The sequence below is a fragment of the Salvia hispanica genome, chromosome 1 (genome assembly GCF_029641045.1).
Source record: "Salvia hispanica isolate PSC_SH4W2 chromosome 1, Shi_PSC_v1, whole genome shotgun sequence".
Classification (NCBI taxonomy): Eukaryota; Viridiplantae; Streptophyta; class Magnoliopsida; order Lamiales; family Lamiaceae; genus Salvia; species Salvia hispanica.
In genome coordinates, this window is record NC_142692.1 from 20,240,455 (window position 1) to 20,312,067 (window position 71,613).

At 37.7% G+C, this 71,613-nt stretch overlaps 7 protein-coding genes, 1 long non-coding RNA gene and 1 pseudogene across 11 annotated transcripts in view; 5 read left to right on the forward strand and 4 right to left on the reverse strand.

The window, feature by feature from the left end:
• Positions 1-14,249: 14,249 nt before the first annotated feature.
• Positions 14,250-19,939, forward strand: LOC125223232 (signal peptide peptidase-like). Its single transcript, XM_048126277.2, has 12 exons — positions 14,250-14,397; positions 14,995-15,072; positions 15,569-15,684; positions 15,779-15,930; positions 16,026-16,111; positions 17,266-17,393; positions 17,818-17,868; positions 18,025-18,111; positions 18,213-18,282; positions 18,725-18,861; positions 18,959-19,036; positions 19,623-19,939. The coding sequence occupies exons 2-12, from the start codon at positions 15,033-15,035 to the stop codon at positions 19,692-19,694; spliced, it is 1,017 nt and encodes a 338-aa protein (XP_047982234.1). The 5' UTR covers positions 14,250-14,397; positions 14,995-15,032; the 3' UTR covers positions 19,695-19,939.
• A 6,710-nt stretch (positions 19,940-26,649) lies between these two features.
• Positions 26,650-28,252, forward strand: LOC125219208 (uncharacterized). Its single transcript, XM_048121122.2, has 3 exons — positions 26,650-26,757; positions 26,842-26,926; positions 27,006-28,252. Exons 1-3 carry the CDS (start codon positions 26,740-26,742, stop codon positions 28,091-28,093), a joined length of 1,191 nt encoding a protein of 396 aa, XP_047977079.1. The 5' UTR covers positions 26,650-26,739; the 3' UTR covers positions 28,094-28,252.
• A 16,824-nt stretch (positions 28,253-45,076) lies between these two features.
• Positions 45,077-46,118, forward strand: LOC125224315 (uncharacterized). The gene is made up of 2 exons (XR_007176854.2): positions 45,077-45,700; positions 45,855-46,118. It is a non-coding gene; the product is annotated as an uncharacterized LOC125224315 (long non-coding RNA).
• A 4,951-nt stretch (positions 46,119-51,069) lies between these two features.
• Positions 51,070-56,527, reverse strand: LOC125223482 (transcription factor SRM1-like). 3 transcript variants are annotated; one of them, XM_048126655.2, is made up of 4 exons: positions 56,272-56,527; positions 52,991-53,709; positions 51,912-52,310; positions 51,070-51,557 (listed from the first exon to the last, which is right to left on the reverse strand). In XM_048126655.2, exons 3-4 carry the CDS (start codon positions 52,262-52,264, stop codon positions 51,434-51,436), a joined length of 477 nt encoding a protein of 158 aa, XP_047982612.1. In that variant the 5' UTR covers positions 52,265-52,310; positions 52,991-53,709; positions 56,272-56,527; the 3' UTR covers positions 51,070-51,433. The 3 variants fall into 3 exon arrangements, with proteins under 3 accessions (XP_047982612.1, XP_047982609.1, XP_088918994.1); XM_048126652.2 differs by lacking the exon at positions 52,991-53,709; XM_089062868.1 differs by lacking the exons at positions 52,991-53,709; positions 56,272-56,527 and having other exon boundaries at positions 51,912-52,961.
• On the forward strand, positions 54,493-55,028 carry LOC148933406 (uncharacterized; annotated as a pseudogene).
• Positions 56,528-58,326: 1,799 nt separating the features above from the next.
• On the reverse strand, positions 58,327-60,896 carry LOC125223355 (scarecrow-like protein 23). Of its 2 annotated transcripts, none has more exons than XM_089062703.1 (3): positions 60,752-60,896; positions 60,117-60,151; positions 58,327-60,030 (listed from the first exon to the last, which is right to left on the reverse strand). In XM_089062703.1, the coding sequence occupies exons 1-3, from the start codon at positions 60,894-60,896 to the stop codon at positions 58,531-58,533; spliced, it is 1,680 nt and encodes a 559-aa protein (XP_088918829.1). In that variant the 3' UTR covers positions 58,327-58,530. The 2 variants fall into 2 exon arrangements, with proteins under 2 accessions (XP_088918829.1, XP_047982428.1); XM_048126471.2 differs by having other exon boundaries at positions 60,117-60,233; positions 60,716-60,856.
• Positions 60,897-60,910: 14 nt separating this feature from the next.
• Positions 60,911-62,248, forward strand: LOC125221061 (DELLA protein RGL1-like). Its single transcript, XM_048123190.2, has one exon. The coding sequence runs from the start codon at positions 60,911-60,913 to the stop codon at positions 62,246-62,248; it is 1,338 nt and encodes a 445-aa protein (XP_047979147.2).
• LOC125223354 (pentatricopeptide repeat-containing protein At1g06140, mitochondrial-like) lies at positions 62,083-64,458 on the reverse strand. The gene is made up of 2 exons (XM_048126470.2): positions 62,375-64,458; positions 62,083-62,213 (listed from the first exon to the last, which is right to left on the reverse strand). Exon 1 carries the CDS (start codon positions 64,428-64,430, stop codon positions 62,424-62,426), a length of 2,007 nt encoding a protein of 668 aa, XP_047982427.2. The 5' UTR covers positions 64,431-64,458; the 3' UTR covers positions 62,083-62,213; positions 62,375-62,423.
• A 6,526-nt stretch (positions 64,459-70,984) lies between these two features.
• The window catches only part of LOC125221556 (scarecrow-like protein 23), a 1,650-nt gene continuing 1,021 nt past the window's right edge, over positions 70,985-71,613 (reverse strand). The window contains exon 1 of the mRNA XM_048123685.2: positions 70,985-71,613. This exon is cut by the window's right edge and continues 1,021 nt beyond it. Within this exon, the coding sequence (XP_047979642.2) occupies positions 70,985-71,613 (629 nt within the window).

Consider the following 71,613-nt stretch of genomic DNA (forward strand, 5'->3'; position numbering starts at 1 on the left):
AAAAGTTAGTGGAATGTTGGTCACACTTTTATATATTGATTTTACAATAAATTGTGAGTGAAATGAGTTAGTGAAATGTAGGATCTACTTAACATTTATGGTAATAAGTGAAAGTGGACGTCAATAAACGAGGGACATACAAAAATGGCAAAAGTGGACTAAAAATGAGGGACGGAGGGAATAAATAACTACTCCTTCTCAAGATTGGCCGGGACTTGAAAAATTTTGCAACCAAGATCAAAATGCAAGAACACATCCGATAAATTAAGCTAGCAAACTTGAAGTTACAGGCTGAAGTCGATGCACCAACTTGTACTCCCTCAGTCCGCCATTAGGAATTTCATTTCTTTGTGGCATAACTTTTAAAAAATGTTAAGAAAAATGGGTGGAAAAAAAATTATATACAGTATTAGTTTAAATGAAATGTGAGCGAAATGAATTAGTGGAATGTGGAAACATATAGTAAAAATAACCAGAACTCCTATTTGCGGACGGACTAAAATGAAAAAACGATACTCCTATTCGCTGAGTGATGAGGCTCGTTTCATGCATGTGTTCTGTAGTAAAACTACATCAAATTCTGTTAACTAACAACCAATTTTGAGCCAGGTGTATGTGAAATCCGCCATTTTCATAGAATTGAGCTGGTCAACTGGGTGGATGAGTGGATCAGGAGAAGGAACCAAATTGTTGCGCGAACGGATCAACTTGGAACAAAATTACATGCAGCGGGAACACCAATTCGAAGACTGATGTGCTGAACAAGAAAAATCCCTAAGAGAAAAGGGCATGACAAACTTTTCAGAGATAAAATGCCCTAGGGATCCAGACCTTACGCCTTCCTATAAATGGACATAGAGAAGGAGGAAGAAGGCAACTCTTCGAGGGGGACACTCATTAGTTTTCAGCTCTCTTCTAGAGCTGGAATTGGGAGTTCTCAACACTTCATCTTCCTATTTTCATCACACACACACTTGGTCATGCTTTAGTCTAGTTTTAGTTGGAGTTTGGTGTTGGTTTCTGCACTTTTAATCTTTCGGTTCTGTTATTCCACTCCGAGAAGGGTGATGAAACAATTTACTGCTTTCGTAGTTTGTTTTCAGTTTAATTTTTATGTTAATGACTCTTGACGTTTTGATTTAGTAGATTTGAAGTTATGTTTTCGTTTTCAGTTGATGTGTTCTGTTTTTCATGCATGATAGTTATGATCGATTTTCGATTTCTTATTATGTCGCATGTCTTAGCTCAAAAATGTCTTGTTCTGTTTTGATTTGGTCAGATCTGATGTTTTATGTTTGAGTTGTCTTAGGATGTTTAGATCTAGTAGCTACTATTTCGTTTCTGCATGATTATGGGTTAGTTTTCTTGCTTACGTTGTCGTAACTTAGATATTAGATGTAAATTTAATTTTATGAGTTGTTTTGATGTTTCGTCCTCCGTAGCTTTTCAGATCTGTTTTCTTCTACTCTGTTTTCCATGTTGATTTTGTGAAAAAGATTAAGTTGTTAGAAAAGTTTTACTTTATCGTACACTTTGTAGGGGACTGACAGTTCCTCGTTTATGTTGTTTGCCCATTTATGGAAAGTTCAGTTAAGTTGATCAAGTAGACTAGTTAAGCTTTCAAGAGTTGATCAGTTTAGTTAGTTTAGTTTCTCAAGTCAAGTAGTTTAACTTAACCCACCCCCTAGAAAGCGTGGCCGAGCCATTCCCATTCTGTGTCTCACAAACAAATGTTAAACGCCTCATTTTTGTTGGATCGATCCTTACTTCCCTATACTAGTTAATAGTATTAGTGGGTTAAGGTTTTGAAAACACGCACTTTTGAGTTCTATTCGTGTCACTCAAGTCAGAGTAAGTCAAGTTCATCAACCTAAGTTTCCACTGGATCCACTCATCTGCATTTGCAGGGAACATGCACGTATAGGCTGGTTGGATCAGTTTGATCATCCAACTTGAGCAAGCCATAACGATAAACCAAGAGAATGAAGGAGAACACAAAAGAAGAAGTCGGAGCTTTCTTCACTACTCTTGCACAACGGTTAACCTTATCTCATTTTATTCACTACTCTCTCTCTCGTCCGCTCTATCTCTCTTGGCGATTTAGGTTTTCTGTCTCTTCTTCTTCGATCTCCTTCTCCGATCGTGTTCCGATCACTTCTCTGATATTAGTGAGAATGTTTGATCGGTGAAATCACTAGCAGAGACATTCACTTTGGTTTCCTTGCGAAGTCCAGAGCTAGGTTGTGTTGGGGTTTAGTGCCCCTTGCACAGCGGAAGTCATGCATAAAAAAAAATCATGCATACGGATCTATTTGACTGATTATGAGATCAAAATTATTCACATGTTAAAACAATACCGCCAGAAACTGTCAAAATTCTATTAAAATGTCATATTTATCCGAGTTAGTCAGAGCACTTATGATTGATTAAAACTCGATAACATAATTTAGAAATTAACAATAAGGTGTCTAGTTGTTCTCTGTATTTTCTGAGCAATTAAAGAGTACAAATACCATTTATAAAAATTGTTCAGAAAATGCTGCCAGAAATTGTCTAATTTTGGTAGTATGTGGGAAAATGGTGGTATCTCTTAAACCATTAGGAATTTTTGAATAAATCTTGTTGTATGTCTCTCAAATGTAAGTCTCTAAATTCTTCCGATTGAAGGTAGAACGTTAATGATAAATCAGTTCAGTGCAGTGGTTATGTTGAAGATAAATGAAGTATTATAGAAATACTTTACATTTTACATATAGAATATTAATTAAGAATAAATGAGAGAGTTTAACTTATATAAAAAATTATATTCTCTATGGATTAATGTGTATTACAATGCTATCGAAGTAGCTATACCAAATTATTAGCCATGGCAAGAGTAAGGGGTCGGAAGAAGAAAAAAAGGGACGTCAAAAAGAAAGGTTTGGAAGTACACGCTCTAGGTAGCATGCTCATCACTTTAAAGGCCTAATTCTCTTATGTGCTTCTTTTTATGTGTTTATATGAGAATATGTATCCTGTGAACCTGATGAATTATGATTATTTATGGAATAAGAGACTTATGAAGTAAACTATGATGATATAATGAATTGTTGAATGAGTTGATAATGAAATATGAAAAGAGAAGAGTGATTGTGACTGTAAAGATGGTTAGATAAATGTGTAAATGGGTGTTAAGGTGAATATGATCAATGATATATGTTGACGAGATGTATACAAATATGATTACATGAGATGATGTCTGATCTATCTATCTCTGATGATGTCTGATTTGTCTGTGTTGATGTGTTATGTTGGATATAAGTATTAATACGAAAATAAGTATATTTGACTGTGTTTATGCCCCGTGCTTGAGTGTATTCTGTGGGTACAATTGGCATGCCATAGGACAGCAGCGCTGCATTATCTGGGATCACTCGTCTTCTGGATAACCGAAGTGAGGATCGTTCTGATCTGTCTGATATCTGATATTTGATTATTGATAAGTCGTATTCTAAGCCTTGGTTACTGGTCAGTTTGTCGTGAATTACATGCATTATATGCAAAACAGTTGCTTAAGTGTGCAGGATTAAGGGATCCAAGTCAGTAGGAGATGATTCGGACGTCGCAGGTGAAAAGAGCGCAAAAAGGGTGCAATACTGACTAGGATGCATGCCAGAGAAAAGACTCGAAATAGAGAAGAAGGATAGCTGGGATGATCAATAACAAGGGGCAGAAAAGTCAATTCGCAAAGGAAGTCTACCCTAAAAGCAAGGGCAAGCCTCCCTATAAAATAAGTCACTTGGAGAGAGAGAAGAGTTCGGAGTTCAAAAATCCAACCACCACACTTAGTTAGAATTCTCTCTAGAAGATCAGTTCCTTCAGCATTGTCCAGTTCTTCTCGTTCCTCGCCACAACTTTGGTCACCTGAGTCCAGAAGTCCGCCGGAGAAGTTATCATCCCACCGTTCCAGCCAGTTTGTCGTCGTAGTATAGCAGTTCACCGTCCGGAGTGGCCAAAAAGAATCTTTATTCGCTTTCTAGTTTAATCTTTACTTGCTTTCTTCGTTGGATCTGTTGCAAACATTACTCCTTTGTTGTCTTTTGAAGTATTTCGTTACGATCCAAACATTTTAAGTTATGAAGTTTCTTTTTCGCATGTCTCTTTGGTTTGAATTTGCTTCGTTCTGCCTAGGAAAGTTAGATCTAGTTATCGCTTTTAATTTCTAAGTGTTTGCATGTGTTTTCATTTGAGTAGGCTAGATCTGAAGTTGTTGATCGAAAATTGTAGTTCTGTTTCAGTTTAAGTTTTCGTGCATGAGTTTCCTGTTCCGCATAGTTATTACCATCTTGCATGTCAGTCAGTAGAAGTAATCTGCAGTTTCAGTTGTTCATCTTAAGTTGAGCATTTTAATTAATGGATCTTGAGCTTCAATTTATGAATCTGAGTTTAGTTATGGAGTTTGTGTTCATATGATTTCTGTTAATACTTTTTGAAGAAGAAAACATCACAATCTACTTTTGCTTGGACCACTTTTACTTTTGTCCTTAACTTTTCAGTTGTACCATCCAGACCTGTCAGAAAGCCACCCAGCCACCAGATATGCCTTGTTGTCTAAGTTTCCTCATTTAGTAACTGTTTACTTTTCACATGCCTTTGAGATACTTTGTTCCCCATTTCCACGAACACAACCACATGTCGGTCATTTTCACGCCCACTAGTCAGTAGAATACCATCTTTATTTCCCGCCTAGGTAGAATCTCAACCCCAAAAGCGTGGTAGCTAACCAAAACCACCCAGGAATATCACCACAGTTATCCGAACGTGTCCACCCTCGTGGGATTCGACCCTTACCTCCACTATACTAAACAGTAGAAGTGGGTTGAGGAAATTTATTTGATACCAGGTTCCGGTTGTCGTGCCAACGACTCAGCTAGTTTGGGATTTTCATCCTAATCAGTTGGACGCACACCCTTGCATTTACACACCCGACACCGAAAACCCAAGGAGACCTATCAATTATCTATCTGTACCCTAAATGGATGGTCTGTACGGAATCCTCTCGAGGACAAAATCCGTGTCGGCATCTGATTCTGATTCTGTTTTTGATCTGGTCCGTGTACCCTAGTTTGTCACTAAGCACTTAATGGGGCTATATGTGTTTGATTATGTGAAAATGTTGGTGATCTATATACGTGTTAACGTGTGAATAATAATTGGTGATATGCATTTTACTTTGTATCCTATTCTATTGGTTTAGGAAGTGATGTATGATTATAAATCTCGTAAATTCCATGAGATAGAGGACGATGACTGTGTTGATATGATCTGGGATTGATATTACTCATTGTTGGTTTCTAGGTATGTGATGGTTATAGGAGATGCTTCCTAAATTATGTTAGAAACTAATAAAATAATAATAATATGATAGAGGTGATAATAATTGGTAAATAAAACAATAATAAGAATTGTTAGAATTTTAAGTTGTATGATTATTACTCGAATAGAATTTTTGGCTAAAGTGTTGAGTGTGCTACAGGTTAGTTGGCATTGGAGAGTACCAGTCGATGTTTGTTCATATCTGTCTCAGCGCTGCATCCTTGGTGGGTCACTGGGCTTTATTAGGGATAGATCTTTCGAATTGTTTGTTGTGGCATGTTAGCATTACTTTTGTACTAAGTCATTTCCGTTGTAATTGTGAATATTAAATAATAATTTAAATAATGGTTCAGAAAAAGAAAATTTTAGATTACCATACTTGACGGGTGACATTACCTATTCGGCCTGCAGACGCCGGGTAGGGGGTGTTACATACGTAAATTCAAAATTTTGAGATGATTTTGAAGAGAGAGAAAGTAGTTAGTTTTAACTACTATATTTATGAATAGACATTAATACCCTTTGAATTCATTTAATTGTTATTTAAATTTATATTATAATCCATTTGTTATATTTCAACCACTAGATCTCCCCATATAACGGTTAGGAATTGGTCTCAATTTTGGATTAATATTTAGTTAGCAATTGATCACCACCCTAGATATAAATATAGATGTATAGATATTAGAAAGATTCTAAAACATCCACAATAGGACGGACATTCCAATAGCCTAGCACTAGGACATCTCAATAACACCTCTGCCACATCACTAGGACATCCCACTGCACTGCCACATCACTAAGACATTCTACTGCACAATAGCGGACTCGCACTAGGACATCCCAATATCCTAGCACAATAAACAAATTCACAAATTCACAAATACGTAACTAAAAGTTCGAGGCGAATACGGACGGAGAAAGTACAATAATGATTATATTAAATAAAAAAAATTAAAATAGTACAATTCAACAACAAAAAAACAACGATTTAAACAAATTACATTATAAATATCAACGTGCACTCCTCCGCGCCCATAACTCTTCAATTATATATATCTTTTTGGAGTCGAATATGGGCTTCTTGCTGTCGAAGATCGGCAAATGCACGGACCCGATCGACGTCCACATGAGGTATCCCCATTCGTACATTGGCGGTGACCATGCCGTGACTTGGACCGACAACATCAGCATCTTCATTGGCCCAATCAGTCAGTTCTGGACCTTCATTTTCGACAATCATATTGTGCATGATAAGACATGCATACATGACATCAGCAATACAATCCTCATACCACAAACGTGTTAGACCCTTCAACGCCGCCCATTGAGCTTGGAGCATCCCAAATGCCCGCTCCACATTCTTGCGCGCCGCCTCCTGTTGTTGCGCAAAGTAGATCTTCTTTGGATCGGTTGGGCATCTGATCGTCTTCACAAAGACGGGCCACCTAGGGTATATCCCACCTGCCAAATAGTAGCCCATATCGTGTTGGTTGCCGTTGGCGACGAAACTGATGGTCGGGCCAATGCCCATGCACTGCTCGTTGAAAAGGGGTGACGACTGGAGGACGTTGATGTCGTTGTTCGACCCGGCTAACCCAAAATACGCATGCCAAATCCACAATCGGTAGTCAGTTACGGCTTCGAGGATCATCGGGAGATTCTTGACTTTGAAACCAGTCATGTACATCCCTTTCCAGGCGGTGGGGCAGTTCTTCCACTCCTAATGCATACAATCTATGCTACCCAACATGCTGGAAAATCTGTGCACCATCCCGTGCATATTCATCAGAGTCTGGCAGTCTTCAGGGGTAGGCTTTCGAATATACCTATCCCCGAATATGTGAATGACGCCCTTACAAAAATACCACAAACACTAGCGGGCAGTCGTCTCGCTGATGTGGAGGTACTCGTCGAACATGTCGGCCACGCCTCCATAGGCCAACTGCCTAATTACGGCAGTGCACTTCTGTATAGGCGTGTGACCGGGTCTACCACTCGCATCCTCCTTGAACCTGAAATACTTGTATCGATGCTCTAAAGCATTCGCGATACTCATAAATAGATCCTGGTGTATCCTAAAACGCGGCTGCTCAGCGAAGTAATGTCAAACAACCGTTGGTGGGCAGCGACGTGGTCCCGACGTACTACAACTCGATGATGGATGGGGCGATGTACCACGGGCTGCTGCTGCTACTATCAACCAATTTATCACCGTGGACCTAATTCGCCGCCTTGCGCCGGCATCCCCACCACTACCACTACCACTAGTCATTTTTGGATCCACCGATCAAATTAGAAATGTAGAGAGAAAGAAGAGAAACTCGTTAATACTAGTGGTGCAAATGAAATGAAGTGTAACAATCCGTATATAAAGAGTTTTGAAAAAAAATTTGAAAAATGCTCTCGTCCGTCGGGACGTCCGTCGCCTCACCACAATAGCGGGCGACACAGATAACATCTCGTCCGTCCGGGACGTCCGTCGCCCGCTCGTCCGCCCCAATAGTGGATGTCCACTATTATGGATGCTCTAAAAAAACGTTTCATTTCCCAAAATTTATACTCCACAAATATCAGTTTTTGTTTGTTTATTAATGGATCATGTGTACAATTGAGATCCTTTGAATTCTCCATTAAATTGAGACGTATAGGAGAAGGGGAGTTTCGAAAATATTTACAAAAATATTATTTTAGGTAAAAATTGTAATTTAATTAAAATTCATTTTAATGAATTCCCACATTTTAGATGTGATTCACGGCAGTTTTAGAAATGCATGTAATGTAATTATTTTTTTTTATCATTGGATAAGTCGTATTCTAGGCCTTGATTACTGGTCAGTATGATGAGCTTAATGTGCATATTTTGCAAGAGAAGTGCGTAAGTGTGCAGTAAAAAGGTGCAAGTCAGCAGGAAAGGAATTGGGGAGTTCAAGTGAAAAAGGACGTCAGAAGGGTGCAATACTGATCAGGATGTATGCCCTAAGGCTCAAGATGGAGAAAAGAGAAAAGCTAGTAGACGGCCAACTATTTGACGGGGGCAAAAGCGACAATTTGCAAGGAACAACAACCCTACTTTTTAGGGCAAGCCTCCCTATAAATAGAAGGTCACATGAAGAAAGAAGGGTGCATGATCCATAATCCACAATATACCTACCAACACACAACAAGCTCACTTAGAACCGCTCTCGGAAGTCTTAGCTCCGAGGCGGAGGCCAGCTTTTCAACTCTCGTTCCTCGCCGCCAGTCATGATCACTTGAAGCCGACCGAGTTCCCCTGGAGATCATCCACCGTCTACTCTTCCAGCCGTTTTAATAGTCAGAAACTGTTTCTTCGCCCAAGTGGCAAAAACAATCTTTACTTGTTTTCTTAGTTTAAATTTGCATTTTGTTTTAGCTTGTTGGATCTTGTTAGAACTTAAATCTTCAGCTGCTTTTGAAGTCTTTTGTTGCGAGCCAAACATTTGCTATGGAAGTTGCTTTTCTTTTGTTATCTTTGATCGTTGTCACATTTCATTCTGACTAGTTTAGATTTCTGTTGTTTGCGTTTAATTTCTAAGTATTGAAGCATGTTTTCGTTTGCGTAGGCTAGATCTGAGTTTGTTAGCTAGCTCGAGTTTTCTTTCTTCCAATCTAAGGTTTAATGCATGAGTTTTTCACTTATGTTGCTATCATCACCTTGCATGTTAGTCAGTAGGATAATTTTGTTTTATTAGCTGTTAATCTTCAATTTTAAGTCTTTTAATTTATGGATCTGACGTGTGAAGCTGTAAATCTGAGTTTATCCATGGAGTTTGTGTTCGTCTGAATTTTATGCATACTTGTTGAAGAAGACAACATCACAATCCACCTTTTCTAGGACCACTTTACTTTTCAGCCACTTTTGCTTTTGTACTCCCACTTTTGCCAGATTTTCTGCAGATATGTCAGCGCGTCAGCCATTTCGTTAGGATATTCACCCCATCTTTTGTTTAACTACTTTTAGTAAACTTCTACTTTTCACATGCACTCCAGTAGAATATCTTTTCTCTCTCATATGTCAACCTCACCCAGATATCAGATAACCATTCTAGTCAGTAGAGTCTAAGTCCAATTTTAGTTTTCGCTAGGTAGAATTTCAATCCAAGCGTGGTAGCTAACCAACCATTCTAGAGTGTCACCACAGTCTAGAGCTACAACCATCGTTCCTCGTGGGATTCGACCCTTACTCTCACTATACTAGCCAGTAGAAGTGGGTTGAGAAAATTTCTTGATACCAGGTTTTTAGGTTTTCGATCCAGCGACACGACTAGGTTAGGAGTCACCTCCTGGTCAATTGAACACACTTTCCATAAACACAACCCGAGGCCTAATAACCATTTCCGGTACATCAGTATTGCACCAAAGTTACATAGGCTTATAATAAGGTGAACAAAAAAATTGTAAATGTCTGGAATGTTATTGTGCATTAAAATTCCATGATAAAGATTTATTATCTTAATTTCATTAAATGCGTTGTAAGCTTCCTTAAATTATATTTACAAATGTAGGAATTAATTAAAGAAAATTATTTTAATTACTTATTACAATTTTTCACCTAAAATGACATTCTTGTAAATATCCTTAAAGTTTTCCTTTTATATAGGTTTATATATATATATATATAGGGGAGCCATGTGGCACAAAACATGCAATATTTTAAACACAAAAATGCAATCTAGTTGTACATGCATTTTCGCAGATTGCATTTTTGTTGTATGTAAATTGCATTTTATAGTGTTGAGTTTTGCATTTTCACATATAAAAATGCAATCCGTCTATATATAAAATGCAATTTAAACAGTCAATATCTAAAATGCAAAACTTAACAATAAAAAATGCAATCTGCATATAACAAAAATGCAATCTGCCGAAATTCATTTATAGCTTCTACAAATGCGTATTGCATTTTTCTGTATACAATATTGCATTTTTCGTGCCATGTGGCAGCACGTGGTTGGATGTACGTTGTAACTTTAAAATTAGTTGTTATACTAGTACACCCCTATATATATATATATATATATATATATATATATATATATATAGGGGCATGTTAGGGTGCCACCACCCCTTAAAATAACACCATACCACCATTTCTAGCCAATCATTTGTACACGTGGACGAATAATAAGTTGCCACGTGGCAAAAAAAAAAAAAAACAAAAACCAAAAAAGACGGGCAGCAATATGCTGGCCTTTAAACAACAATTTTTCTTGAACAGCAATATCCAACACGTTAGACAGCAATCTATAGATTGCTGTCTAACGTGTTGGATATTGCTGTGTAGCGTTTATAATATTGCTGTATAAGCGTTGTAATGTTGTCATTTTAAGGGTGGTTGTCATTTTAACACAAACCAATATATATATATATATATATATATATATATATATATATATATATATATATATATATATATATATATATATATATAGGGTTTTGATCTATGAAGACCAGATTTAAATACAGAAACACAGAACGCGGTCATACGTAGGGCATTTTTAGGTCATAGTTAGTTTATTCTTAGGTCATGCTTTGTTAGCATGACCTAAAATGATCTTAACATGACATAAACCCAAATCTTATAATATGACCTAAAACTGCTTAATTATGACCTTCCGTATTTTTGGTTAATTATTGACCATTAGATCATCTAATTCTAAGGCCAAGATTTGGACTGTATTTTTGGATTTAAACACATACTTATTTTGATCATCTCCACACACATATATATATATATACATATATATATATATATATATATACACATATATATATATATATATATATATATATATATATCTATCGAACTTCAAATAAAGATTATTGTGCCTATTTTTCATTTAATAATCCAGCCGAATGCTCGCATCTCCCAAATTATCCATTAATATTATTTCAACCTCTTCATTTCTCTTATACTGTAAATTTTTTTGCATTAAATCTCGTACGTATCCAAAGTCTTTATATTTTCGGGGGATGAAAAAAGTATTAAAAGAATTACTGATTACTACTCAATGCACTAAATTTTATTTTGCCAATTGGGTAAGTTTACGATAAAAAATTTTTACTCTCTCCGTTCCTAAAAATATGAATTCTTTCATTTTTAGTCGTTCATAAAAAATATGAACTTTCTAATTTTTGAAACTCTTTTCTCTTTTATAAGACGGGATCCATTTTTTCCTAATAATTCTTTTAAATTTTTTTTATCTCTCTGTTACTTTATCAATTACTATAAATTAAAACTCGTGTCGAATCAAATGTTCATACTTTTCAGGGAGGATGGGAGTATCATAAATTAGGACCATACAATTAATCACTGCTCATCACTGCACTAACTTTTCATTATAATTATGTGTAAATTAATGTTCCACTTATTTTTTTTTTTAATATTTTTAAAAATTCAAAAATAGATTTAGTGGTAAACTATATTTAGAATTATGTAGTTTTGTACTTTTTCCGTTCCATATTAATCGAGTCATTTTCTATTTTAGGAACTAGTATAAGATAATTAAGTTATTTTTATATTTGCTAAAAGGTAACCTTCTCTCTAGAGCATCCACAGTAGGGGCGCCGCGGCGGGCGCCCCGATCGCGGCTGAGCCGCGCCTGTCTACTGTGGCGGAAGAGGCCGCCCCGGAGGCGGACGATTTTTGGGGGCGGAAGGGCTTTCGCCCCGAATGCGCCGAGGACGAGCCGGAGGAGAGAGAAACGCGGCGGCCGCCGCGGCTATCTATTGCACGGCGAAACCGCCGCGGCGGTCGCCGATTTACATTTTTTTTTTAATTTTGGATTTTTAATTATTTTTATTATAAATATTCCTCCCATTTTCATCTTCTCTCCACACACATCTTCACACCTATTTCACTTTCTATCCAATTTTTCTATTTCTAAAAATTTGTGGATTTCCATTGCTATTTATGGATGATTTATGGAATGAAGCATGGGATTCTTTGATTCAAGAGGTGCAGAGGGAAGCCGACGAGGAGGATGAGGCGGCGGCGGCGGAATTGGCGGCGGCGGCGATCCCTCGTGAGATTCGTCATCGTCGGACAATCCCACGAGACCATGTCGGAGCGGCTGAGCGGCTTATAGCAAACTACTTTTAGCGCTAACCCCCGTTACCCAGCTGATATTTTCCGTCGGCGTTTCAGAATGTCGCGACCGCTCTTCACCCATATAGCGACGACATTGGCGGACCGGTACGGTTGCTTCAACCTCCGGAGTGATTGCACTGGCCGGATCGGACTGTCTACTTTTCATAAATGCACCTCTGCAATAAGGCAGCTTGCCTATGCCGGACCGGCTGATATGTTCGACGAATACCTACAGATGGGTGAGACGACTAGTCTAGAGGTGCTCCGGCAGTTTTGTAAGGGCATGCGGGAAGTCTTTGGTCCGGAGTTCCTACGAAAGCCAACTCCTGATGAGTGCCAGAGACTGCTAGATATGCACGGTGCGGTGCACAGTTTCCCAGGGATGATGGACAGCATTGATTGCATGCATTGGGAGTGGAAAAACTGCCTGGTGGCGTGGAAAGGCCAGTTCACTACTGGTTTCAAAAGCAAACATCCTTCGATGATCTTGGAAGCCGTTGCTGACTACCGTTTGCGGATCTGGCATGCGTATTTCGGTGTTGCAGGTTTGAACAACGACATCAACGTTCTGCAGTCGTCGCCTATCTTCAATGATGAGTGCCGGGGAGAGGGTCCAGAGATCAGTTTCGTAGCAAACGGCACGCAGTATCGCAGGGGATACTATTTGGCTGATGGAATATACCCTCGTTGGCCCGTATTCGTCAAGACACTTCGCCAACCGGCTGGAGCGAGGAGACAATATTTTGCGCGAAAACAAGAGGCCGCTAGGAAAGATGTTGAGCGAGCTTTTGGTGTGCTCCAAGCGCGATGGGCCATTATACGCTGCCCGACACGAGTTTGACACGAAGATGATGTCGCGAATATTATGTTAGCATGTATCATATTGCACAATATGATAATAGAAGATGAAGGATTTGCTGCAGAACGTTGGGCACCGGAAGATGGTGCAAGTACAAGTCACGGCGTTGCCTCCGCGCCGATACAGATGGGTGTACCACGTAGTAATGAATATCTGATCCAACGTTTCGCTGATATACGCAGGAGCACAACACATGACCAACTCCAGGTCGATTTGATTGAAGAGGTATGGGCATGTAGGGGAGGCGGCGTAGCGTGAAGAATATGTGTGATTTTCCGTAGATCAAATTTTCGTTGTAATTTTTCCCTTACATTAATCCGATGAAAATTTAGTTTTCAATTTTAATTTGTTTTATTAGCCGTTTTTATCTAATTATTTTTAGTCCGATAATTTTAATTGTAATTGAATTAAAATATACAACAAATAAAATAAAGTGAAATGTGGCTGAAAAAAGTGTCAACTATTGTGGCTATGAACAAAAAACGTAAAAGTGTCCAGCCAAAGTGTCCAGCCAAAGTGTCCACCCTATTATGAATGCTCTTAGTTTATACTCTTTTCATCTTTATTATTTTATTTTCTCTTACTTTATTCACAAGCTCTTAGTTTATACTCTTTCCATCTTTATTATTTTATTTTCTCTTACTTTATTTACCATCTGCTCAACGCATTATTTTAATTTATGTGTCGAAAATAAGTGTATGTGACTCTTTGTTAATAAACGAATGAATTAGTAAGTTTGTTTAGTTAAGTTTTGAAAAATTTACATGCTGATTATGAATTTATGATGACGGTGTAAGAGCTTGATAAAATTAATAACTTGTCGCGTCACAGAGATATTTGTAAATAAGACGTGGCGAAATGTTATTGGTAGAATAGTTGTCCAGCTACGTGGCTTTGTGAAATAGTAATTTATTTAATTATTTATTTTCTGTATTGGAAATAATTTCCTCATTTGCCATCTCTCTCAGTCTCTCACCGCCGTCGTCGCCTCAGCCCCTTTTCGTCCTTATTCTCGGCGTCAGCTTCCCCGCCGCTGCCGCCGTGGACTTGTGCTTCGCCGTCTTCTTTTCAGGTCAGTTTTTCTTCACCGATGTTGCATCTTCTTCTCCACCGCAACTTCTTTTTTCTTCCCAATTCAGTCGACTATTTGTTGGATTTTATATTGAGATCTGCAAGTTCGCTCATTTTTTTTCTCAATTGGAATCGGTGCCCATTTTTTCTGAATTTTGAATTGATGGATCTAAAAATTGGAATAATAAGATTTGTGAGATATTGAATTTTGATATTAACTTGTTTGATTTCTCATTGACTGATGGATGTTATTTATTTTGGTGGAAGGCTTGTGATGCACTGTGATCTATAGGGTTTAGGGTTTAGGGATCTATACAATTGTAAATATTCAGAAATTGTTGAGTGGAAATGAGTGATAAAAAATTGTAGATTATAATTGTATTCACAGGATATAATGGTTTTATGGAGCCCTAATTTTAATTTCCAATGTTTATCTCATCTGTATTAATGCTTCATCTTGCATAGTACTCCTATTACACAACAGATACTGTATTGGCGGGAAAAAATGGGCGAAACATTTCACTTATTGGCTCTTATATATGTATCTATATATATAGATTGTAAAACGAATGCGTGTTATTTGCTATGGTCTTTCTAGGAAATTGAGGGACAGTTCAAGATTCCTGAAGATTTAGAATGAAGAACCATGAGCGTCTTGCTAATTTGGCTCTGGCGGGTATGTCATTTTTTCTGATTCATTGAGTTTAATTTGCTGGCTTTCTTTGATTTCTGTACTGCTAAATGGATGTACTAAACTTATTTTGAGATGTGTTAAATGGGATGATGAACAGTTTGCCTTGACCCCATTGTTATTTGGTTTACTGGCTCTGGCTGAGTGTTTTGTGGAAACATGGTTGATGTTCTTGGGTGTTGATATGTAGATTTGGGCATATGAATGCTCGATATTTTTTTATCTGCATAATTCACTTCATATTTTGTACCCTTACTTGGTGCAGAGGCATGTCCTAAAATCATCAAGGCCCATTTTGAAATGCATTTTATCCCCTTTATTTAGGAAACAACTTGGTTAGAGAGTGTTATATTTATATTCCTAGGCACTCATGTTTCTCTGAAGTTCCATATTCATTTTCATGGAAAGTGCATAGTGTGGATAACTTTACTCTGTGGTCTCTTCTCTTGGCACATTCTGACATCATTATTCACTGTTACAGGTTTGACCCTTGCCCCACTTGTTGTGAAGGTAGACCCAAATTTAAATGTCATTTTGACAGCTTGTCTAACTGTCTACGTGGGATGTTATCGCTCTGTTAAACCTACTCCACCATCAGTAAGTTGGATTCCGTTACATTTCCATCTAATGAACCCTGTGGCTTGAGGAATTTGTAATCAACTTTCGTTGGTCCTGCGATTAAATATTTTAGGAAACGATGTCCAACGAACATGCCATGCGGTTTCCATTGGTTGGGAGTGCAATGTTGCTGTCGCTGTTTTTACTTTTCAAATTTCTATCGAAAGACTTGGTTAATGCTGTTTTGACGTGTTATTTTTTTGTACTTGGGATTGCTGCACTAGGGTAAGTTACTCATATGGGCTATATCTTATTTAGCTTAGTATCGGTGTTTTAGTATAATGTTCTATTAATATTCTTACTTTGTCTCGACTTTGTAGGGCAACCCTGCTACCTGAAATTAAGGGATTCCTGCCCAAACCATGGAATGATAATATTATCACATTGCGCCTCCCATATTTTCAGTGTATGAACTCACCAAGACCTCTGTGTATCTAATTATATATTCTATCATCCATAACAATTTTTTTGGTTGTCACTTGTCACATTTTTCTGTTGGGAATCCCTGGTTTTGCTGCTCACATTTCATTCTATAGTTGCAGATCTTCAATAAAAGATAATACTCACATCTTAGTTGACTTGGACTACAGTTTTGGGTTGACTGAGGATAGATTTTATAACAAAATGCATTCATTTGACTGTGAATTATACTTAGTTATACCCAAAATGGCAACGGGGGCAAAAAAATTGTGAACATTGGAATGTGGTTCTTTCTAATTTTCTGAGTTAGCATACTAATTATCGAACAAGACAGGATACTTATTAACAGGCAAAATAGACAACCTACTATATATTCTGGTGTTCTCTGTATGGTCCATGGAGACCTCTATTCTTTGAAATTGATAATGAAAATAATTCTCAAATGTTTTGATTTGTTGATGGATGTTTTTGGGTAAGTCAGATGGATAATATGTGATTCTTTTATGCAAATTTGTTCGTTATCTACTTCCATGGGTGTGGGCAAAAAATTATGTTCTTTGACCTATTCGGACAATGATTTGTTAGTTAACTTTGTTGGTTCAACCGTCTGTTCTCTGCCATCTGATAATTGGCGTTCATGTGGATTTGGAAACATTCCATTGCTGTAAAGTTGAACGTGTTGTGATGTATGTGGAGATGTTCAGTTTTCCTTTTTCTTCTTTTGCTATGTGAGAGTATATCTAAAATTTAGATGTAAGATGTTTACATTTTTGAGAACTGATTATGGCCTTTCGTCTGGAAAAAGAAGGATTTTTCACTTCGTTTAATTGGAATGTCAGTTGCTGACAACTGCTTTCTGCGATTGGAAACTTTGAGATGTTAGATAGTTTGGCCTTATTCAAACTAATTAGGGTCTTTTGTCTAGAATATGAAGGATTTTTTACTTGATTAGTTGGATAGCTAATTGATGGCAACTGTTTTCTGTGATTGGATTTGGAACTAAGATGGTGCTCAATAGTTTGGCCATGATATTTCATGTCATTTAAGATCTTTATCTAATGCATTTTTTTTGAAGCCTTCTGTTCAATCTGCTCAACTTTTTGTTGCTTGTAATATGAAGACATTCTTCTTATTTATCAGCTTTGGAGGTTGAGTTTACAAAATCACAGATAATTGCTGCAATTCCTGGAACGTTCTTTTGCGCGTGGTATGCTAAACAGAAGCATTGGCTAGCTAACAATATCTTGGGGCTTGCCTTCTCCATTCAGGTTATCACACTATAACTGATACTCCCTCCGTCCCACATAATTTTACCCAGTATTCCATTTTGGGCCGTCCCACATAATTTTACCCATTTCACTTTTACCATTTTTGGTAGTGGACCCCATATTCCACTAACTCATTTCTACTCACATTTTATTATAAAACTAATACTTTAAAAGTAGGACCCACATCCCACCAACTATTTCAACTTACTTTCCATTACATTTCTTAAAACCCGTGCCGGGTCAAAATGTGTAAAATTATGTGGGACGGAGGGAGTAATATTTTATCTTGGTGCATCCGACTTACTATATAAATTATGGAATTCCAGCTGATGCACATTGAACCTTAGAGCTCTTGAATCATTTTATTTTTGAACCAGCTTTCTTACCATTTTCATCTTTATTTTTTTCTACATAACAATTTCAGGGAATTGAAATGCTTTCACTTGGTTCATTCAAGACTGGTGCTATTCTATTGGTAAAGATTAATGTTTTATTATATGACTCACACAGAAACTACCTAGCGTAGTTCCATTGCTTTATGAGCCGAGAGGAAGCTTTCGGATATATTTTTTCTGACAGTTGTTTTCTCCATTTTGTTCGCTACTTAATGGTTATATTCTGCCAATAACAGGCTGGTCTTTTTGTGTATGACATATTCTGGGTTTTTTTCACCCCAGTTATGGTTAGCGTTGCGAAATCTTTTGATGCCCCAATAAAGGTGCATGCTTCAACTCTATAATATACCTTACCTGGCATGGCCTTGTTCCTTGTAAAAATTCAGAAATTTCAGTATAATTAATCTTTCTCTGCTCATTGCAGCTTTTGTTCCCTACAGCAGATTCTGCTCGCCCATTTTCAATGTTAGGACTTGGTGATATAGTGATTCCTGGTATGAACTTTTTTACTTCCAGTTTTAGATTTTATGATTTGAGCACCTTTTCGCTTTTATCTACTGGTAGAGTGTCATTTAATAGCCATCACAACTGCACATGAGTAGAATATCATCACCATGTCCTTTGTCATTAACTAGCGAAATGGTGCGTGTGGCGCATGTAAAAAACAAGATATTTGTATATGTATTTATGTATATATGTATTTATGTATATACATTTCAGTTTTCAACCATTTCACTTAACAAGGGAAGGGATTTAGGAGTAATAGATAAGAGAAAAATTTAGTTATACTTGGTGCATCATTTTTGCATGTCTCATCTGGATAGGTGGCTTGGTACATTGAGTATTCTTCCTTTGTTCAATTGGTAGCTGTTCTTCATGTATGACTGAATTACACTCTAGATGAATCAGTTGTTTGATTTGGCATGTACTTTTCAGGGATTTTTGTAGCATTAGCTCTAAGATTTGATGTCTCGAGAGGGAAGGACAGCCAATATTTTAAGAGTGCTTTCCTAGGATATACAGCTGGTCTAGTTGCCACAATCATCGTAATGAACTGGTTTCAAGCTGCACAAGTGAGTAATCTTCTTGAAGAGTGGATATTTTGCCCAAAAAGATACTCGTTTATTATATTTCCTAATCTGTGTTTTTCAATTCTAATTATTTCTCCAGCCTGCTCTGTTGTATATTGTGCCCGGTGTCATTGGATTTTTGGCTGCACACTGTATATGGAATGGTGAAGTCAAACCCGTAAGTCAATAATTCTTTTGTATTTTCTTTTAATACAATATCATATACCCACCATAATGTATTTGCTAGAGGTATAGAAGTATACGAAATGTCCTTGATTTAAATGAGTGGATTGAAGCATTATTAAAAGAGATGAGTTCCAACTTTATATTCACCAAACTAGGGTAGTGATAAAATGCACACTGCATCTTTGTCCTTCAAACTCCAAATTATGATCTGGACCGTTAGATTTCAAGATTGGATGTCAACACATAAAAATCAACAGAAAATGTCAACACAACGTCAATTGGTTGACAATGTTGACGTTGTGTTGACATTTTCTGATGAGGTTATTTATCATAAATCAAATGTTGACATCTAACCGTCAAGATCATAGTTTAGAGTTTGTACAATATATAGAGTTTGTATATGATTACATCCCTACCAAACTATCTATCTATCAATCTATCTGTCAAATTTTACATCCTTAACGTAAACTAGCTTAGGAGTTCTTATTTCTCTTACTATAATGTAGGGCCTAGTATATTGTTTTCTTAAAAACTCTAGTTATATTCTCAATCTCATAATATAAACTGATTTAATGCAGTTGTTGGCATTTGATGAATCAAAATCAAAGGCTGAAGAGACTGATGAAGACACTAACAAGAAAGCAGACTGAGACAAGGTTAGTAGATGAGGTGCAACGTTGGTAGTCGACTAACTTGGAAACAGATTGTTGTACCTGATTTTTTTCTTTAGCTAAAAACGCATTAGCCCCTCCCATCCCGTCCCTCCCGGCCGATATAAGATTTTTAATGTGTATCTATAACCAGATTCCGATGAGACCTTTTAGATATGATATGATCTATATTGGTTTGGGAATACAACAAAAGAAAAGCAAAGGAAACCGTTATATGCGTCTTATGTATATTTGTTTTACTTTCCGTCATATTCTTGGAAGTTTTAACCTATAATCCCTTGAGCCAATCCTGCATTACTAACTGAGGTTTTTCTTGGTATGATCGAAGAATATGATTTGTTACTTTTATTCTATTCACTTGCTTGATATAATAGAATGGGGGAGGGAATGTAATGAATATACAAAGAAATTGTCATCTCATTATTATCTTCATCTCATTCTTACTTTTATTCCGCTCCATCCTTATTCCAATTCTATCGTACCGAGAAGGCTCTATGTAATTTTTATGAGTTGTAGTGTTGCACTCCTCTGTGATTGTGCTCGATCCTGTTCTTATTATTTTAATCCAATGTAAGTATCATCCTTACGAGTTTAATCACAAAAAGTGTTTTTTCATACGTGTGAAATATATTTATTTTTATTTATAAAAATTGTAAATATCTACTCCCTCTGTCCCAGAAGAATATCCACGTTTTTCTTTTTAGTTCATTCCACAAGATTATGCATTTTCCAATTTTGTAAACTCTTTTCTCTCTAATAAGGTGAGACTCGTTCCCAAATAGTAATATTTTAATTACTTTTTCTTTCTACCCCTCTTACTTTATTAATTTTGCATTAAAATCAGTGTCGAATCTAAAGTGCATATTCTTTGGGGACGGAGGGAGTACTAATATATATTTTAAATAAAAGTAAACTACAAAAAATATGTGATGGTTTTAATTTAGTACTAAATCAAGTATTACAGTATAACTTCTGTAACAAGTTAGTAAGTTATATAGTAGTGCCATTACTCTTTGAAAATCTCTCACCATATACTTGTTATTTTAAGTTTTCATAAATAAAGCAATTTTTTTTATAATACTATTGCGCCTTTTTGGGATAATTTATTTTACATAATAAATTTGTACATCTTTTGTCAACAACCGCAAAATATATAAAATCATTAGTTGTGTTTTACAGGTCACGAGAGAATTAAATTCTATTTGAACATCTACCTGATCTATTCTATTATATTTATATACACTCATTGCCCAAATTCACGAATTACTGTAACATAGAGGATATTTGTGGAACAAAATGTTTGCCCAATTTGGATGGAAGACTAGACGGATTCTTAAACCACTTTTCTTGCTGTCAAAGTTGACAACACGTGTTAACGTACAATCAATTCATTTCTTGCCATGTATTGCAAGTAAACTCAACATAATAGTATTAGTTTTAGGCAGGAATTTCATTGATCTGAATCTTTAATTACAAGATAAATAATTTGTATCGTGTCTATCATTTTTAATAATTTTGAATAAAGAATCACGTAATGTATGATTGAACCAATATGTGCTGTGTTATACCCATATATTATATCTTTAGCTTACGCGTAAAACCAAATGCATGAGTAACAAGAATATTCTCAAGAAAATTTAATATTCACAAAGAAATAAATGGAACATGTTTAAGTCCTAGTTGATTTGCAAAATCAATGTTTATAGTTTTAGCTGTAAGGGAATCTTCAATCTCCACCCTTCTTTATACCCTAATTAATATTAATATGATTACCTAGCTCCTTAGCATCCCATAATAAATAGAATACAACCAACGAGACAGATTTGTTTACATTTCTCAGTATTGTTCCTTTTTATTTTTAATACCAATGGATCTTGGACCTCCTTCAATCGTTCTGAAGGCAATCTAATGGCTACTTTCACCAAAAGAACAACCTAAATTGGCTCCACCTATCTAGCAACATTCAATCTAGAAGACATAATCAATTGACAAATCAACACAATTGAATGTGGAATTGATAGAATCTCACAAAGGCAAAAGATAGAGTTTTAAGGGTTTACAATAATAAAATTTGATCTAGAAATGAATACTCCACATTGGGTATTTATACTAAGGGGACCAAGTCAAATGCATAGAGTGTGACTTGATTGAAAAGGCAGCTTCCAATGTGCACTACTCGGTCGGGTAGTACTAAAGTCGGTTAGCTACTAGGCCAAGTACGGGCCTCTGACTCGCCTCGCATGCGCCATGGACGGGTGGAGCTAAGCACCCTCATTACCCAATTAGGTGAAATCCTCTGCCTCCGCTGATGTTTTACCGATCCAGGTACATAGATGACCCACAAGGTCACTCGGCCAAGTGACTCCTTTTGACTCATTTGTCAAACACCCGGTCGGTTAGGTCCTTGTCGTGGTGCCACCCGGCCGGATAACACACCCTCTGACTCGAAGGACGGCTGTAAGGGGGGTCTAGGTCCAGTACCGGCCATTGTTGTTGAATGATTAGATTGATCGACTTTTCCCTCGACATTAAACGGCTGGATTCGCATCATCCCCTCCTTTTAAAGGACTTGTCCTAAAATCACGAGTAAGAATACCTATACTAAAATTAAAACCCTAGTTAAAGGTCAGCATAGAAATCATTATGCAATCAATTAAGTAAAAGCATAATTTAGAGACAAACAATCACTAGCTAAGCAAACAATTTAAGCAATGTCAAAGTGGGTGCTAGTTCAAATTGAACATATAAGAACACAAGGCCATATCAATAATGGCTGGAAAATTTTAAAAACTGTGATCCACTTTTAGAACATTTTGTATACAGTTCCCTAACTTCAATTGGGTTGTACTTTTGTAGATAACCCCAACAACTCAGAATTAGGATTAATTGGTATCTCTTGGTATCTTGTGTAATGGTACTCCGTATGCGAGATAAACTAGTACTGAAACTTTATACTCCCTCCGTCCCAAAAAAAATAAAAATATTTGGGACGACACAAAAAATAATGCATATAGTGTAAGAGATGAAGAGAAGGGAGAGTAGTTAAAATAAAGTTAGTGGATAGTGAAATCCATATTATTATCAGGGTTTAATGGTGGGCTATAGTGTAATTAAATTGATGTATATATGTAATGAGTTTTGTAGAAGTTTCTATAAATGGAAATGGAATAATTTTATGAAAAAGGAAAGTGTCCTTATTTTTATGAGACAGAGGGAGTACATATTGTGTTTGAAGATGATACTATGCCCAATAGATGTTTTGAAAAGAAGTAATTGTACATAAATATATAGATAATTGGAATTTATTCTAGTAAAATAAGTAGGGGTTGTTTCAAAGCTCAACACTCTTACCCAGCAAATTAATTAAATTGAGCTAACAACAAGCTTGATTAAATTGACATAAAATATCATAAACATGAGGAAATAAAATAAATTAAAAAGAAGCCCGAACTTAGATAATTAGGATTTGGATGGTAAGTCAATATTGATTACAATAGTGACACTAATCAATATTCCTAATGGACTTTAATTAGAGTAGACTCAATTTAATTAAATCACAACGTTATTAATTAAGAGAAGGCATCATGCCCAATTCTTATTAGATCCATTACCAATCCCATCAGTTCTCTATAATTAAGAGAAGGAACATGAGATCACATAATAACATATTTATCATAATTTTTTAAGATCACTACTACATATTTTAAAAAATCTCATCTCTGTCCATCTTTGATATTTTCTCCTTCCTATATTTAGGAGTAGTTTATTGCCCAACGCCCCAACCAATATTCAAACTTCGGGTAATTTATTAGAAGATTTGAGGTTCGAATCCTTTTGTGGAGAGACTTGGGTAACTGGAAACAATCATCTACAACAAGAAGATAAGCAATGAAGAGGTATATTCTATTCCCTAGGAGCATGACTAGGTATCTCTTGCATGAGATATGTTGTCTATCTATTTTTATTCATAATAACACTTAATTCATAATTTGTGGATGAGGATTAAATTTGAAGGTTGTTCCGATTAGGCAAATAAATTTTTACAATGAAGAAAAAAAATATTTGGATATGATAGGCTTAGAATGTTTAAAATGTTTGGCTTAGATTCAAGGAAATGTATGTGTGATCTCAAGTAAGATACTTTGAATGTGCAGCACTTCGTTGTGACCGATCACATTTGAAGGTTGGAAATCTTCATTCATGTAGGTCTCAATATTAAATACTCTCATTTTTCCACCGTAGTAGAGTCATTTTATAATCTATACTTGTTTTTTTAAATGATAATAAATAGTTACAGCGGAGAAAAATTATAGTGAAAAAAAGTAATGGAGATAAAAGTCTTCTTTATATAATTCTTTCTCTTACTATACTCTTTATTCATTTTAATTATTTATTATCATTTTTCTAAAATGAGTGTCAAAAATGAAATGACTCTACTGTTGAGATCGGATGAAGTAGTACGTTGGAGGAGTATCAATTAGATTTTGACCGTTGGAGTTGATATTCTACTATGTTTGAAGTGGTAGCTTGTTGATCTATCCTTCATCGTTTACAACTTTGTACCAGATCTTTTGCAACATCGATTTTTTTTCATATAAATTATGGAAGATTTTTTTTGTAGCACAAGATAGGCTAGTTTGTTGCTAGAGACATTTTTTCATGTTGTATCTTCTATATCTTAGCTAAAAACCTTTTAATTGTGCAACTATCGTTATGATGATTATTTTCTCTTAGGAGGTGTTCGGTTGTCAAGACTAAATCCCATGATTAAATATGTATTATATTTGGTTCATAAGATTAAACCCTACAACTTAATCTTAGATGGATAGTCTCATGATAATTAGTCATAGCTTCCCCCTTCCAACTAAAATAATCTCACAACTTAATCCTAGATGGATAGTCTCATGATTATTAGTCATGACAACCGAACGCCACCTTAGTTGAGTTTCTATCGATCAATTTTCTTGTGTTTTTGAGTTATTTATCTTTACTCACTTCGTCCTTATGTAGCTGAGTCGTATTCTTTTTTAGATTGTTCCATTGTAGCCGGGTTAATTTTTTTTTGGCAAAAAAATAGTATATTTCTTTTTTGTTGTTAACCCTCTTTTACTTTGTTCTCTCTTTATCTCTCTACCTTTTTCCTTTCTACTTTATTCTCTCTTAACTCATCTCCCTTAAAATAATTTTTCTTAAATCTCGTGCCGAAAAGAAACGCCTCTACTACAGAGGGACGGAGGGAGTACAATATATTCACTATTTCCCTTAAAAATAGTAGGTATGCTTTTCTCTATTAAAAATTGGACCCCAATCCTCATTCTCTACCAAGAGTACTACAACTAACTTTTTTCCTATTTCTCTTCTACTTTACTAATTTCATATTAAAACTTATGCCGTTCCCAAAATCATTATACATGAGACAAGAGGAGTATATTTCACCATCAAATATTTCGATACAAATCCGTATATTTAATTTTAATTTTTTACTTAAATTTATAGTCAGATAGTACTTCATGCATTCCATTTAAAATTGGCATATTGTTAAATGCATTAAAGTAAGAAAAAAAAACTAATCATGTGTTTTAACATAAAAAAAAAAACAAATTATAATTTGATTGTATAAATTAGAAGTGAAATCTTGAAGAGATAAAAAGCTACATTACCGTCAATGTAAACACAATTCGTTAAAGAGCATTTATCCAAATATTCCAAACATTATCTAATACTCCAAGTTATCATCATCCTCAGGAATTAGAGTTTTCCGAGGCCGGTTATTGATATCTTAAATTATGCAAAAAGAGCATCTAAAACATTAAAGTGAATTCCTTTCTGCCTGATATTTTAAAGGTCTATATGAACAAATTATTTATAGAATAAACCCACTTTTATACATGACCTTTTATATCAAACACGATTTGCCACCAATGAAGAATATATGCATCGGAATAATTCAAAATAGTAATTACGTTAACTCATGGGCTGCTTCTTGTTTTATACGTGTAAGTAATGCTCATATATAATGATAATGAATTTATTATAGAAATAAATGACAACAATGACTTATGTAATGGAATAACGTGACTCCTGCTTTTATTCTACTTACTTGGTACTTTAGAATGAAGAAAATAATGGAATGGAAATACAAAGAAAACGAAATTATCATTTCATTCCTTCTATTCCTATCTTCGTTTCATTACATTATACTAAGAAGTGGTAAAGCCTTCATATTTGTAATTGGTCTAGTTGATAGAATGGTAATGTATGAAGCCAAGGATCTGAATTTCGAGTCCATCCGGTGTTCAAATTTATATTCCTTCCATCCCACAATAAAAGTCCTATTTTGCCATTTTGGTTAATCCCATAATAAGACACTATTTTATTTTTTACCATAAATGATAAGTAGGCCACATATTTCACCAGCTTATTCTACTCAAATTTTATTATAAAACTAATATATATAAGTGAGACACATATTCCATTAACTTATTCAACCCATTTTTCTTTATATTATTACTATTGACTCATATTGCTGGATGGATGAATTATTTATTTGTATTATATATATTCACACACTCAATATAGATAATACTTCATTCCCGAATTTATGTGTAAAAAACATAGTATTTCAAAAAGTGGCTTATACACAGAGAAAATTTAACAATTAAAAAATTTGCCTAATGACAAAAATAACAGAGAAAATTTTGAAATCATTCTATTATTATTAAATAACAAAAGAGAACATTGATTAGCGGACACAAGGGAAAGAAACAGAGGAAATGTAATATAGATTTCGTGTTGCAGTTATAATCAAACAGCACAAAAATCAGACACAACACACGGTGGAAAGAAGAGATTCCTTGCATGTCCCACAATTCATAAACTTTCAAAATATTCCAATTCCATGCAAGAAAATGCATGCCATATATTGATTCTTATTCTCTTAACACTCTCCATTCCCATACCATCATCTTTATCTCTTTGATCTCTATCTCTATCTCTATCTTTTCTCCCTCCCTCCTCTCCATTAATGGTTCCTGAAATGGAGGTATGTCTTAAATATGTACTATATGCATATGTATATGTAAGAATTAAGTAGGATTTTTTCTAATATTGTATTAAAAAAATGCAGAAACCTCAAGTCACAGAGATAAAGGTGAGAATGGATTGCAATGGTTGTGTGCAGAAAATCAAGAAAGCCCTGCAAGTGGTGTCCGGTAAGCAATTTTTTCTCGAAATCAAATTCTTGAATCTCGAACAGATTCGTCTCTAATGCAGTGTGCTCGTATTTGAAAGGTATACAAGGAATCGAGGTTGATTTCGCGCAGCAGAAGCTAACCATTACAGGCTGGGCTGAGCCAGAAAAGCTAGTGAAAGCAATCCGAAAAACGAGAAAAAGTGCGGTGATTTGTGTACATACAGAGGAAGCCGGCCCACTAGAAGGCGAGGAGGAGGCCTCGCCACAACCAGAGCCCACGAATCAGCCAGGGGAGACCGAGGCAGCGCCACAGGACGAACCACCACCACCACTGCAGCCGGAGAATCCACCAGCTTATCATCAGCAGACAAGACCATATGGTGCGGAAGAAGTTCATGTTGTTTACCATCATCCACCTGATCATGGATATGGTAGACCTTGGAACGCGTACCCCGGGTTCGGAGACGAATCGCATCAGCCACCTCCACCGGTTTATGTGCAGAGCTACAACACATATAGACCATCTCCACATGTAACTGAATATGCATATCCTCGGCCACCACCTCCCAGATACTCGTACGACACGAGACCCAATCCCTATAGCGATCCGCGGTTCAAAGAAGAGCCACCACAACTGCAACCACAACCTCCACAACCACAACCACAACAACAACCACAACCACAACCACAACCACCACAATCACCGCCTCCCACATACACATACAACGCTAGACCCGATCACTATAGTGGTCCAAGGTTCAGAGACGAGCAGCCACAACCACAACAACCACTACAGCAACAACTACCACAACCTGTGTATGCAACACACAGCTATAACACATACAAGCCATCACCTTATGTGACCGGTTATGCATATCCCAGGTCACCACCAAGACCCTCGCCCTCGACTCATATCAGACCTGACAGCAGCTGGGGCCCAGGACTACAAGGGGAGAGTGAGCAATCTCAACCACCTCAGCCTGTTTATGCAACACACAGCCAAAACATATACAGGCCATCTCCATATGTTACCGAATATGCATATCCCGAGTCACCACCTCCTAGATACTCTTCTTATAGTATACCCGGAAACTATAGTCGGGATCACTACGGTGGGAGCCATGGAAATGGAAATGTAACATCAATGTTCAGTGAGGAAAACCCTAATGCATGCAGAATAGTGTAATAGCTCACAAAAACACCAGAATTTTCTTAGAGATTAACTGCTGCAATTTGAGGAAATATGTTCCCAGCTTGTATGAGTTAACAACATTTATTCTTCCATGTATTTTAGTCTTTATATCCTCAAATATCTGAGTAATAAACGATAAATTTTTCATTCCAATATGTAAGGAGATAAAAAGGCAGAGACTCAAACCTGAGAGCTGAGACTAACAGTGCAAATGGAAAACAGTAAATCTAATTAGCAAATACCAGCATGGGAAATATACATTTATATTTGAAGAACTTGTTTTTCTCAATCGAACAAAAAATGCTGTTTGACCACAAACGTTGTGAATATTGGGCAGACTCTTGTGGGATGGAGGGAGTATGAAGTATATATGATTATGTTACTAATAAAAAGAAGGGGATGAATTCCTCAGGCATATCTTTGACTCCCAATGGTTTAGTTTCACTCTTTTAATCTACCAGATCACGCAACTGAGGCAAGACACCTAATGCGCCTTCTATGTTTGAGCGATCCAGAGCAGTAATTGTTCAATATATATACACACATACAAACAAGTTCATACCACATTATGGATACGACAACAAGTTTGATAACAAGAAGCAATCAGATGCACATTTGAAACAAGCTAAAGGTGATGCTGTATTGAGGTATAATCATAACAACCAAAGCAATAATTTGCTTAGAAACATTTTGTAGCTTTCTTGCAAATACATTAGGAATTGTGTCACTGTGTAGAACTCCATTTCAAGAAAAAATGAAGAATTTCATATCATACTTGTCGAGATCGGTATCCCATGAAACTCAAATACATTCAAGATAAAATACACTCAGCATAAAACACACCCTGGATGACAATTGTTAACTCTCTCCATTTCAACTGACCGGCAGAGGAGAGGTGAACAAAGAGAGTCACAAGGTGAGCAAATTCAGTCTGCACTTGACCTTTCCATATCTGTGATCATTACCCATATCCAAACCCAATAAAGTCCTAGCTTCTAAGCTAATTTCCCGAGAAATGAATGTATGCAGGAAGTGTGTGTTGAAGCCTAGTTCAACTTATCGAATACTTACAAGCTTTCTGAGCATAGTAAAGATACACTTTGCAAATATTAATCATTTTCTTTACAATTTTAATATAAATATGCAAATTGAAGTATGTTTACATTACATGAAGTTGATTACAGCCCTAATTTTGATAATGAATGGAAACTTTAACAACTCGTCAATAAGAAGCATTACTACACTACAGAAGCGGCAACAATGAGGTTTAGTATCACAATTCTCAACCATTTTTTGCAATTAAAAACCGCGTGGAGAATTGCAAAACCTGCCAGATCCAAATTCGGACTCTTATAACTCACCACCCCATTTCTCCATTCTTCAAGCCAAATCCGAATTAGGATTTGTGAGCTGCAAATTGTTTGCGGTTATCAAATTCAAAAATACAGTGAGGTATTGGGCCATAACTTTAATTAAAAATATAGTATTAGAGTCATTTTTGGTAAGAGTCATTTTTCTTATTTTTATTTTTTATTTTTTAGTAAAACTTATGAAGTTCCATATTGGATCAACTAAGCAGATTTTATTTTGGGTTAATCTTATTTAGATTGCCGGCTAATGAGGTATGGGTTCATTGTATTATGATTTTATTTGATTATAAATTTTCTATTTAATTGTGATAATTTTATAATATATACTTAAACTCAAATATGAATGAAAACTAATTAAAATTTTATATAAATATAAACACGTTTCAATATATTTCAAAACATTCCTTATGAAATACTACTACATTATTGCTAGTTCCAACACACAAAATTAAAGCTCGAAATCAAGTACTGCAAAGCAAAGTGTAATTAAAGGCGAAATTCGTATGTTCTCCACCAGCACTCCGTATTTGAACAACCATCTCTCTCTGGTCTTCCCACTTTTTAAGTGTTTAAAATATCAAAATTCGACAAATAAGAAATCCACAATAATTACTTAAAGAAAATCCACTATAAATAACTTGAATCGCCAAAATCTCCAACGTAAAAAGAAAACAAAGAAGAAAATTCATAAACATAAAGCTCAACATGCAGAGAGCTCCGCATAGTTTGGTTATAACTAAACAATCTACTTTGGTGACTTTATATTTGGATTGACCACATCAAATAACTTGGCATAGAAGATGCTATGGAAAAGGTCCTTTGTCATTGTTTCTTCATATGAAGGAGGTGGGTTGGAAGAATACTGATAGATTTAGTAACTTGGAAATAAGATGACATGCATTGCCAGTTTTTTGAAATTCTTCACCAGGAGCTCAGTACAATATTACTTCTACAGCTGTTTGCTTCATTTATTTTTTGTATACATTATCCTATGCAGGGTAGGATAGTGATAAAATGCAAACTCATATTATACAAACTCCAAACTTTTCAACACAGTATCAACGCAATGTCAACACATTGTAAAATTTTAAGATTTTGATGTCAACACAACATCAACCCTTGACATTGTATTGATATTTTTTGTTGCTATTATTTTATCATATGTTGATATTTTCTAACGGTCCAAATCAAAGTTTGGAGTTTGTACAATATTTAGAATTTGCATTTCATCACGTTCCATGCTATGCAACTGTTCCATATGTATGAGTCTTCTTTACTTGATTTTTGTACAGTGATGTAGTAATTTTCTGACTTCTTTATGAGTATCTTCTTACTCTTCAACACCCCTTTAGGTGGTTAGGGCATGTATTTAACTGTCTCAACTTATTGCAGAGTGAAAATATTGTAGAGATTTTCTATGAGAAGCACTTGAATCAGTTAGTTGATGTATTATCATATTACTCTTCAACTCCCACAGATTTCGTTAGATATTACTCCCTCCGTCCGTGAATAGGAGTCTCATTTCTGTTAGGCACGGGTTTAAGAAATGTTAAAAAAAGTGGGTGGAAATAAGTTAGTGGTTATGTGACCCATTTGTATTTATTAGTTTTAAATGAAATGTGAGTGAAAGTCAGTGGATCTTATTGGATATTGCAGGATGAGCACCTAATTAATCATGTTGTAAAGAACAACCTTTTCAAACCGATTATAGATGCCTTTGTTGCTAATGGGGATCGTTATAATCTTCTGAATTCTGCAGTTCTTGAACTCTTCGAATATACTACCTCCGAAGCCGCATTAACCGTCACATTTACTTTTCTGCACTCGTTTTGTAAAAATGATAGTAATAAATAGTTGAAGTCGAAAATAGTAGTAAAATAAGAGAGAGAATAAGGTAGAGAAGAGATAGTATAATGAGGCAAAAAGGTTAAAGCTTAAAACCGAGAGCTGTCTTCTGCTGTACCTTAAAGGGCCTAGCAACCGGAAACGTTCCTCCTCCAAAATGTCGTTGCACCAAAGCCTGAGAAGGGGCTCGTAGGTGCATCTGAAAGTGCAGAAGAGGCAAAACAGAATGGCAAATTAAAGAACAAAGTCTTCGCTGGAGATGGCTGTGAAAGGATCTTGAATATATTCAAAAGAGTTCAACCAAACAGAGATCCCCTCGAATGTTGTACAGTACTATCGCAAGGATGCAGAGGACTTGCCTGTAAGCTTCTTCCTCAATTGAAGTTTAGCTGAGTAATTGTTCATTGTAAGACTAGCACCGACCGTGAGCCTTTTGCTAATACGCAACCATCTTTGCGTAATGTTGTCGTACATGGATAGTCGTATAGAGATAGGGAAGCAATCAAGCAATCAAACCCTGTCTTGGCATGGTCTGTGCAAACTACCTTGTTGAGGTCAAATTTTGTGTTTTTCTTGTCATTATAACTTCGCAAGACGTAAACTATATTCTTGCAAGGATATTCATAGCAGTTGTGAGATGTGCCACTCATTTCTTACATACTCCATCCGTCCTATAATACGAGTCATATTAATTAGTTAGTGAAATATGAGCCCCACTAATATATAGTATTAGTTTTATACTCCCTCCGTCCCTTAAATATTATCACGCGGGTTTTAAGAAATATAATGGAAAATGAGTTGAAAAAGTTAGTGGAGGATTGATCCTACTTTTATATATTAGTTTTATAATAAATGATAGTTGGAATGAGTTAGTGGAATATAGGGTCCACTACCAAAAATGATAAAAATTGAAATGTGACAAATTTTGTGGAATGGACGGGAAATAGAAAAATGTGACAAAATTTTAGGGACAGGGGGAGTAATGAAATGTGAGTGGAATAAGTTGGTTGAATGTTGGGTCTACTTACCATTTACGGTAAAAAATAAAATAAGACTCTTAGAGCATCCACAATGGTAATAGGCCAGCCATAGGCCAGCCACTCTCTCTCCCTGCCACGTCAGTAGCACTAAAAATCCACCTGCCACATCAGCATAGGCCAGCCGCAATAAAAATAATTAAAAAACAACTATATTTTATGAAATAAAATTTACGGAATTAAATTTACGAGACATATACGGGAAAATTCATTCATTTCATTAAAAAAAAGGTACATAGATTAAAAAAAATACATGATTTTTTTTTTTAAAAAAGGGCTTCCACACACGAGCCCCGCCACTTTCTACTCCTCGTCGTCGCCGCCACCACCCGAGGTGTCTGAGCCCGCGTCTGAACTCCCCACCAGTGCCCTCGAGGCATCCAAATCCACCCGCATGTTCTCGAGCATCGAGTAGATGAACCTCTTCTCCGTGGGGTCGGTTGCGGCCTTCCACTCTTGGAAGACCGCGAACATACGTTCCTCCGTCTTCGCACGCGAGAATAACGTGTACGCGCGTGGGGGTGGGGGGGCCGAGATGACCTTCTGGGGCGATAGGGGGGATCCTCCCCTCGCTGCCCGTTGCGCCCGCTTTTGGCCAACAAGGCGAGGGCGACGAGTAGCGGATGGAGGGGACAGAAACTCCTCAGCATCCGGGGGGAGGTCGTGGGATCAGCCGCTGCTGCCGCTGTAGTCGCCGGAATAGTTCAGCCTCTGCTTCTTCGGCCACCTAGCGTCGCACCCCGCCCGGAACTTCTCGGAGTCCTTCAGCAACACCTAGCATTCCCAGAAGAGGAACTCCTTATACTTCCCCGGCAAGGAGAACTGACTCTCCGCTATCCTCCGGGCGTCCTCCTCATTCTGTCCACTAGTCAGCTGGCGGAGGGCGTTGGCGTACAACCCCGAAAATCGGCCGACCGCGGCCCTGATCAGTTCCCACCCCTTCCGGCACTCCTCCCCGCTGTAGTCCTTCCCATGCGGGCAGTTCCTCCTGTAGGCTGCTCTAATCTTCGCCCACATGTTGACGACCCGCTGGTTGTTCGCAACCAGCGGATCGTCGCAGACCGACAACCACGCCTTGGCCACGCCGGCGTACTCATCCTCCGTCCACTTCCTCCGCATAGGAGTGTCGTCAACACCGGGCTGCGAGGACTCGCCGACCGCCTTGCCCTTCCCCTTGCCCTTCTTCTTCTTCGGCTCGATCCCCATATCATGCAATGACAAAAGGTCATTGCCAGTGAACTGCGTCTCCACTGGGGTCGACGTGTGAGACGAAGCCGTCAAAAAATCAAGAGAGGGACGATAGACCGTGTCCCCCCGGTGGCCCCTGCATCCCAGGATGCATACCGTGCTGCATCCCTCCCTGCCACATCATCCCCATCATCTGCTGCTGCATCTGGGGCATACCTCCCCACCCCACCGCTGACTACCCGCCGCTCGCCTGCCCTCCGCCCGGCATCCCCCACGGCATACCCCCCTGGTTCCCCCCTTGCATCCCCCCCCGACGCTCCAGCCATCATCCCCATCAACTGCCCCCAAGGGACGTTAAACCCTGGGCCCATCTGGCCCCATCCAGATCCCACGGGTACCGTGGGCGTATGAGAACCGCTCGTCGCCGGACTGGACTCGTTGTTGTTGTCCATCGCTCGATGATGCTCTTGTACAGAAAGTTAGAGAGAGAGAAAACTCGTTAAAACAAGTGGTGCAAATGAAAATGAAACTAAAATCGCGTATATATAGGTTTTCAAAAAAAAAAGAAAAAAAAAGAAAATAGGCGCTGGCCGATCGGCACGCCACAATGGCGGCCAGCGCCCCTGAATCGGCTAGCCCACGCCAATTTTCTGGCCGATTCGCCGCTGGCCGACTGCAATGGTTCAGCTAGCCGATCGGCTAGTGACGCGAATCGGCTAGCCGGCATTGTGGATGCTCTTATTGTGGAACAGACTGAAATGACAAAATAAGACTTTTATTGTGAGACGGGAGGAGTAACTAGTAATTGTCATGATGTACTTGTACGAGTTGTGACATTTTTCCATCCCTATTAGTTGTTCTATTTCACCTACACTATACTACTTCCCCCGCCCCACTCAAGATGTCCACATTCTTAAATGGCATGGAGTTTTAATGTGTAGCATTTATTATCCCATAATGTATAGATAATATTCATTATCCCATTTGTTTTTTAATGAGGTTTATGGGAACGAAAGTATTTTCTATTGTGCAGTTTTGTGCACAGCGGGTGAGGTGCACAAAACTGCAACGTTTTATTATTATTTTATCAAACTTATTTCTACATGCACCGATATTGTCCGATGACTGCACTGTTTCATCGTCATTTTCTTTCATTTCCTCTTATTGCATTAATAAAAATATGTATTATTTAACATTTTTACAATTTTAGTGTTCATATAACTAAAGATTATTACTAAAGTTATTTGCATGTGCACTCAAATTGTGTTGGATTTATTCATATTCCTTTATATGAGAAAGATTTAGCAAGAACAAAATCATGGATCTAATTAACTACAATAATGATTAATGAAACTCTATTTATAAATTAAATGAATTATTGTATAAAATGAAAATAAAAAAAATATCACAATAAGCTCTAGTTATAAAAATTTGACAAAACTAAGATGCTTATTTGTTTACATAAATTAAATCAAACAATTATACTCTTTACATGAATTTTTTATTTTATTATTGTAAGTATCATCCAAATACTTGAGAGACTCCCTATTTACAGACAACTAATGTACTACTTGAATGAATAACAGAAATTCAAATAACAACGAATAAGGACTAATACTGCCGAGATCTTCATGAACTGCGCAACTGCCTCATCCCACCGTATCTTCCTTTCATGGGATGGCACGTAATAGTGTTGAAAATAGAGAGAAGAGATTGGAGAAGAATACTTTCTGTCATATCTTATTTCTGTTCATTCTCATCCTTAATATAGGATTCAATACAATGTATTTTAGGTAGAGAATAACCTATTTCTAGACTAAATGATAATGTATCAATTACAATATTTTCTCCTAATTTTCTTCTTTCTTCACTTGGTAATTCCTTGACTTTGGGATATTTGACACTCCCCCTCAAGTTGAGCAACGGCATCCCCGATACTCAACTTGCTCAAGACTTCTTTGAACAATTTAGGGTTCACTGCCTTTGTGAATATATCAGCCAATTGATCTTCCGACCTTACAAATAGTAGTTTGACGATGCCTCCTTCAATCTTCTCTTTGATAAAATGAGGATCAACTTCTACATGTTTAGTCCTATCGTGTTGGACTGGATTTTCAGAGATGCTTATGGCTGCTTTGTTGGCACAGAATAATTGACTCTTCTGAGTAGGTGGAAATCCTATTTCTGTAAGCAGACGCCATAACCACAATATCTCAGTCAATACACTCTTAATTCCGCGATATTCAGCTTCAGCACTTGATAAAGCTACCACCTTTTGTTTTTTACTTTTCCAAGTGACTAAGTTACCTCCAACAAAGGTGAAGTATCCTCCAGTAGATTTTCGATCTATAGGATTACTTGCCCAATCTGCATCAGTATACCCATCAATCTCTAGGTCATCATTTTTACTTAGCAATACTCCATGGCCAATCGTCCCTTTCAGATAACGAACTATCCTAAATGCAGCATCCATATGATTTGTTTGAGGTCGGTGCATGAACTGGCTTATAACTCCAACTGCATATGCAATATCAGGTCTTGTGTGTGCAAGATAGATCAACTTACCCACAAGACGTTGATACTCCCCTCGATCAGCCAGCTCTGCATTATCCTCGAACTTCAATCCATGATTCACCATGATCGGAACATCTGAAGGTTTGCAGTCCAATAGCCCAGTTTCAGTTAGGAGATCAAGAACATACTTCTTCTGCCGGAGGAATATCCCTTCTTTGGAGCGCAGTACTTCAATTCCCAGAAAGTACTTCAATGGTCCAAGGTCCTTCATCTCAAACTCTTGAAATAGATTCATCTTCAGACTCTCGATTTCTTCCTTATCATTTCCCGTTATGATCATGTCATCCACATATATGATCAGACACACCACTTGATCACCATTTCTTTTAATGAATAACGTGTGGTCCGAATGACTCTGAGTATAGCCATATTTTAGCATTGCTTGTGCAAATCTTCCAAACCAAAACTCGCGGTGACTGCTTCAAACCATATAATGTTTTCTTCAACTTACACACCTGTCCTTCTCCAAACATTCCAGAATATCCTAGTGGGACCTCCATGTATACTTCCTCATTCTTTTTTCAGTTCTCCATGCAGGAAGGCGTTCGTCACATCGAACTGGTGAAGCGGCCATTCTTTGCACGATGCTATAGAGAGTAGAGTTGTGACTGTGTTCATCTTTGCTACTGGGGATAATCTTTCCTCATAGTCAATCCCGTAAGTCTGTGTGTACCCATTTGCCACCAATCGGGCTTTGTATCTCTCAATTGAACCGTCTGCTCGACGCTTAATGGTAAAGATCCAGCGGCATCCAACTGGCTTCTTTCCTTCAGGTAGCTTGCAGTTTTCCCAAGTATTGTTTCTTAGTAGTGCATCCATATCTTTCTTCATGGCTTCCCGCCAGTGTTTATGCTTCATGGCCTGTTTGAGGTATATCTATCTCCTCATACAAGGCTGTTTCAAAGGCTCGAGCCATCTCAGTAAGCTGTCCCTGCATGAGATTTGCAACAGAGTATCTCGTCTTTGGACCTCGCCAGTCTGGTGAATAGTTTCTTGGTGGTACCCCTCTTGTACTTCCCATTGGCAACTCAAACGGCCTTCCACTGCATTCTGGGCTCTCTGAAGGAGTCTCAGTTTCCTGTCTGTTATCTTCAGTATCAAGTGTAGGAATACTGTTGTCAGTGTTACTAACCTCAGGAATCACAGGCGAAGACAATGGTTGAGCAGTGTCACCAGACTCATGAGGTTGTACATGGGACTCTGTGGACGGCTCGGTGGTACTGCAGCTCGCATCTTCTGTTGGGCCAATTTCAGTCACAGGGTTCGGCAATGACATGCTTAGATTTGGTTCTAGATTTGGAGTAGGATACCAACTTAGCGGGTCACTGATGGTTGGGAATGTGTTTCCTCCCCCTGGCTGCTAAGTTGGGTGTAAAAATACTCAGCTTCAACAAAATCACAGTTTAAGGTGACAAAAAGTCGTTTGGATTTCGGATCATAGCACCTGTAGCCTTTCTGGTTTTTACTGTATCCCAAGAAAACACATTTTATAGAACATGGGGAAAATTTGGTTTGGTCTTGTTTAGGTACGTGAACGAACACAGAGCATCCGAACACTTTTGGTTCGAGGGTGAGTGGTGGAGGTATTTTGTTCTGAGTGGTGAAGATGTCTAGAGGTGTGTTGAAGTTTAGTATGTGAGTAGGAAGACGATTTAAGAGTTACACAACAGTGGATAGGGCTTCGGGCCAAAAAGTTCTTGGGACATGGGAATCGAGAAGTATCTAGTCATTTCCAGTAGTTTCCTATTTTTCCGTTCTGCTACCCCATTCTGTTCAGGAGTGTGTGGACAGGTTGTTTGATGTACTAATCTCTTTTCAGAAAAGAAACTTTGCATCCTAGCATTTACAAACTCTCTTCCATTGTTTGATCTAAGTGTTTGGATTTGCCTATTGTATTGTGTTTGCACGAAAGTGTAAAAGAGAGTAAATTTTTTGAAAAATTCAGATTTAGATTTCAAAAAATATATCCAAGTCATGTGTGTGCAATCATCAATAAACAAGAGGAAATATTTAAACCCATGACTACCCAAAACAAGAGCATGACCCCAAACATCAAAATGTATTAAAGAGAATGCAGTTGGAACACGAGAATTGTTTAACTTATAAGAATGTCTGTGGCTTTTCGCCAAAAAACAAGTGTCACAATGAAAAGAGAAATGATTGCTGGCTAACTTAGGGAAAAGCATTTTTAAATATCCTATGGAAGGATGTTCTAACCGGCGATGCCAAAGTCAACCCCTAGCCTCAGTCGGTCCGTGAGTCAGCATCGCAGTACCGTGTTGAGTCATCCTATCCACATAGTACAATCCTCGGTGTTCAGTGTCATGCCTAACTATCGTCCCCGTCTTGATATCCTGTAAAACACAGAAGTTTGGCTGCATTAGTAGGTTGCACTTCAATTCACGGGTTACATGACTAAAATATAGCAATTTATGAGCCAGAGTAGGAGCATATAGAAAATTAGAAATCTCGAGTGTTGGAGAAATTTTAATTGTTCCAGCTCCCTGGACTGGAATCAGATGTCCGTTTGCAGTTTGAACGAATTTCTTCCAGGAGGTCGTGAAATCTAAGAAATCCGATGCTTCAAAGGACATAGTGTCTGTAGCACCACAATCAAAGATCCATTAGGAATCCTTTTTCAACTTCTCAAGTGTAGATGTATTTGCCAAGGCCTGAAACTTATTCTCACACACAATATTTGGCGAAAATTGTAAATTTGAAGAATTATCTGGGCTTGTGTGATAAAACATGGAACTTGAGGGTGCAATTTGTATATTTGCAAAATTTGGAGGATTAAAATGAAATGGCTCATTACCTCCTTCACAAACCCAATTCGCCGCCTGTGCAAACGCGATTTCCTCTACACCTGATTTCTCGCAGCCACCGCTAGCCTTCTTGCCGTGAGCTGCGCCGCCGCCGGAGTTGCCCGTTGTTCGAACAGCGTCGGTAGCCCGGTCTGCCACTGTAATCGCCGCTCTGCCCGTCCGATTCACAGCCGCGCGTGCCGCCCTTTGTTTCTTCATGTCGTCCCACCACTCCGGGTAGCCGACGAGGAGGAAGCACCCTTCTTTGGTGTGCTTCTTCCCTCCACAGTGTGAGCACACCAATCGGCTCCGGTCATCGTCTGATCTGCGGTTCCATGGCCAATTTGGGGCTGGGTTTTGTGTCCTGGGGCGGCCAGGCCGGTGCCGATTGTCTGGTGTTGCACCTCCTTAGCGAGGCTGCCTCCCATAATTTGCTCATTTGTGTTAGTGATGCATCCTCAACTGACCAAGGAGCTGTGAACGTGAGTAATGTTCAAGATCGTGCAAACGTGAGAATTGAGAGACCTTATTGACTGCAAAGCTAATTTCAGGCCTCGTTATCGTGGCATACTGAAGAGCTCCCACAACACTCCTATATAATTTACCATCACTAACTGGATTCCCTTCGTGCTTTGACAATTGCGATGAAGAAACCATCGGAGTGGGACAACCTTTTGCGTTCTCCATATGCAGCTTCTTCAAAAGATCTCTTATGTAGGCTCCTTGACTGAGATGAAGTCCAGTAACTGTACGTGTGACTTCCACACCAAGGAAGTGAGTAACCTCCCCTAGATCTTTTAGGGAGAAATGCATATGAAGCTGGGAGATTACCTCCTTAATCGCAGCCGAAGAACTACCTGTAACCAACATGTCGTCGACATAAATAAGAAGGTATGTGCCTTCTTCATTGCGATTCCTATAGAACAGGGATGTGTCTGCACGAGATTGGGAAAAACCCAGATTAAGAAGCACTGATCTGACTGTGAGAAACCAAGACCGAGAGGCTTGCTTGAGACCGTATATTGCCTTGTTCAGCTTGCAAACGAGCTGGGGAGAGCCTTGCTCGAAGCCGGGGGGCTGCTTCATATAGATATCCTCAACTAGATCGCCGTGTAAAAAGGCATTATTCACATCTAGGTGAGTAATAGACCAGCCACAAGCAACAGCGATAGCAAGGATTAGTCTGATTGTATTCGGCTTTACGACGGGACTAAAGGTCTCATCGAAGTGGAACCCCGGCTCTTGTGAAAAACCTTGAGCCACTAGGCGTGCCTTGTGACGAGCAATGGCACCAGCAGCATCTTTCTTCAACTTGAAAATCCAAGTGCAACCCACCAAATTCTTACCAGGTGGTAGAAGCACCACAGTCCACGTTTTGTTCCTCAAGAGGGCAAGAAACTCTTCCAACATAGCCTGCTTCCGTACTTTAATCAAGAGAGCAGCCATGTAGGACTTTGGAATTACAAGATCAGATGGATTAATGGTAATGGAGAATGTCTTAGGCTTGAAGATACCAGCCCGAGCACGTGTGGTCATGGAATGCCGAGGAGGAGAAGCTGGGTCAGGAGAAGGGACAGCGAGGGGAGCTGGGTCAGGAGAAGGGACAGTAGAAGTATTGGATGGCGGAGACTCAGTGGAAGTAGTAGGAGAAGTCGGGTTGAGGAGTGGAGGAGGAGATTCGGTGTGTGGGAAGGAATCTGAAAATTGAGGAGAGCTGAACATGGGAAAATCTGGAGATGAAGTTGGAGCACAGGAAGATTAGGAGATGGAGTTGGAGTAGGAGTAATGGGATTTTGTAACACAAGGAAGATAGAAGGAGATGTAGGAGGAGGTAGATGAGTAGGGAGATGATCAACCTGAGAATGTGAGGGCGTGACAGGAGAATCAAATTTATGAGGGTAAACATTTTCATCAAAAGAAATATCTCTAGTGACGATGACCTTGTCTAAGTGAAGTAATGCTTTGTACCCTTTATGTATGGAGCTGTAGCCTAGAAAAGTAGTAGGAGTGGACCTATAGTCTAACTTATGTTTATTATAAGGTCTGACATATGGGTAACATAAGCAACCAAAGACTTTTAAGAGGTGAAATTTGGGTTTAGAGTGGTATAGCTGTTCATAAGGAGTGGAGAAATTGAGTACCTTAGAAGGGAGTCTATTAATTATAAAAATGGAGGTGATAAAAGCATCATCCCAAAAGGATTTGGACAATCCACTTTGAGCAAGAATAGACAATCCCATTTCGACTATATGCCTATGCTTTCGTTCTATCAAACCATTTTGTTGTGGAGTGTATGGACAAGAAAGTCCATGATGAATGCCACATTCTTGAAAAAATGAGGTGAGACCCCTATACTGCCCTCCCCAGTCACTTTGAAAGGATTTGATACGAGTGTTAAACTGATTCTCAACGAGGGACTTGAAGTGTTTGAAGACAGTTTCTACCTCGCCTTTGGTTTTTAATAGGTAAAGTCATGTGAACCTTGAGTAATGATCAACAAAAGTAACATAATAGCGATACCCATTTCTGGAAATTATAGGAGATGGCCCCCACAAATCACTATGTACTAACTAAGAGGTGTTGTGTATTGAGTAGAGGAGTCAGTGTATGGAAGTCTATGAGACTTAGCAAGACAACAAGGCTGACATAAAGAAGTGGAATTCATTGATTTAAAGGGAATATTGCAACTATTTAAAGCCTTCTTAACAACATCAATGGAACAATGGCCCATTCGTTTGTGCCAAAGATCTAAACTAGATACATTCGGACTAGAAAAACAAGCTACAGGAGTTTGACTAGAGAGAGAGACTGAGCAGGTTTCATGCTGACTTGGAGTCTTCTTGGAAATGGAGTCTTGAGAGGAGATTTGTGAAGAAAGAATCTGTAAAGTCCACGACTAAGAGTGCCCTTTAGGAGGGTTGCCTTGGTTACCTGATCCTTGACAAAACAAACTGAAGGATGAAATTCAAAAAACACAGAGTTGTCTTGGGCAAACTGAGATACACTCAAAAGGTTCTTAGTTATTTGAGGAACATGTAGGAGATGATTGAGAAGAAGGGATCTAGAGTTAGGAGAGGGAGCAGAGTGAAGCAATGAGTGACCAACATGTGCAATTTTAATCTCATTTCCATTACCAAGTTGAAGTTTCATACCTCCATGATACTCCGAACTGACATTCAGATTTGCAAGATCGTTTGAAATGTGGTTAGTGGCTCCAGAGTCCGAGTACCAAGCTGAGGATGAAGAGCCATCAAAGTTGTACTCTGAAGGAGAGTGATGAGACTCTGACTGATTCATGTTACTCCGAGCTTGAACCATGTTGGCAGCAGGATGTTGACCAAAGATAGTGTTGGGACTACCGCAGGGGAAGACACGTAAACCAAACAGGTCCTAGACGGATCTATTTAGGTGATTATGCATTCGACTCCAATTTCATGCAATAAACATAGATCTATAGATATAACATCAAATAAACACATAATCATGCATATTCGATGTAGATTTGATTGTTACCTCATAATCCATCATTGGATTGACGTTGCTAACTGCACCACCCGGAGATCCTTGGTTTATCGACCACGAATCTTCCGTACTATTCCCTTGTCCTTGATTCTCCATCCGTGTGGGCGGATCTTAGATTATCAATTAAATAACTTTGAATGGATCTAGGGAAACCCAATACAAACACCAAATTGTCTAGATCTAATCCTATGAATTAGGATAGATCAAGAACAATAATCAAAACCCTAATTCTCCCACGTGCTAGGCACGAAAACCGATGCCAAGAGGGAGAGGAGAGGAGGCACCGTTTTCTAGGATAGGGTTAGGGTTTTTGTGTTGTCTTGGATTGTGTGCTAGGGTTTCCCTTTCATTCATTATTTATAGTGGACCTTATTGGGCTAGTAAGGGGATCCATGGAATGACTTAAGTGTTGGGCTCACCCATTAGATAAATTACTAATTAAATCAAATGACCCATGATTTAATATATTATCAATGGAATATTATTTTGTTCCACTAAAGAATAATATTGCACTCCCACTTAAATCACCAAATTACAAATAACTTGGGTCCATTTTATTTTATAATATTTCCCGCGTTTAAGATTATCTTGACCCGTCAATTTAATTCTTTTGTCTGCTACGTGACTAGAATTAAATTAATTCTACAAAGAGTTTTTCTAGTTTGAAACTTTATTTATTATTCGTGGAATAAATTCCAACTGCGCAGTTTTCTTATTAATAAATTCCTTTTTCAAACACCTCTTGGGGATCGCCCCTTAGGGATTTAATCATACCATACTGGGCACGCGAATTCTATGAAATAATATTCTAATACCTTCATGTTATTCAACTACTACCACCCAAGATATCATGAACTTGAGTTACGTACAAACTCTCACATATTGATAAGTCAAAGTGGCGTTTGATTGAATAAACAATATTGATATTAATATCATAGACTAGAAAATACTAAACTTTCTGAAATATATTCTTTCAGTAGATAGCAATAAAGAATACATTTCGGATTAGATCCTTTCAGTGCTTTACCACACCGGTGTTACTAATCTCTTCTTAGGTAAGAGAGAATTATCACAAACACCGCAACCGTACCAATAGGTAGCCAAAGCCTATCTAGGTTGTGAATACGTTTTTCTTCTTACTAGATCTGGCCAAGTCCCCTACTGAAAAACTCATGAGGAGATTCATCGAATTTCCCTACTTGACCTTCTTAGTAAAAAGCCTTAGACTGTTTATTATATTTCAATAATAAACCATTATATTTTATTATTTATTCTCATAAATAGGTAAACAAGTGGACGTGGCGTTTCTCGTATACATGCACAAGCTGACTGTACAAAGGCATGTACGCTCGAAGCATCTTTTAGTATACAAACCCCAACAGATAGATGGCTGTGGCTGGCCATAGATGGGCTGTTGTGGTCGTTGTTGCTGAGGCGGTGGTGGAGAAAAACTTTGCTCGAATCTGTACCAGCACCTATCATGCCCGCTTGACACACATTGGAAAACCGTTAAGCGCATACTAAGGTATCTTGCAGGATCTATAAACGTTGCTCGAGCTCCAGAGTCCGGGTACCAAGCTGAGGATGAAGAGCCATGAAAGTTGTACTCTGAAGGAGAGTGATGAGACAGTGACTGATTCATGTTACTCCGAGCTTGAACCATGTTGGCAGCAGGATGTGACCAAAGATAGATGGCTGTGGCTGGCCATAAATGGGCTGTTGTGGTCGTTGTTGCTGAGGCGATGGTGGAGAAAAACTTTGCTCGAATCTGTACCAGCACCTATCATGCCTGCTTGACACACATTGGAAAGCTGTTAAGCGCATACTAAGGTATCTTGCAGGATCTATAAACTATGGCTTACATGTTGACCCTGCTCCACCTTCTCTGGTTGGCTTCTCAGACTCTGACTGGGCAGCGGATCCCGACGATCGAGCTCTGTAACAGGTTACTGTGTGTTCTTCGGCAAGACTCTTGTGTCGTGGTGTTCTAAGAAACAAAGTGTGGTATCGAGGTCGAGTACGGAGGCTGAATACCGAAGCTTGGCACAGGTCTCATGTGAAATTGCATGGCTTAGTTCTCTTCTGAGTGAAATCGGAGTAAAGCTTAAGAATACGCCAATGGTGTGGGTTGATAACTTGAGCACGATTTCTCTTGCGAGCAACCCTGTGTTACATTCTCGCACAAAACATGTGGAACTTGATGTGCATTTTGTGCGGGACAAGGTGCGAGCCAAGCAAATTGAATTGAGGCATGTGCCTACGCTCGACCATATTGCGGATGTTTTAACGAAACCACTGAGCTTTCAATCCTTCACGAAGAAGCAGAATCGATTGAGCATATGTCCTCTATCTTCGCTCGCATTGAGGGGCCGTGTTAGTGATGCATCCTCAACTGACCAAGGAGCTGTGAACGTGAGTAATGTTCAAGACCGTGCAAACGTGAGAATTGGAGAGACATGCCATCAAGACACGATGATAACTGGAGCAGTTGATAGAGAAGTGGTAATCGACACAAAGCAGTTGTGAAAGAAGTGGGAAGTCAAGTTTGTTGATGTAATTGTTTATTGCTATTGACGTGTACCTAGTTGATAGGAATTGAGGCTACATCTATATATAGCCATACCATTTGTATCTTTTGATTTATGTAAAAAGGGATTGTGATAATCTTTTGATTTGTATCTTTTCGGATTATATCTTTTTTTACAGCTTCATATCTATCGTCCAGCGCCGTGATGAATTGGTATAATCGTTGCTTTTTTTGTACCTTTCTATAGCTGTGACAGCTTCCCCTTCCATTGGGTTAGGGTCGTGGCGATCGATGGATATCCATAGTTTCTGCAATCTATGCCATAGGGCCTCCAACGAGAGTCCTTCTTGTTTGATGACTTCGGTTTGTCGGTGCAAGTCATACACCTAGAACGGATCTGTCCCACTCCCATATGTGATAGCAAGACCATCCCATAAGTCTTTTGCCGTCGCATATTGGGATACTTCATTCACCAAATCGCCTTCGATATTGTTGATGATCCAATTGAACACACAGTGATCATGTTGCTGCCACTGTTGGTAAGTAGAGTCAGATCGGAGGGGGGGTTCGGACACTCCATGAATGTGAGAAGTTAGTCCTTTTCCTCCGATTGCTCGATCCATAAGGTCGGCCCAGAGGGGATAATTTTCCATCCAGTTTGGCTTGGACGACAATTTCTCCAAGAGATTCGGGACAATGAGTCTTTGGTGGTGGTGGTGGGTTGTGATTGCTCGGTATTGAGCCAAAACTGAGCCTTAGGAACTCCGCAAATTGAGCGGCGAGTTCTGGCGAAAACATGGGCGAACTTTGGCTTGATGTTTCCGTCATTTTTTTCGGTGTTTCGGTATCAGATTTCTCTGTATCTGACATGGTTTTTGATTTGTGCAGGTGCAAGGAAAAAAATCGAGAAAAGGTCTATGGATTGTGTTGAAATTTTCATGAATCCTTACCCGCTCGTGATACCATATTGAAAATAGAGAAAAGAGATTGGAGAAGAATACTTTCTGTCATATCTTATTTCTATTCATTCTCATCCTTACTATAGGATTCAATACAATGTATTTTAGGTAGAGAATAGCCTATTTCTAGACTAAATGAAAATGTATCAATTACAATATTTTCTCCTAATTTTCTTCTTTCTTCACTTGGTAATTCCTTGACTTTGAGATATTTGACAAATAGAAATACATTTTTCATGGCTAATGTCTACAATGTTTTATCTTCTTAAATAAAGTTGTTGTGTTTGGTTATAAAACCTTCCCTATCTTCATCTTCTTTGTGGTTTTTATTTGCTTAGAGATTATACTTATGGTTGAAAAAAATGTGAACGTGATAGTGTAAATTTAATGAATAGATGACATTCATTATTTCATTCGTATTTTTAATGAGGTTTGTTAGTGTATATGTAATATATAGATGACACTCATTATCTCATTTGTTTTTTAATGAGGTTTGTGGGAAAGAAAGGATTTTCTATTGTGTAGTTTTGTGCACAGCAGGTGATGTGCACAAAACTGCACCGTTTTATTATTCTGTAATTAACCTTATTTCTACATGCACCAATATTGTGCGATGACTGCTCTATTTCATCATCATTTCATTTATTTTCTCTTGTTGCATTAGTAAAAATAATTGTTCTAGTTTGTGCACTGTTTTAACATTTCCACAATATTAGTGTTCATATAAACTAAACTAATGATTACTCCCTCCGTTCCACTTTAGGAGTCCCGGTTTACTATTTTTAGGTGTCCCACTTTAGGAGTCCCGGTTGAAATATTCCATAAATGGTATTAGGTCTCACATTCCACTAACATTTTTCCACTCACATTTTATTATAAAACTAATATAAAAAATTAGGACCCACATTCCACTATCTTTTTTCACTAACTTTCCTTTACATTTCTTAATACCCGTGCCGAACTCAACCGGGACTCCTAAAGTGAGACGAAGGGAGTATTACTAAAGTTATCTGTATGTATACTCAAATTGTGTTGGATTTATTCATATTCCTTTATATGAGAAAGATTTAACAAGAACAAAATCATAGATCTAACTACAATAATGATTAATGAAACTCTATTTATAAATTAAATGAATTATTGTATAAAATGAAAAAAAATAAAAAAATATCACAATGAGCTCTAGTTATAAATGTATTTATAAAATAAATGAATTATTGATATCACAACGAGCTCTAGTTATAAAAATTTGACCAAAGTAAGATGTTTATTTGTTTACGTAAATTAAATCAAACAATTAAATTCTTTACATGAAATTTTTATTTTATTGTTGTAAGTATTATAAAATTTTAAAAGGAATTTGAATAGAACACATCATGATTTTGGTGCACATAAAAATAAGTTTAATAAGAAAGTGGTTATGTCCAAAGCCTTTGTCCTAGATATTATTGTACGAGGTGTTAAGTTCGAGGACATCTAATAATTTCCTCCTTTATTATGGATGTTATCTAATATTGCAAAAAAATCCTTTGTTGTTTATATAATTATGTATAAGAAAACGACAACAGATCACCTTGACAAAGATGATGTTGGAGGAAGAAAATATGACAACAAACCTTGACAAAGATGATGTGATGATGTTGGAGGAAGAATTGATTTCTGGAGATGGTTTGACTCGCTATGCATAGGTAAAAGGAGAGCTTTTTAGATATTTACATGAATGCCATTATAAATTATTTTCATTTATATAATAATTGCAGCTCTAATTTGAAATTCATCCGGTAGTTTAATAGTATAACCGGCTCCAATTCCATCCACAACAGATTACATATTGAAAATATATTTCCAAATTATTGTACGTTAAATACACCATCTAAAACTATTTTTGCAATTGAAAAGTCATGTGTTTCATATACATAGCAATTTGATAATGACTATCGAGTATCGACAGTTTTTATTGCATTTTATTTACCGTATATAAGCATGTTTAGATTAGATTCATATTGTAGCTAATGCAATTATTTGAGATATTAATCCTTTGTTATTTATGTAATTGCTGTACAATAAAAAAAAAAAAAAAAAACCCACGTAGGAGGCAAACGAACTTAATCGTCTAAAAATGACATTTCTGTTCATAGATTTTCATCCCTAGATGAGTTATCACCCCTACCACACATGGCCTAAATAGACAACTAGTATATTGTCGAGATCTTCATGCCCTGCACAACTGCTTCATGTCCAAATCCTCCCTTTCGATTGGCACCTTATCTCCCTCCATTTCCTCCAAATTGCTTGGCCAAACTACTTCCCAATTCCCACATTTTATTCCAGAAAATGAGCGAACAAAGACAGATCCACATCATCCAAAATATCGGTGGTAGCACCGGTATCATATTGACAATCAACAAATAGGTCAATATCTTGCCCTGCTGCATCTTTGCTATTCCCAACAATTCCATGTGAACAAACACAGAATTTGAACCTGTTCCAAAAAATGATGCTTCTCAAATATGCATTGGCATTTCAGTTTAATTTTTATCAGAAGCAAATCGTAACTTTATAAGTGAGGATGCAAAACATGATTATATGAAGCCATGACTAGGCTATGATAAATGCCTTTCGACAGGCAATGCCTTTCAAGTCACCGCACAATATTAGTGCACGTAGAAGTGAATTGAAAAAAAAGTGATGAAACAGTGCAGTTTTGTGCATATCACCTGCTGCTGTGCACAAAACTGCACATTAGAGGATCCTTTCCCACAAACTCATTATAAGACAAATGGGATAATGTACGTCATCTATACATTACATTTATGCTATCAGACGTAATTAAAAGACAAATGACATAATGTACGTCATCTATACATTACACTAACCTCATTAACATATAAATGAGATAATGAATGTCATCTATACATTCCATTTACACTAACCCACCTCATGAAAGGATCCTCTACGCTGTGGAGTCATCTTGTTTTGTGCACAAAACTGTACCATTACATAACTTTAACTTAACTGTGGAGTCAAACTGACAGAGGCATCTTACGACTCAACAGCCATCACAAAGGCTTCATAGTGAAGTTTTAGATCTTGAACTGTTTTCCCAGGAACTGCCAATGCAATCTTAGCCCACATATCAGCATCATTATAGTGGGTTGTGAGAACAATCTCGAATGCCTTGTCCTCCTCCCTTGTCCAATCCAAAGATGTGCGTGCATCCTTTGATACAACATCATCCACCCCCATCGTCCAAAGACTTCATAGTGAAGTTTTAGATCTTGAACTGTTTTCCCAGGAACTGCCAATGCAATCTTACCCCACATATCAGCATCATTATAGTGGGTTGTGAGAGCAATCTCGAATGCCTTGTCCTCCTCCCTTGTCCAATCCAAAGATGTGCGTGCATCCTTTGATACAACATCATCCACCCCCATCGTCCAAAGACTTCATAGTGAAGTTTTAGATCTTGAACTGTTTTCCCAGGAACTGCCAATGCAATCTTACCCCACATATCAGCATCATTATAGTGGGTTGTGAGAGCAATCTCGAATGCCTTGTCCTCCTCCCTTGTCCAATCCAAAGATGTGCGTGCATCCTTTGATACAACATCATCCACCCCCATCGTCCAAAGACTTCATAGTGAAGTTTTAGATCTTGAACTGTTTTCCCAGGAACTGCCAATGCAATCTTACCCCACATATCAGCATCATTGTAGTGGGTTGTGAGAGCAATCTCGAATGCCTTGTCCTCCTCCCTTGTCCAATCCAAAGATGTGCGTGCATCCTTTGATACAACATCATCCACCCCCATCGTCCAAAGACTTCATAGTGAAGTTTTAGATCTTGAACTGTTTTCCCAGGAACTGCCAATGCAATCTTACCCCACATATCAGCATCATTATAGTGGGTTGTGAGAGCAATCTCGAATGTCTTGTCCAATCCAAAGATGTGCGTACATCCTTTGATACAACATCATCCACCCCCATCGTGCAGAAGCAGTTGAGTTGTCGGATGTCCGATCTGAATCCATTTTCATGGCAAACGTCTACAATGTTTTATCTTCTTTAATAAAGTTCATATGTTCGGTTATAAAACCTTCCCTATCTTCATATTCTTTTTTTTGTTTTTGTTTGCTCAGAGATTACACGTATGGTTGAAATAAATGTGAAGATGATAGTGTAAATTTAATGTGTAGATTACATTCATTATTCCATTTTCTATTGTGCAGTTTTGTATGTGCACAAAACTGCACTGTTTTTTTTTTTTTTTTTTTTTATAACCTTATTTCTACATGCACCAATATTGTGCGATGACTGCACTATTTCATCATCATTTTTTTTATTTCCTCTTGTTGGATTAATAAAAATAGTTGTTCTAGGTTGTGTGTTGTTTAACATTTTCACAATTTTAGTGTTCATATAACTAAAGATTATTATTAAAGATATTTGTATGTGCACTCAAATTGTGTTGGATTTTATTCATATTCCTTTATATGAGAAAGATTTGGTAAGAAAAAATTCATGATTCTAACTACAATAATGATTAATGAAACTCTATTTATAAATTAAAAGAAATATTGTATAAAATAAAAATAAAAAACAAGATATCACAATGAGCTCTAGTTATACAAATTTGACAAAACTAAGATGCTTATTTGTTTACATAAATATGTGTGTCATAAATATGTGTGGAAAAATGTGTTGACTTTTACTAAAAAGGGAAATGACTCTATTATTATGGATCGTACTAAAATGGCAAAACTCAATTACTATGGAACGGAGGGAGTAAAATTTAATAGGGAATTTGAATAGAACAAATCATCATTTTAGTGCACATAAAAATAAGTTTAATAAGAAAGTGGTTATGGATAATGAGAACATTAAAATAATTAATAGTATAATGGGATTGTACATAAACTCTATAACAATTCCATTAATGAGTTTAATGGAATTGAAAAAAAATGAAAGTGTTATTTTCGTGCACAGTAGCAGGTGTTGTGGACTCCGCATTCCCTCATTATTAAAAGAGAAATGGGATAATGAATGTCATCTACACATTATATTTATTCTAACAAACCTCATTAAAAGAGCTATGAGATAATGAATGCCATCTCCATATTAACAAACCTCACCAAAAAAACAAATGGAATAATGAATATCATCTATAGATTCATACTGTAGCTAATGCAAATATTTGAGATATTGCAAAAAAATCCTTTGTTATTTATGTAATTATTGATAAGAAAATGACAACAGACCTTGACAAAGATGATGCTGGAGGAAGAATCGATTTCTGGAGAAGAACCACCTACTCATCTATACATATATGAAGACTAATACTGTCGAGATCTTCATGCGCTGCACAACTGCTTCATCCCAGCGTATCTTCCTCCAAATCCTCCCTTTCGGTTGACACTGTATCTCCCTCCATTTCCTCCAAATTGCTTGGCCAGAAGTAACTACTTCCCCATTCCCATGCCTATACACTCTCACACTTCCTGACAAGCTTTTTAATCCAGAAAATGAGGGAACAAAGAGAGATCCACATCATCCAAAATATCGGTAGTAGCACCGATATCATATTGACCATCAACAAATAGGTCAATATCTTGCCCTGCTGCACCTCTGCTATTCCTAACAATTCCATATGAACAAGCACAGAATTTGTGGTCAGTTCTTTAGTGTGAACCTGTTTCAAATGCTTCTAAAATACGCATTGGCATTTCAGTTTTTATCAGAAGCAAATTGTAACTTTATAAGTGAAGATGCAGAACATGATTATATGAAGCCAGGACTTGGCTATGATAAATGCCTTTTGACAGGCAATGCCTTTCAAGTTTCAACAGGCGTGACATTGAGAAAAATTGTACAGTCTCGTCTCAATATATATAGTGGATATTAGGCACATCAACAGTATAAAGCATTTAGCGATCTTTGCAAAAATAAAATATTTCTTCATGCAAGTAAGATGCGCTAAGCGCTTTTTACCTGTGCTCCTCTTCTGTCCAATGAGCCCCTCGTTGCACTTTCTCTGACTCCAACTTCTTCTCTTCTAGAACATCGCCTTTGGTCGGATAAATGGACAGAGGCATCTTCCCAGACTCAACAGCCAACACACTTAAGGCTTCATAGTGAAGTTTTAGATCTTGAACAGTTTTCCCAGGAACTGCCAATGCGATCTTACCCCACATATCAGCATCATTATAGTGGGTTGTGAGAGCAATCACGAATGCCTTGTCCTCCTCCCTTGTCCAATCCAAAAATGTGCGTGCATCCTTTGATGCAGCATCATCCACCCTCATCGTGCAGAAGCAGTCATCGGATGTCCGAACTGAATCCATTTTTGAGGCAACTGGGAAAGCTTGACTGAGAACAGAGAATGATGACCTGTAAATTTTGAACACATCAAATTTTATTGAGAAAACTAGCTTCAAATACATCTCATCTTGCTTAGTACCTCAAATATTCAAGAACTAAAATATGTGTGCACTATAGATGTATGGCTTTGTTACACATACATGCAAAACAAAATATGTACAGATGTGAAAATATGACAGCTTGTAAAATAAAAATACTTAGAATAGTACTTAGAATGACATAAGCGATTACTCAAACAGGGTAAAACTTAAAAAAATTTCAACTGTTTCTCATCAAAACTAATTGTGAACACGAGTAAAAATATAGGAATTTTGCATCCAATATTACCATTAAAGGACTGATCCTTTAATTTTTTATTCGGAAATATACAAGCATACAATTGAAGAATCCAAAAATATAATTTGGGGAAAAGAAAACAGTCCCACACTCGCATCTGCGACACAATTTAATGTGAACTCCATTGACTCGGACAATTATTTCACAAACAACATCAACATACCAGATCTTCATTCCCTTCTATGGAATTCAACATTTAGTCATTTCAAACATATAATCTATCATTAACTACACAACGGAGAAACTAAACCATTAATTAAGTTTATACCTTCATGAAAATATATAAAAAAGATGCAATTTTTCTTCATTTGTGTATAGCTATGTAATTAAAATTCTTTAAACGATAGATCTACCTTCAAGGAAATATTTCTTGGCGAAGACTGCACAAAAAAGGAAAACTCTGGCCTCCAAATCCTTAGAAGTTATGCTTATTCTCTGAGAAATTTCCACCCTCTAGATTTACAGTTAAATTTACTCTGAAGAAGAATAGACAATGGACTAACCTGTGCTTCTTATATAGGCGCTGGGCATACAAGCTAGTGCGCGTGCGTTACAAAATGAAAAGATCCCACTGTCATTTTTGTCCTGTGTGTATTGCTTAGCAGCCAACCTGGCTCTCTTAATCTTTTTGTTACATGGAGTAAAGTTGATTGGAACGATCCCACCTGGCTTTCTTAATCTTTTTGTTTTGTAATAATCATTTACAATTACAGTTGATTTACTAAAAGATACGCACTTGTTCACACGTATATGATTGTAGGGTCAGTGATTGTGAGTGTAGGTGCCATAAAGGTCTTGTGACGTGTGAGGATAGGTGTTACATATGCAAGCATCTGAGCAAGCGTTATAAGTAAGGTGTGATTAATGCTATTTTCCACTATTCGATTTCGGAATAAGTTTACATGTGTAGCTGCTCAGAAGCCACTTGGCCACCTTTGTAATCTACTATTTTCTTATTATTGTATTCGTGTAATTAACTTATCGCATACGTGTATTTGATTAAAGAATATAAAAATTACCTTTGATACCAAATACCAGTTATTAGTTGGATAATCTACTGCAAGCAGAACGTCTGAGAAAATATTAGAAAATAATACGGATTACATTATTTTAGAGTCAACTAATAGGACTACTCATGAATGAGGCAGAGTACTTTCACACGAAACAATTATAAGCCATAGCAATCTTGAACAATGAGAAGAAGTCACCTTACTAATTCTAAACATATTAGATTAAGCAACAACATACATCACAAATTTATAATGTATGTAGCTGATTAAAATATAGATGTATTTAATTGCTTTGATAATCAATGATTTGGGCCAGCTTCAGCCCATTGTTGAATCCGTTACATTTTCTATGACACTATCATTAACTACAGAACAGATTAAGATTGTTGAGCGCACAGTATTCTAACCCAACAGATTTATATTCTCTCAGTTCCATCCGAACCCTTTTTTCATGGCACCATGGGCCAATATGGAAGTAATTTTGTAAATGTGAAAAGAAACATATTTTGACAAAATAGAATCTGTGTGCTGGTTCATTTTTTTTTTCTTTTCCTATGTTTTATTTTATATACCAAGTTGTGGTGTACCATTTTTCTACCACTACTAACCTTTTCAACTTTTCTTCAATATTTCATATGATAAGTATTTTGTTTTTTGGTTTTATAAATAATTTATAATTAGGGTTTATTATATATTGTAATTAGTGTTTTATAAATATTTTTTATTTTTATATTTTCATTTTCTAGATAATCATCTATAATTGGTGTTACTTATAGTGATTTAGTTTCTAATAATATTTATAAATAACAATTATGTGAATAATTATATTTATTTTGTAGATACATACAAAAAAGAGAAACAGGCTCGAGCATAAGAGGATGCAAGATTTGGTTTATGTGAATATAACAAAAAATTGCATGATAGGAACAAGCTTAGTGCAACCGATGGATTTGATCCTATTATTCTCGATGATATTGATGAGTGCAATGAGCGGCTTGTTGGGGAGTTGGATGATGATGATGATGATATTGATGGTGGTAATCATTTGGTTCATGATGATGATGATACACTTGATTGGAACATGGTGTATAAGGCTTCGGGTGTTGGAGAGCCTAGGACATATACTAGGTCAAAGAAGAGGATAGAACCTTCTACATCTAGTTCAAGTTGTCTTAGAGTTTCTAAGAAAAAGGAACAAATCATACCTAGAAAAGGGAAAGGAAAAAGGTTTGAGCTTGTAGATGAAGAATTGGAAGAGGAAGAATTTGAGGATAGTGTAAGTGGAGATTAAGAGGATGAAGCAATGGAGGATGAAGATGAAATGGATGAAGATGATAGTGATGATGATGAGCTTGAAGACTATGTTGAGCTTGATGATTGATGTCTATTGAGCTTCTTATGGTTTTATGTTTTGTTGAACACTTTACTAAAATCTTTAATTACTAGACTTTTATATAATTGCTTTCTATTTTATGCTTTATTACATATTTTTAGAGTTTTTAATGTTATATTTTTATTATTTTCTGATTTTTTGAATTATATATGAATATATAAGTATTATTTTATATATTTAATTAATGACCGCGATATCCCGCCATACCGATACGCTATATCCCTGTGGCATTTTTCGGGCGAACCGCCATGGACCGCCATACTGCTTTGACAACATTGGTTATAGATGATTATTACAATTAGTTTTTCATTCTCAACTGATTGTAAAATTTATATTCTTGAGTGTAGTTCCCAATCAAAACAGAGGTACAGATTATTTGTTCTCCAAAAACACAAGGTATGGGATGGAATCCATAATTTCAAAAAATCTATATTTAATCAAGAAAAAAATATCTACACCTATATATGAACTTTGAACAATATCCCCCAAAATGAATTTGTTTGTGTTCGCTACTTTTAGAATACACTAGACCAAAAAAAAAAGATTTCACATTATGTTCCCCAAAGATCGTGATAAGAATCCATGATTGTTCTGGTTTTCTATCTACACTTGGAAGTTTTATATTTGTTCGAGTAACAAGCCTCACAAGCATCTTAATCATCTTGTTTAAAAGTTACCTGTAACATATTTCTCTTACTTATTTTACGTCAAACTCTTCTACTACTAAAACTACGACCACACAAAAAATCCGACATAAACAGCAGTAATTATGTGTTCCTTGGCAGCTGAAAATAGGCACTAACACACTCCCTACATGTTAAAGATCATCATATTTTACAGTTATTCAAACCCTTACTGAGCTAAGACAATAACAAAGAACAAGTAATCAAATCAAACTCATCCACATTCGAAAAAACATACTATGAGATATTAAAATAGCAAGTCGACCTAAAAATTTAACACAACAAGGGACCAACAATCCAAGTTAATCAAACTCATCCACATTCCAAAAACATATGAGATAGTATTAAAATAGCAATTCAACATAAGAAATTAACACAATCCATGTTAAAATCGACATTTATAAGAGCTCATTGCACACAGCATGAGGAGAAATCAAGAGCAGGACATAGGCATTATTAACACAATCGTCATTCAGGCATTCCGTCGAACAGATAGAGAGCATGGAGAAGCAGCATTAAAAAAATTAAGTTGGATAGAATTTGTTCACCTGTATGCAATAGATGTAGCCATCAAATTTCCGGAGACGGAGGGGTTTCTGTATCTTCCCCCGGCGAAAATACCGCCGGAAATCGGACGTGTTTCCAGCCGTTGGATGCAAAAGGATCGGCATTGGAATCACTAACAAAACTAACTGGGTTTTCAATCAAACAATGGAGCTTAAGTTTGCAATGAATCCAACATTGAGCTTGTGTTGATTTTCCTTTTCCAGATCTCTACTGATTTTATCAATTTTATTTTAAACTTTGAAACAGTTTATGTCAATATTTGTAATTGTTTAAAAAAAATTAAAAAAACTAAAGTCACTTTACAAAAAAATAAAAAAAAAACTAAAGAGAAATATTAGTATATTTTATATTTAATTTATCTCACTATAGAATTTTTTTTATACGTCATGTTAAAATGTCCAAGCCTAGTTCCAACTAAGTTGAATTTCATTTCTTTTTTTATTGTCCAACTAAGTTGAATCAGTTCATTTTTTTTCAAAAAACACAACATTATTCCATCACCTAATTTACTCTTTCTTTATTTTTACTAGTACTTTATTTCTCTCACCTACTTTTCAACAAAAATTTTTAATCTTTATGCCTAAAAGTTGCCTAACTTAGTTGGAACAAATGGAGTCCTAACATCGACCAATCCTACACCATTAGATCTTAAAATGAGTGTACGACATTAAAGCTCATGAATTTCCCATTGAAGATGATGAAAACACTTTTATCTCTACTTTATTCCTTCTTTCTTACTTTATTCTCTACACAACACACAAAATCTAAGTTGCATTAACTCTCGTGTCGTCCAAGAAAGGGGTCATCTTCATTGAGACGGAGGGATTAGTAGATAAATAAAAGGGAAAATAGTCAATCTGTTATTACATAATAATTTTAACGATTTTTTATATCAACATAAAGTATTACAAATATCAAGACACTAAAATACCTGAAAATATCAACACAATTTTATTGATATTGTACATGCATTATATTGAATTTTTTTTACGCATATATTGATATAAAATCTATTTATCAACACATAAGGAAATTGAAATAAAAATTATAAAATTTCTTGATCCGATCATTCGTCTGAACATATGTAATTGACATCTAGTTAGAATCCTTATAAAATTACCTTTAATTTCATATATTTTTTTTAAAAAAAAACAACGAAATTGATAGTCATGTAAATTTACAGTTTTAATATGATTTTGATCATAGAGAAAGTGTTAGTTTTACTAACCACATATAAAAATTGAGATTAATACATTTTAAGTTTATTTCATAATTTTTTTAATTTAAAATGTAAGGCATTATTTCAATAACTTGATCTCATAATCTAATGGCTAAGATTTGATCTTAATTTGGCATGGTTAATTACTCCCTTCGTCCTATACAGGGGCGGAGCCAAGAATTAAAATGAGGAGGGGCAAAAATTATGTATAGCAAAAAATTGAATAATTGAGAAGGGGCATTTAAGAAGAAATTCCAACAAACATGCAAATTTGAAGAAATATTAGTACATGTACAAATTTTAGAGGAGGGGCAAATGCCCCACCAAAGGTCCATGTGGCTACGCCCCTGGTCCTATAATGGATGTCACACTTTTCTATTTAGTTTGTCCCACAAAAGATGTCATATTTTTATTTTAAAAAAAATTCTCTTTTACATTAATATAAAAATTACATTTTTCTCTCCATTTAACACACAAAATAAAACTTCCTAAAATGTGTCATCCACAAGTGTGACTTCTTTTATGGGACGGAGGAAATAGTTAGCAATTGATCACAACCTTCGAAAAATTAAAATGTGAGTGAGAATGAGTTAGTGGAATATGAGATCCACTATCATAAAGGTGACAAATTTTTAAGTACGGATGAAAATGAAAAGTGACAAATTTTTAGAAAAGGAGTAGTATTTATCTATAAAAATTTCTTTTGTATCCTACATTTAAATTAAATATCTATGCATCGCACATGTGTGACACTAATGTAACGACACCCAACTTCAAGGAAATAGAAAGCTGAGAAAAAATGTTATACCATCACCAATAACTTAACAAGAGACTTAGACCAACATAATATATTCAAATACATCTTTGATATAGTTATTCACAGTCAATCTCTATGACTCTATGATCAAATATTTTGCAAACTTGCAGTAGTAGATTTCATAATAACACATATAACACCTCCCATTTATGCACCAAGAACAACCCTATACAGATTCAAATCAAACCACAGAAATAAACCAAACTAAATTCTATACTTGTGAAATCTCCACGCAGACAGAGAACATATAGCAGTCCCTTTCCACTGAACAATAAGGCTCTTCCCATTCAACTCAAGTGTGCAAGAATCGCCACAATCGAACATTTTAAGGCTCAATCTCGCATGATCAAGTGCCGATGAGCTCAACTCCTTCTCCATCATCCCAAACTTTGTAAAAAAGGCCCTCCAAACATCAATCCCCACAATCCTAGATCTCCTCTCCTCCCCCTCAGCTCCCACGGTTGTTCTCAACGAGGGGCCAAACAGATTTGACTCCACAAACTCTCTCTCCACAGCAACATTCTTCAAACAATCCTCCACACAATCAAAGTAGGCGCCATAGTAGAAAAGGGCCTCAACAAACCGGTTCACAAACACAGGTGAGTTCACATTCCCCTCAGGTTCACACACTATCATTACACATGGATTTGTGTTCTTGATGAATCTCATGAGAGATTCCAGCTGGTTTGGCCTCACAATCATGAACTTCAACGCGTTTGATGCATAAACCACTGTTTTCTCGTCAGAATCACGCCTTTTTTGGAGTTTTAACATGTCGTCAAGCTTGATTAAGTGGAAGGAGAAGCTCAAGTTCAAGGAGTTAGCCAGAGTTCTGAGATTAACGCCTGCAGCCTCCGCGAGCATGAGGCCAGAGCTCAGCACCACAGTGGTTATCTTGTAATGCTTCAAAGGGGATTCATTTTTAGATGCTAGAGCTTGCATCAGGATCACGTGGTGGAGCCCACAACGCATGTCAAGATCAATGATGTGGACTTTTTTGGAAGAGGAGACATGACCAATGAGCTCTTGAACCCCAGCAAATTGAGTTACTTGAATTGGAGGCACTTTCTGGTGAAACGCTGCTAATCCTGACACTGAGGCCACAGGATTCATTTCCCTGGTCTTGGTTTCTTCGTTGAATCGTCCTGTTTCTCGAGCAATCTTGTCAAGGAGAGCCTCGGAGAAATAGTAAACAAGTCGCCTTATCACATTTGATTGGCTAAAACTAAAGTTATGGCAGAGTGAAAGAAGCTTCCCTGCTGCAACATATTGCTGATTGCTCACTTTCTCAGCAGAGGACAGAAGATCCTGCAGCAGTTGGAGGTCTGCAACGTGGTCTGAGGTGATGCCTGTGAAGGCACTGGCATAGGGGTGGCTGAGGGCAGAGAGCTCACCTCTGGCATTTGTGTTGGACTTGATGAAGTTTATTGCAGCCAGCTCGATTATGTCATTGGTTGACAATGGTGAGGGAGAAGGCACGTTTTGTGCCCCCAAGCAATGAAGACTTTTGCCACCTGGTTTGCTCATCTTGCTAGTGTAGTTGTTCCTCAGAATCTCGAGAGATGCAGAGGGGAAAAAAGCATATGATTTTTCTTCATTTTGTTGTGACTTTGGAGGAGAAACAATGTCAAGAGGTAGATCATTTAGGCCACCCCTGTTTGATAGAAATCTAACTTCTTCGTAGTCTGGAGAAGCCTTGTATTCCTGAGGAACTCCAAGGTCAGGAAAACACGAAATGGCTTCAAGAGTCCTCACAAAATAAAAGAAAATGAACTTTGCTTGTTTATTACCTGAAAGGTGCAAAACTGATCTCCAGTTGACATTGCTGCAAATGATGTATTGAGAAGTTCTTGGTTTATTTTTATGTATAGTGTTTTACATCAACAGAAGTGACGAAAACACAGTCTCTGAAAACAGAAGTGAAAAAAGAGGTTGATGTTTACAAAGGATACAGGCGGTAGATAACTACTAAGACAATGAGCAAACATCAAGAAAAGTTTAAACAGTTTAATCTTGTCTCATTTGGCCAACCTAAGACAATATAGATTTGATTTAGTGCTATAGATGGATGTTACCATAAAGACATAGAAGAAAAGACATGTCAGTCGGCTTGTATGACAAGAAGATCAGTCCAAAACAATAATAAAAATAAATTATTGCATTGTTAGTGAACGTACATCCATCTTGTTAGTGTCTCAAGTTGGGCAAAATGACTATTCTATTAACACAGCTGGAAGGTAATTGGAACATATTTTTGTCTTATAAAAAGAGAATACTGTGCAATCCCCAAAACAGTTCAAATATCTCAAACAAACTCTGACTTTCTTCAAGCAACAAAATGTCCAGTTCTAGCAAGGCTTTTGAGAGAGAAAATCATGTGCAAACTTACTCATTTCAAGGAGACGAGAGCATTTGTGAGTCTGACCTGCTCTTTCACGAAGAGCTACCGACTCATTTTCCCGCTCTTGATGATCTGTATCTTGATAAAGCTTTTCTGTCATTTCAAGCTTGTTCCAGCAACGAGCCTCGAGATTGGCAGCCAAGCCAAGAGGAGAAAAGGCCATATGCATTTCCCTCTGCAGCCATGGAGATCCTGAGACGCTGCAGAAGCAGAGCTGGTGCAGAAGATGGAGGATCACAGAGAGACAGGGCGAAGGGCAAAAGCCAACGGGCACCCCCTCCAACGTTGTCGGTCATTCAGCTGATTGAGCTGGCAATGAGAAGTTTCACCCATTCCGATTCCAAAACAGGAAAGGATTTCCATCACTCTGCTGTCATTTATCCGAATAGAGCCACCTTCTCCAGAAGCAAGTCTGAGGATATTCGGCTCGTGCAGGACCTCCTGTCGTGTGCTCAGGCAGTGTCCAATCATAACAACGATTGTGCTAGTGAGTTTCTAAAAGAGTTCAGCAAGCTGAGCTCCGGCTCGACCAATGTGATGCAGCGTCTGGTCTACTATTTCGCTGAATCTCTACGTGACAGGATATTACAAGTGAATACAAGGCCATTAGAATTAATACCTCCGATCTCGGACACAGCTGCCTTGATCGAAAAATTACCTTTCAACCAGGTTATGCAGTTCGCCGGTGTTCAGACAATGTTAGATCACATATCATCATGTGCCAGGGTGCACGTTGTCGATCTTGGCCTCTATGGCGGCCTCAGACATGCTGTTTTAATGCAAGCTCTAGCTACTAGGTCTGGATGTCCCATCCAACATCTCAAGATTACTGCTGTAGCAGCTCAGACGCATGTTCAGGTCGAGGAGGAGGTAGTGGGAGTTCGCCTCCAAAACTTGGCCAAGTCCTTGAATATGAGCTTTTCTTTCCATGTCATAACATCCGAGGACATCCTGGATCTTAATCAGAGCATTCTTCGCCCAGATCCTGAAGAAACAGTCATCGTCCAAGCAGCGCACATCTTGAGGTTTATGATTCCAAAGCTTGAAATCTTGATGTTAGCCGTACGAAGCCTCAACCCACATGTGATGATCATCATTGAAGTCGAAGCCAATGTTGATTCTAAGGTTTTTGTCAACCGCTTCGCTGAGGCTCTCCTTTTCTTTGGGGCTGGTTTTGACTACTTGGAGCACTGTCTTAAGGATGATCTTGCAGCGAGAAACTACGCCGAATCCGTGCTCTTTAGCCCTTCGATAAGACATGTCGTTGCGGCCGAGGAAGAGGAGAGGAAGTTCAGAATGGTAGGCATCAATTTCTGGAGGGGGGTTTTTGTTAGGTTTGGCATGACGGAGACGGAGCTGAGCAAACTAGCGCTCAATCATGCTAATTCCGTTCTCAACATGTTCGACTGCCGTGGTTGTTGCAGACTTGGCCTAGATGGAAACAGCCTCATTGTTGGATGGAAGGGTACACCAATATTTTCACTATCTGCATGGAAGTTTCAGAAGATAGGATCAATGTGAAAGTTCAACAAATTGGCTTATGTTTCTATCATCATTTTCTCATTTTTGAGTTTAAAGATAATGGCTAATTACAACATGCAAATATTTAAAAAACTAGTAGTCGAATACAAGAATCAGAATTAGAACCTGAAAGATTTCTGAGGCGTTGGCATAAGAGTGAGCATCATCCAAGCTATTATACCTCCGTCAAATGCAGAAAATCAAGATTGTAACAACTTAGCTTCATAGACAAAACTAGTTCATCTAGCATCGCATAAAGTGAGGTTGAGCACGGATGCGACTTATCAGCAACGACAAAGCTATGAGCTGTTCCATTCATGCTGATCCAGCTACACCCGGGAACTTTTCTCAACCCTCTTTTCCTCATAACTTGCCTAACTTCTGCCACAACGTCCCACCTCTTTGAAGAAGCGTATAAATTGGAAAGTGAGATATAATTCGAGGAATTGTCTGGCTCCATCATGATGAGAGACGTGTATGCCAATTCCTGCATCTCAGAGTTTCCATGAAGTGCAGAAGCACTCAAAAGAGCGCCCCAAATGCTAGGGCTCGGCTCAACATTCATGTTCTTGATGAAATCTAGTGCTTCATCAAGCTGCCCCGATTTACCAAGCATATCAACCATACAAGCACAGATTTCAACTGAAGGTATGATCTTGCATTTAGCCACAACATAATCATATATTCTTAGCCCATCATGTATCAAACCTGATTTTGAGCAAGCAGAAAGAACTCCAACAACCAGTGATGTGTCAGGTTTTATTAATCCATTTTGAAGCATCCTATCAAACAAAGTGACTGAGTTTCCACCTTGGCCGTGTAAGCCGTATCCACAAATCATTGAGCACCAAGAAATTGCATCCTTTTGAGTGCATTCGTGTTCGAATACTTTACTTGCATAACTCAAACTCCCACATTTGGAATACATGTCAATCAAGGCGTTGCAGAGAGAGAGGTCGTGATTCACACCCCTCCTAACTGCAAAGCCATGGATTTGCTTCCCACCAATCAAACCAGCAATCGAGCTACAAGCGGGCAATATAGCAACAAGCGACACCTTGTTTGGGCCATTGCCGCCCTCTCCGCACTGCATACCGCGGAAAAGAAGCAAAGCATCATCAAATTTCCTACAATTTGCATAGCCATTAATCATTGCAGTCCAAGCATAGACGTTCCTCCACTCCATTCTATCGAAAACTCTTCTTCCCAAATCAACCCCACCATTCTTCGAGTACATATCAATCAAACCACACCCAATATGAACACAACTCGAATCCAACCCGTTCCGAACAATATAGCAATGCAGCTCCCTCCCATGACCACCTTCTTCACCACACAACGAAAGAAGCGTGGAGACTGTAAACGCATCAAATCTAAACCCTTGGCTCTGCATGTCCCTCACAATATCCCAGATTCCCAATCCACATAGAGAGCTACTCCGACCGCCCTTCGAGTAACCTGAAATCAACGCATTCCACGAAGACACATTCCTTAGAGGCATTTCGTCGAACACTTTAAAGGCATCACCAAAACACCCAAATTTCTCATACATAGACATCAAAGAATTCCCCACCACAGTATCAAAAACCAAGGCACTCTTCAAGCTCCTCGAATGCACCATTTTCCCCACCAAAACATCACCAAATTCCCCAGCATTTTTTAAAATAACAGAGAAAGTGAAGTCATCCACCGCGGCCAAATCAAAGCCCCGGCACATTTCCCTGAAAAGACACAAACTTTCTTCAAACATCCGGTTTTTCCCATACCCGCTGAGCAGAGTATTGCAGAGATGCGTGTTCTTGAAAAAGAGCGAGTCAAAAACGGATTGGGCCTCAAAAGGGCGGCGGAATTGGCAGTAGGAGAAGATGAGCTTCTGAGCGATGAGGGAATGCTGCGTAAGGCCCAATTGGTGAGCTCTGGCGTGGGACTGAGAGGTGAGTTTGTGCGATTGGGTGTCGATTGAGAGGTCAAGCAATTTAAGGAGAGAGAGTGAGGGGTCAATTTGGGCGGAGGTAGTGTGCAAGAGTGAATTGCTGTGAGACGATCTGAAACAAGCTCTCAGCGCTGGCATCATAGAGGCATAGAGCTGTTGATGATATGAATTGGAGCAAAGAAGAACGTTTTCTCTGTTATTTAAAAGTTGCAGGCGGCTACGAGATGACAAATTCCTTGAATCAATCATACGGATTGTAGACTTAACTAAAATCTAGGCCTGCAGAGATGTCAATCGCGGGAGTTTAAAGCATCCCGCTTCACGCTTTAGCAACAGTATTGACGTGGGTCCGGATCCATATTTATTTATTTTTTACCCTCTCTTCTTCCACAACAGCATAACATTCACATCCATACTTGCAAGTAGGGATGTCAATGTAACTCGCAATTCATGGACGGCCAATAGCCCACCAAATTTATAGGGTTAGAGCTGAAAATTTCTAATCCGATAAAATTACAGTCCGATTAATTTAGGACCAGACCCGAAAATCCTGTGGACTGGCCTAAAAACCCGATAAAATTTCAATCGTTCTATTTATTTGACTCTAATTTGACACTTCATTTGTTATTTTATAAAATGAATACTAAAAAAATAACTTTCAACTTTGTACATTAAATATATAAACTATATATAAAATTTTTATTAACATAATAATTGATAAATAAATTAGAATCTTCAAATTCACTAAAAAGTATATTTAAATTTTAAAAACATGCTTTAAAATTTCTTGATGTTTATATTTTATTTTGCATAAATCTCAAATATTAGTATTTGATCATTTTTTTGTTTGAGTTTAAGCATATATCTCAAATTTATCATAATTAAATATTTTACTTTTTATAAATATAACTAATTATCACCATTATTTATTGGATTGATCGCGTGTTACTTTTATCGGTAGCAACTCGATTAACCGGCTGGGCTAGGCCGAAACCCAAGCTTTTAGGGTTAGGGTTGAACTTTTATAACCCGAAAAAATCACAGCTTGATTAGCCCACATCCGATTGACCCGCAACCCGAATAGGATTGGCCCGAAACCCGGTGGGCTGGCCCGATTGATATCCCTACATGCAAGAGCATGCTTTCCACCCTCCTATTATTCAATTTAAATACTTCAATTACTAAAAACATTTTCACAATATTAAAATACATTAAAAATACCCGAACTACTATTAAAAATTAAATCCTAAAAAATAAAAATTACATAATTAAATCATAAAAAATAAAAATTACATACTTAAAATCGTAAAAAATAAAAATTACATAATTAAAATCCTACAAATTAAAAATTACATAATTAAATCCTAAAAAATACATCAGTGGAAATTTAAAAGAAGACTAGTCCGATGATGATATTTCCAATTGTTGTCGGAGAGCTTGTATCATTACAATATGTGAACCAAGTTGATTGGGTCTAATTCAAGTCCTATCGGTCATATTGGATTGAGCCAAAAGGGCCCACAACGTGGTGGTGGGGGGTGGAGGTGGCACAAAGGGACCGCGAGCCGGCAGTGCGGCCGGGGTCGTGGCACGACGACGGTTGGCCGTTGCCTGTTTCCTTCCATGCGCCGGCGTTGGGAACCACTAGTGCAAACGTCGGGGCAATCCAAGTGAGCTCTGGCAAACTGGCTTGGCACCTCGTCCTCGTCGGCATCGGATAGAGTCATCGTCCTCGACCGTTTGCCGGAGGAGCTGGAGGAAGATCGGACGCCTCCCTTATACTTCGGATGATGACGCACCTCCTGCTAGGGATGTCAATGTAGACCGCAACCCGTGGGCTGGCCCGAATAGCCCGTCAAAATTGTAAGGTTAGGGCTGAAAATTCCTGGCCCGATAAAATTAAAACCCGATTAGCCCACACCCGATTAACCTGCGACCCGTTAGGGCCAGACCCGAAAATCCGATGGACTGGCCTGAAAACCCGATAAAGTTTCTATTATTCTATTTTTTTAATTCTAATTCGACACTTCATTGATTAATTTTAGAGTAAAGATAACCAAAAAAAATAACTTTCAATTTTATACTTAAATATAAAAATTATATATTGAATTTTTATTAATATAATAGTTAATAAATAATTAAAACTTCAAATTCACTTTAAAAAATATTTAAATTCCTAAAATACGCAATTAAATATCACGAAATATCTCAAAAAAATAGTATTTGATCATATTTAAGATTGAGTTTGAGCATATATCTCAAATTTATTATAATTAAATATTTTATACTTTATGACTATAACTAATTTTCATCATTATTTATTGGATTGATCGCATGTTAATCTTATCGGTAGTACCCGAAACCTGAGCTTTTAGGGTTAGGGTTGGACTTTTATAACCAGAAAAAAATCACAACCCGATTATCCCACTCCGATTAACCCGCAACCCGATGGACCGGCCTGAAACCCGATGGGTCGGCCCGATTGACATCCCTACCTCCTGCCAAGCGTTGAGAGGCTTGAATGGTTTGTAATGCATTGATTGGTAGGTCGACATGGCAGTCGTGATGATGTCGACCTCGCTCGTGCCGCTCCCTGCCGACTGTTATTCCTGGAGGTAATACCCCTGGAACATTTGGATTTTTTTGGTGGCTCTTTCGATGACATTGCGCACCATACTCTCATTGCGCTCGATGGTTTCAGCCGGTCAGCCGACATTATACTATCGAGCGACGTGGAACCAAAACTTATCCCCGGTTTGGTTCGTGCCTATCTCCGCATCTTCGGAGATTCTCAAATAGGCATCGAATAGCTTCTCCATCTCCCCCGGAGTGTACGGGGTGCTGACATTGGGGTCACCAGTACTACGTACGAACACTACGAGTAGGAGGAGTGTCGCGACTGCCGGAAGCGCCTCCGGAATTTGGGACAACGGTGGCGTCGAGGCGCTCCCTCTCGTGCCTTGTTCGGGAGCCCACCGGTATTGCCCCTCGGTGGCATCTTGCTCGTCCAACGGGTAAGGCCAACAGCCACCCGGAATTTGCAAACCTTGGATTTGAGGAGAGGGCGAGAAATCCGTATCCGGCGAGGGGAATGGCGATGAGCCGAACCATTCGTGGTTCCATCCGCGAGAGTCGGCGGGGTGATTGCCTGAGCCGGACATTTTTTGCAAGAGTGAAAGATTGAGAATTTAGAGAGAATTGATGAGAGAATTGTTTGGTGTAGTGTGGTGTAAAATTTTGTGTTGAAATGAGGGTATTTATAGATGAAAATGTGAATTTTGGGGTAAAAATAATGAAAAATAAATTAAAAGTGGAGAAAAAATGGATATATTTTATTGAGAAGTGGAAAAATATTTTTTTTATTTAAAATGATTTTTTAAATATTTTTTGGATTTAAAAAAAAAAAAAGAAAAATAGCCGTTGGCCAATCATAACACGCCACGCCGCCCTGCTCTTTGGCACGCGGTGCTCGATGCTAAGAGCAGGGTCGTGCCGTCGGCAAGAGCACAATGGCGAGCAGGGTACTTGTCGCGCCGTCGGCATAACGCCTACTCTTGACGACGAGCACCGATGCGGATGCTCAAACTCACTTGGATTGTCAGGTTATTTGCGTTATAAATTTTGAGTTATAAATTTTCAACTAAAACTTTTGAAAACAAACTCATTTAAGCAAAATTTTCTTAAGTAAATTATTTCTTATTTTAGATATATTTTTTATTCGTAGTTTTAGATCACATAATACCTTTAAATTTTCATGATTTTCACCAATAATTGTTGGAGATGAGTGTTTCATCTTATCTAAACAAAGATAGATCAAAATTAGAATAATCAATTTGAATTAAAGCTTATATCTGTGTCATTATTTTGACATTGTTCGTAGTCATTAGTATAACGATAAATATATTGGAACTTAGAAGTTGATAGTGTGGAACCACGTAGAAATGTGTGGAATGAAGATTAGAGAAGACAAGTGAAATGTGGCGCACGAAATACAAAAGTACACGAAAAGTATTTTTTAAATAAATACAAATCCCAGGCCAACCCTCCAACCCTAATGGGCTAACCCATTTAGCCCATTTTTGTATTCGGGGTGTGAAATTAGGGCCTATCCTACTAATTTTATCAGGGTATTCGGGTTGATCCACGGGTTTACATCCCTACTTCAATTTCAAATTTGAATAAAATAAGAGTGAACCGCGCAAATGCTCCTAGAACTTTACACCAATAATCCATGGACTTTAAAAATGTCATGGGTAGTCCATGGACTAAGATGCAATCACATTCATGGTACCTTTTACAATTCATCACGATTTTGCACCAAATGCCCTCAAGGCATAAAGGACATTTTTGGACTTTCACAAAAATGGAATATCCAGATATTGGATATAATATTTTTTTTATCTCTTTCTATATTGGATATGATATATTCTTATAGTTAGAGTACATGAGATAATGCATTTCAGTACACTTAAAATAAAAATTCTACAAAATTCTTAAACATTATATAAATTATAAATATTAAAATTATAAATTTAATTCGCAAAATAACTTGTAGACAAATTTAATTACGATTGTGATACGATTATTTTTTATAATTTTAAATAAAATTAAAAAATAATTGAATCACAATCAGAATTAAATTTAGCTACAAGTTATTTTTAAAAGTTTTTTATTTTTATAATTAATAATTAATATATTTAATAATTTCATTGTGTTTTTTATTTTAATATTTTACTTTCTAAAAGTTTAATAGAAAGAGAGAAAGAAGATTTTATATAAAGTGAATGACAAAATGAATTGAAAAATATTATTTTAGGTATTTAAACTATAAGAAAATATCATTATCTAAATATCTCATCTTTATGAAAGTCCAAAAATATTTTCTATGTCTTGGAGGTAAATTTTTTATGCAAAATTATAATGAATAGTTAAAAAATACCATGTGATTACAGTTACACCTAAGTCCAGTGACTACTCATAAATACGTGAAAATGACCCTCAAATCTGCCCGTATCCGAAAAACTGAACAAAGTCGTGAAGCATTATTATACTCATGTAGTTACCTCAAAAACAAGGTTCTATCTAGTGTGATGCACTCTTAAAATTTAATATTACAACTGAAAAGGCAATCTTCAATTAATTTTTCACTCAATCAAAATCTCCAAGTTGAGACAGAGCTAAGAGGAGTTCCCTTCCAACCAACACTCAAGCACTTCCCATCCCTATACAACGTGCACGACCTCCCGCACACCAACCTCTGCAGCCCGAGGTACGCCCTGTTCATGGCCGACGCGCTCAGCTCCACCTCCGCCAACTCATACCAAGCAAAAAACGCCCTCCACACACTTATACCCATATGCCTGAACTTCCTCTCATCCCCATCAGCCACGAGGACATTCCTAATGCACGACCCGAACCAGCACGACTCTGCCTCCACCCTGCTCGTCTCGTCATGCCTGAAACAGCACTCCAGCGAGTCGAAAAACACCCCAAAGAAGAACAAACTCTCCACAAAACGCTCCACGAAGGCTGGAGAGTTGCAGTTGGCCTCAAGCTCAGTGAGAATCATAACACAAGGTTTTAAATCCCTCAACACCATCATCAGATGATCCAACTGCTCCACCCTCCCAACGAGATTCGCAAGAGCGTAGGCCGAATACACAACCACAGTCTCATTAGCAGAAGAAGCATCAAACAAAGATGTACTAAGGTCAGACAAATCAGCAGCCACCATCACCACATTGAAAGCAAAGTCTATATTTAGTGAGCGAGCGAAACACGCCAACTGGGAGCCCGTCTCCTCTATGATGTGCCTACATCTCGTCCCCACAGCCGTGACCCTGAGGCGCTGGACAGGCCGGGAGGCGAGATCCTGCATGAGGATGATCCACTGGATCCCGGTCCTGATCTCAAGGTCAATTATATGCATCATGCCATTGATTTCCACATGATCTAAAATGGATTGAACTCCCACCAGCTTAGTCACCTGAGCTAGAGGGTGCTCCTTCTGAAATGAGATTAACAAATTAATATTTTGAAACATCACAGATTCCACGGGATCTTCACCGTCGAAACTCCTAACTATGACTCTCCCAGTCTCATTAGCAATCTTCTCAAATAGGGCTCTTGAGAAGTAGAAAGCCAGTCTTTGTATAGGAGTGCCGGTGGAGGAACTCTCTGAGTCGCACTCCTTCAAGAACTTTAGCGCGCGTTCATACTGATTGTCGGACACTTTCTCTGCACACGAGAGGAGGCTTTGGATCAGGCGAACCCCTCCTTCAGACTCCTCGCGGTTTGGACCTGGATTCTTGAGTCCACGCATTGAGTCGATGAACCTCTCTGCAGCCACTCTGATAGTTGATGAGGTCTGGTCAGCAGATTCCTCAGCAGGAAACATTGTGCTCTTCTATTCTCTAAACTGTGGACACTAAAAATATATGCTACTACAACATAGAAACTTTTGTTTTTATCATGTATATTTATTACAATGCACAATGTTCTGAGAGATGGAAAGATTATGACAGACTGATAACAAATAAACAAATTAAATGAAAGCAAGAGTTGATGGAAACTATGCAGTCAGATGAAATGATGAAATCAAAGTGATTCATAGTAAGTATGCCAATTTTTACAAATGTAATATATAAAACTAGTGTTTAGCAGCAAATTCAAATTATTTCTGCTCTTTTCTGAAATGGGTGAAACACTCTTAAAGATGGATGATTATTACATCAAAAGAGAGTGACCTGATAAAGTACAACGGGCTCAGCCAGCGAAAAAAGTAAAAAAAAAACGACGAAACATCAATGATTCCGAACTTTCCAAGCAGACAGTGAAGTGAGCGCGGTTCCCTTCCAACCAATGATTAGGCATCCGCCATTCCTCCACATTGTGATGGAGCTCCCATTGGAGCATTCCCGGAGGAGCCAGTTCGCCTGATCAAGAGACGAGAAGCTCAGTTCCGTCTCCAGCATCCCAAAACCATCAAAACAAGCCCTCCAAACATGTACAGGGACATGCCTCAGCATCCTCTCCTCTTCCTCAGCTGCCAACACATTGTTTATGGAAGACCTAAACAATGTGGACTCGATATCCACCCTACTCGTCTCTTGACCCTTCAGACAGTCTGACAGAGAGTCGAAAAGCGCCCCAAATAGAAACAAACTCTCAACAAATCGCTCAATAAAACTCGGACAGTTACAATTGGCCTCAATTTCAGTGACTAACATGATGCAAGGGCTCAGGCTTCTGATCACCTCCATCACATGATCAAGCCTTTCAGCCCTCCCAACCAACGTCACCAGAGTGTAGTACGCGTATACGACAACAGATTCATCCGCATTGAGATCAAAGAGGTCTCGATCCAGCTCAAGAACATCTTCTACCAGAACTACTCCAAAAGTGAACTTCAAGTTCACAGAGTCAGCAAACC

Bases quoted from the DNA above. Each gene is read 5' to 3' on its own strand.
- LOC125219208 (XM_048121122.2), top strand. The intron at 26,927-27,005 runs GTAAGCAATTTT...CGTATTTGAAAG, and splicing joins AGCCCTGCAAGTGGTGTCCG to GTATACAAGGAATCGAGGTT.
- LOC125221061 (XM_048123190.2), top strand. From the start codon at position 60,911: ATGGAGATCCTGAGACGCTGCAGAAGCAGAGCTGGTGCAGAAGATGGA.
- LOC125223355 (XM_089062703.1), bottom strand. From the start codon at position 60,896: ATGCATATGGCCTTTTCTCCTCTTGGCTTGGCTGCCAATCTCGAGGCT. The intron at 60,152-60,751 runs GTCAGACTCACA...CATCATTTGCAG, and splicing joins AGCTCTTCGTGAAAGAGCAG to CAATGTCAACTGGAGATCAG. The intron at 60,031-60,116 runs GTAATAAACAAG...GGAGTTCCTCAG, and splicing joins ATCAGTTTTGCACCTTTCAG to GAATACAAGGCTTCTCCAGA.
- LOC125223232 (XM_048126277.2), top strand. From the start codon at position 15,033: ATGAAGAACCATGAGCGTCTTGCTAATTTGGCTCTGGCGG. The intron at 15,073-15,568 runs GTATGTCATTTT...TCACTGTTACAG, and splicing joins TGCTAATTTGGCTCTGGCGG to GTTTGACCCTTGCCCCACTT. The intron at 15,685-15,778 runs GTAAGTTGGATT...TAAATATTTTAG, and splicing joins TTAAACCTACTCCACCATCA to GAAACGATGTCCAACGAACA.
- LOC125223354 (XM_048126470.2), bottom strand. From the start codon at position 64,430: ATGATTGATTCAAGGAATTTGTCATCTCGTAGCCGCCTGCAACTTTTA.
- LOC125223482 (XM_089062868.1), bottom strand. From the start codon at position 52,363: ATGTATTTGAAGCTAGTTTTCTCAATAAAATTTGATGTGTTCAAAATT. The intron at 51,558-51,911 runs GTAAAAAGCGCT...TGGAATTGTTAG, and splicing joins TGGACAGAAGAGGAGCACAG to GAATAGCAGAGGTGCAGCAG.